The 72,089-nt window shown below is 40.7% G+C and overlaps 4 protein-coding genes across 4 annotated transcripts in view; all 4 read left to right on the forward strand.

Annotated features, from left to right (window-relative positions):
- The window catches only part of LOC118846545 (keratin, type I cuticular Ha3-I), a 6,818-nt gene extending 3,786 nt beyond the window's left edge, over positions 1 to 3,032 (forward strand). The window contains exons 4-7 of the mRNA XM_036755211.1: positions 391 to 552; positions 650 to 775; positions 1,772 to 1,992; positions 2,885 to 3,032. Coding sequence (XP_036611106.1) covers positions 391 to 552; positions 650 to 775; positions 1,772 to 1,992; positions 2,885 to 3,032 — 657 coding nt within the window. The remainder of the gene's footprint in view (positions 1 to 390; positions 553 to 649; positions 776 to 1,771; positions 1,993 to 2,884) is intronic.
- Positions 3,033 to 37,368: 34,336 nt separating this feature from the next.
- LOC118845805 (keratin-associated protein 17-1) lies at positions 37,369 to 37,689 on the forward strand. The gene has a single exon (XM_036753843.1). It carries the CDS (start codon positions 37,369 to 37,371, stop codon positions 37,687 to 37,689), a length of 321 nt encoding a protein of 106 aa, XP_036609738.1.
- A 4,286-nt stretch (positions 37,690 to 41,975) lies between these two features.
- On the forward strand, positions 41,976 to 43,217 carry LOC118845662 (keratin-associated protein 16-1). Its single transcript, XM_036753660.1, has one exon. It carries the CDS (start codon positions 41,976 to 41,978, stop codon positions 43,215 to 43,217), a length of 1,242 nt encoding a protein of 413 aa, XP_036609555.1.
- Positions 43,218 to 48,390: 5,173 nt separating this feature from the next.
- Positions 48,391 to 49,479, forward strand: KRTAP29-1 (keratin associated like protein 29-1). The gene has a single exon (XM_036753661.1). The coding sequence runs from the start codon at positions 48,391 to 48,393 to the stop codon at positions 49,477 to 49,479; it is 1,089 nt and encodes a 362-aa protein (XP_036609556.1).
- The last annotated feature ends 22,610 nt before the right edge of the window (positions 49,480 to 72,089 follow it).

Genomic DNA, 72,089 nt, shown 5'->3' on the forward strand with positions numbered 1-72,089 from the left:
TTGTTCTTTCCTTCCTTCTTTTCTTTATTCCTTCTTTCCTCCCTCCCCCCCTCCCTCTCTGACAGTGCTACTCCCCCTTTTCCCATGGAGGTGTGTGTGGTTGCATAGGAATCAAATACTGGATTCCATTGCAAGAGACTTTAGACATAGTTGGCCTTGGGCTTCTCCCAAGAGGAAATTCTAGGGCAGAGGAGCTATAAAGAAGAGAGCTCTTCCAGTGGTGCCCTTTTATCTAAGATAAAATGGCCAGTGCTTTCTCCTGTTGATGGAAGTCTAATTTTAGTCTGTGGCTGATGGAATCTATTGAATCTTTAGAAAGGCTTTGTATGTTTTCCAGGGAAGAAAGTTATCAGGCTTCTTTGCATTCACTTTGACTCTTTTCTTCCCCAGGAAGTCAACACCTTGAGATGCCAGATTGGGGAGCGTCTCAACGTGGAGGTGGACGCTGCCCCAACTGTGGACCTGAACAGGATCCTGAATGAGACCAGGTGTCAGTATGAGACTGTGGTGGAGAACAACCGCAGAGATGTGGAGGAATGGTTCACCACTCAGGTGAGGGCCCAGCTCATGGCCACTGCACAACCAGAAATTTCCTGTGGCCTTGAGGATCATGTTCTCACCTTTTTGCTCTCCTCTTGTGACATTTCAGACAGAGGAACTGAACAAGCAGGTGGTGTCCAGCTCTGAACAGCTGCAGAACTGTCAGGCTGAGATCATTGAGCTGAGACGTACTGTCAATGCTCTGGAGATTGAGCTGCAGGCCCAACATAATCTGGTGGGTAACTTTTAACACTGGATGGCAGAATAGGCATCCAAAAGGGTCTTAACAAGTCAGAGCATTCAGCTAATTTAAATGAGATAATATTTAACCAGGATAAATGTAAAGTATTACATTTCGAGGTCCAAAAAATCAGTTTCACCAGATGCAGGAGGAATGATCACATAGCAGTTTTTATGGGAATGATCTGGGGATTTTAGTGAATTGTAAGCTCAATGTGAGTCAACAGAGTGATACAGCAGCCAAGAAGGCCTATGGAATCTTAGGCTACATTAAACTAAGTGGGGTGTCCAGGCCTGGGAAGGTAGGAAATTCTCTGCATTCTATCCTAGTCAGACCCCATCTGGAATAAATGTGTGAAGGACATGTCACACATAAAAAAGGATGCTGGTAAGCTGGAGAATACCCAGATAAAGGCAAACAGATTGGTGAAAGGTATCGCAATCATGCCAGATAAGACTTGAATGAAGGAGCTAGGAGGTTTAGCTTGGAGAAGACCTAAGAAGGATATGATTGCTCTCTTCAGGTATTTAAAAGTTGGTCATATGGTAGAAGGCTCAGCCTTGCTTTGTCTTGGGGGCCAGTATTAGGAGCAGGGGGTGGGACTTTTGAAGAGTCAAATTTGGGATTAATAACAAGAAAACAAAAAAGCCAAAACCTCCTAACAGTTAGAGTTGTCCCAAAGTGGAATTGGCTGCCTTGGGAAGTCCTGGGTTCCCCATTACTGAAAGTCTTTCAGCAAAGGTTGTGTAGGACTATTTATCTAGTGTGGTATAGAGTGGTATGGGTAGGTTTTGGATAGCTTCTGAGACCCCTTTCCAATTCTCAAATTCTTTAATACAGTCCCCAAGAGAGTTCTCTGCTTTGTGACAACTAGAATGATATAAAAGTGTGAGGGAGAAGAGTGAAACATCTGAATTTTGGGGAGATCAATACTATTATGAATGAAGAGCAGTTACTATTTCTGACATTCATTTTTCTTCTCCATCATAGAGAGATTCTCTTGAAAACACTCTGACAGAGACAGAGGCTCGTTACAGCTCCCAGCTGTCCCAGGTACAGTGTATGATCACCAATGTTGAAGACCAGCTGGCTGAGATCCGTGGTGACCTGGAGAGGCAGAACCAAGAGTACCAGGTGCTCCTGGATGTCCGGGCTCGCCTTGAGTGTGAGATCGCAACCTATCAGGGTCTACTGGACAGTGAGGATTGCAAGTAAGTCCAATACTGGTGATTTCTTCCCTGGCATTGTGAATTTTTATTTTTTATTTTTTGCAGTGGGAGGGTGGGTGGGGAGGGGATAACCTAATTAATCATTTCAAATGGAAAGAGAAGTGTGGGAAGCAGGGAAGTAGCATGGTACAGTGGTTCTGGAGAGGATGTGGTTTCAGAACCTACCTCTGCTCCTTGCTACTCTGTGACCTTGCTTTAGTTTCTTCCTCTGTAAAATGAGTTTGCACCAGGTGGACTTCCAAACCTGCATCTATGATCATATGAACATGGTGGGGCTAAGTAGGTTGCAATATGTTACCAATTGGTAATTTACACTTGAGTAGCAGAGTGCAGGTTTTAAATGGGAAATGTATGATCCGTAGAGCCCTCCAATATGACTATGAAGTTAATGTATCCTGGTAAAGATGGGGAGAGTGAGTGATAATAGATGCCAAGCCAAGAGATACATTTGTATGCATGAACATTAAATGACTTAAAGAAAGGCCTGAAGTAAGCTCAAGGTTAGATTCTTTTTTGGAGCATTTATGAGAGGACTAGGACAAGATCTGCACAAGATGAGAAGGCATGGAAGGGTTGTGATTCACTTTTTCAGAGGAATTATAGATCCACCTGGATGAGATCACAGATCCATCAATTGTTCAAGGATTCAAGGATTCATCTTGGGAATGGAAATCATAATATGATCTAATTAAATCCAACAAACATTTTTAAAAGCACCTCTTATGCATCAGACACTGTGCTAGTATCCCCAGCACCTGCCTTCATGTGACTTATATTCTACTGAGAGGTTGTTAGTTGTCTTTATTTTCATGTCTTCTAAACAGAAGTTGCCCTTCACCAAACTAATTCGACTCCATTAATTTTGTCTCCCCAGACTTCCCTGCAATCCCTGTGCAACAACCAATGCCTGTGGCAAGCCCATTGGCCCTTGCCCAATCAGCAATCCTTGTGTCCCATGTGCCCCTTGTGGACCCTGTGCCCCTCGCTCGAGATGTGGCCCCTGCAACTCTTTTGTGCGCTAAAGACCCCAGGCAGCAAGGAAGAGAAAGGAGGGAAGGGCCAAGTACTGATCTGCTCCAGCCCTGTTTCATCCAAAGACTTCAATAATAAAAACTGATTGCTCCCCAGCCTTCCTGTTGGATTGCAGTGTAAAAACTTCTCACTAGCCAAAAAGTACACTTTCAGGAAAATATGGATTTGATATCTGTGACTTTTGTCTCTCACCCATCAGCTATTTTCACCTGCCTGCTCCTTTAGCACAGCATCTGCTTTTGGGGTGACTCTTGGATCAGGCAGGGCTCACTTATTGTGAGCTAGATGCTTTCCTGAGCAATGCAAAACAGATTGGATAAGACAAAGTGCTGTAATTGTCATGATGATGCATGTTTATTGTATTTTACATTTTAATAATTTATTTCATAAAATAATTACATTTAGTAGAGACGAGATGATCATACCACTAAAAGAATGAATTTTTGTCATTTCTGAATACCCCTTTCAGTCTCTGGAGATTCAGTGAAAGTCCTTTGTTATCCTCCTAATAAACTCAATTATTCTAGCACAATGGCAATTATAGCTGTCTTTTCTATTTATTGATTTTTGACTCAATTAGACTGAATGGCTGAAAGTTGACTAGGTGCTCTTCATGTGAATCGCAACTTTCCATTACATAAAAATATTCCTGTCCACCTTGTCTACAGAGCTGATTTGTGTGTTTGGGAGGAGAAGGGAGGAAAGGAAAAGTTAAGACACATATTTAGAACTATTTCCCAGGAAATGTGAACTGTCAGGTAATAGCCATTAAAACCCAAATGCCATACTGAGTATCTATGGAATGATAAAAATGAATGATTATGGGACAAATCGAATGAATGCCAGATTTGGAATCTGAGGACCTTTGTTCGAATTCCAGCTTTGCCACTTGCCTTGAACAAGTGGCTTAATCACTATGGCTTTCAGTTGTCTTTTCTTCAACATGAGTTGGATTATAGATATGGTTTCCTTCAGCTTAAAGCCTATGCTCCTGTGAACTTATGTTGGCTTTTCATGGCAAACTGTTAAATTTACCTGGCAAGACAAATGGTCTACTTAGTGTTGCTTGAATTCCATTTCATTGGTATTTATTCATGTATATTTGGCAACTAGATGGTGCAGTAGATAGTGCGCCAGGCCTGGAGTCAGGAAGATTTGAGTTCAAATCTGGCCTCAGATGCTTAATAGCTGAGTGACTCTGGGCAAGTCTCTTAATCTTGTTTGCCTCAGTTTCCTCATCTGCAAAATGAACTGGAGATGGAAATGAAAAACTACTCTGATATCTTTGCCAAGGAAACCCCAAATGGGGTCACAAAGAGTCGGATATGACTGGAAACAACTGAACAACAAAAATTTGGCTTTATCAGTGAGCAATACAAACCGCTAATGTAGCTATGAAGCCATGTATTTTGAGAAAGATAGAGATGCTTACATAGAGATAATTTGACTATGAGAGATACCAGTTAATCAAGAAATAGAGATTGAGTACCTATTTTCCAAATCATGATGCAGTGGAAACAATGGACTGGAACACAGAGAACCTAGATTTAAATTTAAATTTATGAACTCTGGCAAATCATTTTTCTCTTCTTTGGGCACCAATTACTTCATCAGTATTATAAGGAGATTGGACTAGATCTCTAAGTTTCTCTCTGTCTCTGAACTGATGAATAAACATTTATTATATGTCTATTATCTATGCAAAAATTTGGCCAGGCTTTGTATTGATATAAAGAAAAAGGGAATACAATAGGTAAAGACAATAGGTCAAGGAAATCTAGGGCTATTTCTGGATATTGTTCCAGGGAGGCTAAGGGGAGACAATGGACATAGACTAGATTCCAGTGGTCTCACCCACTTTAATCTATTGGTCCCTTCAGATCTCTTCCTATGCTCCTTGATGCCATGAGGTCTCAGCTGTGCTTGTTTTCCCCACTTTCAGTAACAGAGATAGAACCTAATCTTCTAATTCCCTGCTGATTTGGAAGAAGAAACATGGAGGCCCACTATGGCTCACAATTATCTCTTTTTTCCATCTCTCCATATGGCTTCTCTTCATTCCAGTTGAGTGACTTCTGAACCAAAGAAGGAAAATGGAAGGAAATTTCTTCCCAGGTTCAAAGTCCATAGAAACATGGAAAATGTTGAAAAAAGCTTATTTACCAATATTCTCACTCTGTCAAACCTTCAAGATAATTCCTCTGAGTGAGGAATCATAACTAAAATTTAAATATTATCTTCTCTCCCACCCAAGCTGGTTTTCTCTCTGAACCTGCCTATTTCTGTCAATGATATCATTCTTTTAACTTAAAACCCTGGTTATTGTTCAATCTTCTCCCCGCCTCCCCAGTTGTGTCTGACTCTTCATAACCCCATTTGGGTTTTTCTTGGCTAAGATAGTAGAGTGGTTTGCCATTTCCTTCCCTAGTTCATTTTTACAGATGAGGAAACTGAAGCAAACAAGGTTAAATGACTTGCCCAGGGACACACAGACAGCAAGTGTCTGAAGCCAGATTTGGACTCAAGTTGATGAGTCTTCCTGACTCCAGGCCTGGCACTTTAACCATTGCATCACACAGCTGCCCTCCAAACCCTGGAGCCTTTCTTAAGTTTGTCCTCTCCTACTTCCTCTATATGTAGTGATCAAACCCTGTGGATTCTTTTGTAATGTCTTAGATTTCTTCCTTTCCTTTCCATTGTTACCACCCTAGATCAAGACCTCTTCTTCTATTGCCTAGAGCATTACAACAATCAGCTCTCTTTACAATTCATCTATATTATTCTTCTACCTTCTTAGGAAGAGGACCAAATACTTCTCTGAAAAAAAGCTGAGGTCATTTGAACTTCTCTTTATGCTCTCTTTTTCTCCAATTTTGCTCTCTAAATCTCAATATTGTTCCCTATCCCTCCTTCACTTGTTCAAGTCTAGGAAGAAGAGGGGGACATTATTCTTGCAAATTTTAACTCTTCTACCTGTGTCCTTCAATCAGTGTTGAGGGAAAGCCAATGCAAAAGAAAAAGAATATTAAAAACAAACAAAACTCCTCATCTGAGGAAGTCTTTCCTAAGTTATCTAAATGAAGCTTTTACTCTGTCTTCCAGGAAGAGCAGAAAATAGCCCTGAGGTGATGGGCTGACTCATAAAAGAGCTATGAATACTCAATGTAAGGTAGATGCGACATAGCAGCTGAAATTCAATGGAAAAGCAACAGAAGACATTAGCCCATTACAAACAGCAAATGGTGAATTTGGAGGAAGCAGCTCAACAGATCACTTCAGTGGGTTTCTGGGGAAACAGTAAGTGGAAACTTTGGTTGCAGAGTGGTGTTTCAACTAGGATGCCACTTTCTTAGAAAATAAGCAAAGAAAATAGTCAATGATGACTTCGTTAAAGTAGTAGGATTCAAAATAAATTCACAAAATCAATATCATTGCTATAGAGCAATAGCAAAATCTAGGAACAAATAGAGGGAAGCTAAAGTAAACAACAAAAACAACTTTATTGAGTATATATATATATATATATATATATATATATATATATATATATATACGTATATATATCCACATATAGGGATATATATATACACATACACTCATACACACATACACACACACACACACATATATTCTCAGAGTTAAGCTACCATGGCACACTTAAGACCTCAGGGGTGTGCTGATGAATATTTAAGAACAGTCTCTCTGGGGGCACAATGTCATGTAGGACATACTTTTTTTTTAGCAGCTTCTATGTTATTTATTTAATATTTTTAGTTTTCAGCATTGATTTCCACAAGATTTTGAATTACAAATTTTCTCCCCATTTCGACCTGCCCCCCATTCCAAGATGGCATATATTCTGATTGCCCCATTCCCCAGTCAGCCTTCCCTTCTGTCACCTCCTTGCCTGTATACCTTATTTCCCAGTTGCATGCAAAACAACTTCTTTTGAACATCTGTTTTTAAAACTTTGAGTTTGAAATTCTCTCCCCTCTTCCCTCTCTACCCACCCTCCCTAAGAAGGCTCGCAATTCAACATAGGCCACATGGGTATCATTATGTAAAACCCTTCCACAATACTCATGTTGTGAAAGACTAACCATATTTTGCTCCATCCTATCCTGTCCCCCTTTATTCAATTTTCTCCCTTGACCCTGTCTTTTTTTGAAAGTGTTTGCTTTTGATTACCTCCTCCCCCTATCTGCCTTCCCTTCCATTGTCCCGCAATTTTTATCTTCTTCCTCCTTCTCTCCTGTGGGGCAAGATACCCAACTGAGTGGGTATGTTATTCCCTCCTCAGGTCAAATCTGATGAGAGCAAGTTTAATTCATTCCCCCCACCTGCCCCCTCTTCCCTTCCAAATGTATTGCTTTTTCTTGTCAATTTTATGCGAGATAATTTGCCCCATTCTCTCTCTCCCTTTCTCCCTCCCTCAATATATCCCTCTCTCATCCCTTAATTTGATTATATATTTTTAGATATCATCCCTTCATATTCATCTCACACTGTGCCCTCTATGTCTATATATGTATATATATATATATATATGTTTGTATGTATGTATGTATGTATGTATGTATGTATATTCCCTTCAGCTACCCTAATACTGAGGTCTCATGAATTACACACATCATCTTTCCATGTAAACAAATGTAATGTAAACAAAACAGTTCAACTTTAGTAAGGCCCTTATGATTTCTCTTTCTTGTTTACATTTTCATGCTTCTCTTGATTCTTGTGTTTGAAAATCAAATTTTCTATTAAGCACTGGTCTTTTCACTGAGAAAGCTTGAATGTCTTTTATTTTATTGAAAATCCATATTTTGCCTTGGAGCAGTATACTCAGTTTTGCTGGGTAGGTAATTCTTGGTTTTAATCCTAGCTCCATTGACCTCTGGAATATCATATTCTAAGCCCTTCAATCCCTTAATGTAGAAGCTGCTAGATCTTGTGTTATCCTGATTGTGTTTCCACAATACTCAAATTGTTTCTTTCTGGCTGCTTGCAGTATTTCCTTCTTGATCTGGGAGCTCTGGAATTTGGTGACAATATTCCTAGGAGTTTTCTTTTTGGGATCTTTGTCAGGAGGTGATCAGTGGATTCTTTCAATTTCTATTTTGCCCTGTGGCTCTAGAATATCAGGGCAGTTCTCCTTGATAATTTCTTGAAAGATGATATCTAGGCTCTTTTTTTGATCATGGTTTTCAGGTAGTCCAATAATTTGTAAATGATCTCTTCTGGATCTATTGTCCAGGTCAGTGGTTTTTCCAATGAGATATTTGACATCGTCTTCCATTTTTTCATTCCTTTGGTTCTGTTTTATATCTTGATTTCTCACAAAGTCACTAGCTTCCATTTGCTCCAATCTAGTTTTTAAGGCAGTATTTTCTTCAGTGGTCTTTTGGACCTCCTTTTCCATTTGGGTAATTCTGCCTTTCAAGGCATTCTTCTCCTCATTGGCTTTTTGGAGCTCTTTTGCCATTTGAGTTAGTCTATTTTTTAAGGTGTTGTTTTCTTCAGTATTTTCTTGGGTCTCCTTTAGCAAGTCATTGACTTGTTTTTCATGGTTTTCTTGCATCATCCTCATTTCTCTTCCCAATTTTTCCTCTACTTCTCTAACTTGCTTTTCCAAATCCTTTTTGAGCTCTTCCATGGCCTGAGACCAGTTTGTGTTTTTCTTGGAGGCTTTTGATATAGGCTCTTTGACTTTGTTGACTTCTTCTGGCTGTATGTTTTGGTCTTCTTTGTCACCAAAGAAAGATTCCAAAGTCTGAGTCTGAATCTGAGTCCGTTTTCGCTGCCTGTTTACGTTCCCAGCCAACTACTTGACCCTTGAGTTTTTTGTCGGGGTATGACTGCTTGTAGAGTAGAGAATACTTTGTCCCAAGCTTGAGGGGATGTGCTGTTGTTTTCAGAGCAATTTTTATACAGTGAGCTCTGCCACACCAGTGCTCCTCCTCCCCCAAGAACTGCCAACCCAGACCTGACTCAGATCTTAAGCAGGCTCTGCACTCTGGCTCTGATCCACCGCTTAATTCCTCCCACCAGATGGGCCTGGGCCCAGAAGCAACTGCAGCTGTAGTTTTCTAGCTGCACCACCCTCGCTACCCCTGGGGCAGTGGCCGAAACGTGTACTCCTTTCACTGTGTCCCCGCAGCTTTTCCCACTAACCTTCTCTATTGTCTTTGGTGTTTGTGGGTGGAGAAGTCTCATAACTGCCACAGCTCACTGATTCAGGATGCTATGGCTTGTTTCATCGAGCTCTCAGTCTGGTTGGTCCAGGCATGACTCATGCTGGGCTCTGCTCCATTCTACTCCTAGTTCCATACAATAGACCTTACCCAACGACCATTCAGGCTGTCCTGGGCTGGAGCCCTGCTTCCCTCAGCTATTTTGTGGGTTCCGCAGCTCTAGAATTTGTTCAGAGCCATTTTTATAGGTTTTTGGAGGGACCTGGTGGGGAGCTCATGCAAGTCCCTGCTTTCCAGCTACCATCTTGGCTCCACCCCCAGAGGACATAATTTTCATAGCTCAAATTATACTGTGAAATAGTAATCATCAAAAACTGTTTGAGACTACTTTAAAAAAGATACATAGATCATTAGGACAGACTGGTTCAGAATGGAACAGGGCAAATCACAAACAGCTCAATTCAACCACATAGGGTTTGTTAAATCCAAGAACATAAATTACCTGGGGAAGAACTCTGTTTGTCAAAAACTTCTGGGAAAATGGCAAAACTGGTAGGTGGGACTTAGGTTTAGACAAGCTTCATACGCTATAAAAAATAATAAGCTAAACGTAGATGCATGATCTGAATAGTAAATGTCATACCATAAAAAATTCTGGCCACATCAGGCATTTTTCATAGTTATGGATGGAAAAAGGGTGGATTCTTTATTAAACAAAGGATAATGATGTCACAAATGATAAAACAGATCATTTTGATTGTACAGATTTGAAAAATTTTTAGCATTAAAAATAATGCAAATAGGATAGGAAGGGAAACAGTCAGTTTGGGAAAAATCTTTGCATCAATTATCTCTGATAAGGATGTACTATCTAAAGTACATGGACAATTAGTAGAACTCTGTTAGCCCAAAAGCTACATTCTACTAGATTAGAAGTAAAAGGATATGAGCAATTTTAAAAGAATTTGTAGAGCCACAACTTGTTTCATTGTGCTTCGCTTTATTGCACTTCATAGATAATTGTGTTTTCCACAAATTGAAGGTTTATGGCACCCTGTGTCAAGCAAGTCTAGTGGCACCATTTTTCCAACAGCATGTGCTCACCTTTGGTCTGTCACATTTTGGTTATTCTCACAGTATTTCAAACTTTTTCTTTATTTTAGATATGTTATAGAGACCTGTGATCAGTGATCTTGGATATTACTATTATAATTGTTTTGAGGCCCCCCCCCAAACTGCACCCATGTATGACAGAAAACTTAATTGATAAGTATCGTATGTGTTCTGACTGTTCTACTGAGCAACTGTTTCCTTGTTTCTCTTCCTCTCCTTGGGCCTCCCTATTATGTGAGACACAATAATATTAAAATTAGGCCAAATAATAACCCTACAATGGCCTCTAAGTGTTCAAATGGAAGAAAGAGTCCATCTATGTGGCAAATTTCATTGTTGTCTTATTTTAAGAAATTGCCACAGCCACCCCAACCTTTAGCAGCAGCCACCCTGATCCATCAGCAGGCATCAACATCAGGGCAAGACCCTCCACCAACAAAAAGATTATCACTCATATTTTTTTTAAGCAAGAAAGTATTTTTAATTAAGGTAGGTACAATTTTTAGACATAATACTATTATACACTTAATAGTACATAGTATAAAGATAACTTTGATATGTACTAGGAAACCAAGAAATTTATGCATCTTACTTTATTGTGATATTCACTTCATTGTGGTGGTTTGGAACCAAACCTGTAATATCTCCAAAGTATGCCTATACTATTAAACATGATATGAAGGATTGCTCCAAATTACTAATGAGAGATATAATAATGATAGTAATAATAAACTTCAAAGTTTCACCTTTTACTCAACAAATTATTAAACATAATAAAAGATGGGAGAAGTTAATGTTGAAGGTTGTGAAGAGACAGACATGATAATGTACTGTTGGTGGAGCTATGAACTAGTCCCATCATTCTGTGAAGCGATTTGGAAATAACCTGAGAAAATGACTAAAGTGTCCATATGTTTTGACCCAGAGAAGCCACTGTTATGTATATAACCTGAAGGCAAAGATAGAAAGGTCCTGTACAGACTAAACAATAATTTAACTTTTTTTTTGCATTTTTAAAGGACTAGAAACAAACACGACGTCCATTGATTGGAGAACGGTTACACAAATTGTGGTACAGGGATCATGGATATAATGGAATATTACTATGCTATAAGAAATACAGAGTACAAAAATATGGAGAGGCTTGGGAATACTTATACGAACTGGAAAGCAATATATTCAATAGCTGCAGAAATGTAAAGCACATAAACCTGAGTAGTGTAAAATGACAATAGTAACATTTGGCTCCAGAAGACGTATGAAAATTCACTTTCCTCACTTGTTTACAGAGAGGGAAGGCAGGGAATAGGGGAGATTATGTATATAATGTTGGCCTTGATAAACCTGTTTGGTTTATTTTCATTAAACAGTTCCCCCCCTTTTATATATCTAAGTATGATATATTTTACTTGTCTTTTATATATAATACCTTTATATATATTCATATACTACAATCTATAGATATATAATAAATTATATATTTATACATTATATTTATGTCATATGAATATATATTTATACACCTAAGTATTATATATTGGGAAATATAGGTGATGTCAAAACAAAGCATCAATAAAATAACAGGTCATGTTTTTATAGCTTTCTATAGTTTACAAAGGAGTATAATCACAACAGTATGATAAATTACATTCTTGTTTTTATAGACAAAATAAAAAGGATAACTGAATATGACAAGTTAATCTTCTTACTTCAGTTAAGCAGGCCTATGAGAAACCTTGGTACTGAGACTCTGAAATAATATGGCTACCATGGTCCCCCTGATGGCACTTTATTCTGCCTGCTGGCAAAGTAACTGGGAAGAAGTAAACAATCTCTTCAGGGTGGGTCTTGACAACCTAACATTAGAAAGTATTGCCAACATGGCATCTATAAACTTTGTAACAGGGTAAAGGTGTTTGTCTCTAGTACTTAGAATAAAGAAAAAGGAAAATTAATAATAAAAAAGAACAACATCATGGTTTTGTGAAGGAGAATTCAGAGAAAGATGGGAATGAGAAGAACCCATAGGGGCAAACTGTGATAGACTTTAAGGGCATATTACTGAATGGCATTGAGAAATATTAGTGAGGGATTTGAGACCATGGAGACCATGCTTTTTCCACGCACATTGATTTAGGCAAATATGCAACACATAGTTGCTACTGACGATGTTTTTTCAGTAAACTGAGAGATTTTTCCGGATTCCCTGGATTGTTATTTAGTTGTCTCAGTTGTGTCCAACTCTTTGTGATCTCATTTGGGTTTTTCTTGGCAAAGATACTGAAGTGGTTTGCCATTTCCTTCTCCAGCTCATTTTACGGATGAGGAAACTGAAGCAAACAGGGTTAAGTGACTTGCCTAGGGTCACACAGCTAGTAAGTATCTGAGGCTGGGGGGTGTAGAGTGTGATCAGGGAAGACTAGTACCTCTGATATGAGGGCTGCTGAGTCCCTTTCAGGGCTGCTCATTCACTTTTGGTGCCCATCTGATCTACCTAACTCATCTGTGACTCCTAGAAGCTGTAGCATGCATAGTAGCCGCACCCCTGTAAAGCATTTTGGCAGACAGGCTGAACCAGGTTGAAGGTAACCGAGGGATCTCAAACCCATCAGTGAGTTAGGGGGGTGTCTGCCTCAAACCTGTGTAGACTTCCTCTGGCAGAATGGGCGGATGAGAGCAATTTGTTCCAACGGTCACAAAGGCAGCTGAAGCAGGTGCTGTGGAGCACTTAGAGCTTTGTGAGACATCGAAGATGCCAAGGTCATCCACTGCATCTCAAGCCATCACCAGTCATCTTTACTCTGTCCTGCCACTGGACTGTGATGGCTCAGGAAAAGAGAGGCTGATGACTTTGTGCAATTCTGCCTCACTTAAATCTCATTTATGCAAGAATCAAAAGACATCACCCTTACCATTTTCACCTATCTCAAATTCCTGTGGCAACAGGCAAGTGACAAAGCAACAGGTGAGGATACACTGGGAGCTATATTCACAGCCCTGAACAGAGGTGGCCCAGGCCATGGGGTTGTCTTCTCACTGGAAGCAGCAGTGGGATTTGGTAGTCCCCTGGATGTCTTAGCAGTCTTTTGACTATTGCACTGCTCACCTCCTGGTGTGAGGAAGGTGATAGGAAAAATGTTCTAAAAATTGTCTTTTATTCACCCCTTGCCTGATTACCACAGCAGGCAAGGATCCCAACCTGTGGTCAAAAAAACAAAAAAATGTACAAAACTTCTACAAAGATGATTTCACTCACCGTTAGTAGATGGAATATGTGTACACTTATAGATAACACAAAATCCTGTAGACCTGAAAGACGAATAGCTCTTGTGAGAGAACTCAGCAGGTGTCACATCTAAATAGCAGCCCTTAGTGAAACGAGACTGGCAAATGAAGGCCAGCTCATTGAAGTCAGAGCTGGATACACATTTTTCTGGAGTGGTTGCAGTGAAGGGGAGTGCCATGAGGCTGGTGTAGGTTTTGTAATCAAAACTAATCTAGTCAACAAACTTGTATGCCTACTAAAAGGAGTAAAGAACAGGCTCATGACAATGAGATTGCCACTTGTAGTGCCTATGCTCCAATCATGATGAACCCTGATGAGTTCAAAGAAAAATTTTATGAAGACCTAGAAACCCTTATCATCAATGTGCTGAAAAAGGACAAACATCATTCTGGAAGGCTTTAATGCTAGAGTAGGCTCAGACTACCAGACATGGTGAGTAGTCCTTGGGAAGAATGGAGTTGAAAACAGCAAGAACAATGGTCTCTTTCTACTGAAGCTTTGTGCATCTCACGATTGTCTCATCACCAACACTGTCTTCCATTTACCTAAATGCAATAAAACTTCATGGATGCACCTTCACAGCAAACATTGGCATTTAATAAACTATGTGACTGTAAGGAGAAGAGATAGACAGGATGTGAGAGTAACAAAGACAACGTGTGGTGCAGAGTGCTGGACTGATCATAGACTTATCCTCTCCAACCTAAATATTCACATTCAACAAAAGCTGTGGCCCCAAGGCAAGGTGACTACCAGAAGAATGAATGTCAACAGACTAGAGTGCTTCTCTGAGCAGGAACAGTTTGTTGCTAACTTGGAGGGAAAGTTGAGCCAACACACAGTTGGCCATAGCGGGGCAGGAAAGGAGTAGACAGCTTTCAAAGATTTGATGTATAGCACTGCATTTGCCCATCTGGGTCAGAAAACTCACAAACATCAAGACTGATTTGCTGAAAATGATGGGGAAATTTAGAAGCAGCTACATGAAAAGTGAGAACTCCACAGGGTTTACCAGGATAATTCATTCATTGCTAAGAAGGCAGCATTTAACTTCATTAAAAATAAAGTACAAGTGAAGCTTAGAGAGATGCAGGATTCTTGGCTCAGCAAGAAGGCAGATGAAATTCAGTTTTATGCTGATAGCAACAATCCAAAGTGCTTTTATCATTCCTTGAAGGCTATTTATGGGCCAAAGACCTGTGGTGCATCTCAACTACTCAGTGCTGATGGAGCCACATTGATTAGTGATAAGGACATGATCCTAGAGAGATGGGTTGATCACCTCCACAGTGCTCTCAACAGACCATCATCAATCAATGCTGAAGCCACTGACCATTTACCTCAGGTCGAAGTCAATCCCTCCCTAGCTGACGTTCCAACTGAAGAAGAAGTTGTGAATGACATTAGGCTCCTTTCATGTGGCAAAGCACCTGGTGCTAATTCTATTCCAGCTGAGATTTATAAGAGGGGGGTTGTCCTTTGCTCACATAAAAGCTGACAGAAATTTTCCAGGTTATATGGCAAGAGGAGGTTGTCCCCCAGGAGTTCAAGGATGCTTCCATTGTCCATCTCTATAAAGGTAAAGGAAAAAGATTGCCCTCTGACAAGTACAGGGGTTCTCTCAGTCATTGCTGGCAAGATTATTGCCAGAGTCCTCCTTAATAGGCTGATCCTTCACCTGGAAGATAATCATCTACCTGAGAGCCAGTGTGGCTTCAGAAAGGGTTGAGGAACTGTTGATTTGGCATTTGGTGCCTGATAACTCCAGGAGAAATGCCAAGAGTGGAACAGAGTTCTGTGTGTGATGTTTGTAGATCAGATCAAGGCCTTTGATACAGTCAGTCATGATTGCTTATGGAAAATTATGTTTAAATTTGGTTGCCTGGAGAAGTTCATCAGTATTGTACATAAATTTTATGAAGGCAAGCTTTCCTGGGTTCTAGATAATGCCTTCCCAGTCACCAATGGAGTGAAACAAGGCTATGTGCTTGCCTCCATGCTTTTTATCATGATGTTTTCAGCCATATTGTAAATGTTTTCAATGAGGATGAACATAGGCTTCAAGGTCAGCTACCACACCAATGGTAAATTTTTTAACTTGAAAAAGCTACAAGCCAAGACCAAAGTGGAGTGGTACATGATTTCTTGTTTGCAGATGATTGTGCACTCAATGCAGCCTCTGAAGCTGAGATGTGATAAAGTATGGATCATTTCTCTGCTGCCTGTGCTAATTTTGGCCCAACAATTAACACCTAAAAAATACAGGCATAGCATCAGCCAGCACCACACCAGCCAGACATGGAGCCATTGGTTACAGCTAACGAAGAAGTTTTGAATGTTGTAAGTTCACTTACCTTGGCAATATACTTTCTAGGGATGTACACATTAATGATGAGGTTGACACACACATTGCCAGAGCTAGCTTAGTGTTTGGGAGGCTCCGAAGGAAAGTATGGGAGAGAAGAGGTGTTAGACTGACGACCAATCTGAAGGTGTATGGAGCCATTGTGCTGATCACATTGTTGTATGCCTGTGAAACCTGGACAGTCTACCAGCGCTATGCCAGGAAACTGAATCGCTTCTATTTGAATTGTCTTAGGAAGATTCTGAAGATCACCTGGCAGGATAAGGTACCAGGCACTGATGTCCTTACTCGAACTAGACTGCCAAGCATTCAAACTCTACTGCAGAGAGTGCAGCTACAGTGGGCTGGCCACATTGTTTGAATGCCAAGTATGCACTTGCCTAAAAGACTTTTATGGAGAACTCACATAGGGCAAGTGTTTATGTGGTGGTCAGAAGAAGTGATACAGGGACATCCTCACGGTTTCTCTTAAGAACTTTGGAATTGATTGTGTGACACGGGAGACGCTGGCACAAGACTGCTCAGCACGGTGTGCCCATATCAGAGAAGGGGCTGTGCTCTATAAACAAAGCAGAATTGACATAGCTCAAAAGAAAACACAAGATGTGCAGACTTAGAGAACCCACTCCAAATGTTCACATGCCCAACCTGTGCTAGAGCATTCTCAGCTCATATTGGTCAGCCACAGTCAGGCACATGAAAACTTGACTCTAAATAGTGATGTCAATTTGATTCTCTTTGAGAACGAAGCATAACAACCAACCAATCTGAGGCTGGATTTAAACTCAGGAAGATGAGTCTTCCTGACTCCAGGACAGCACTCTATCCACTGTGCCACCTAGTTGTCCAATTAATTGATCAACAAGTAATTATTAAATACCTCCTATGTTCCAGGTACTGTTGCTAGGAAGAAAAAGATTGGGGTGGAGTATAGTAGGCATTTCCCTGCTCTCATCAGGAGCCTTTTGTACTTTATCCCTTATCTTCTGAACTGTTCTAAATCATAAAATGTTAAAATTGAAAGGATTGTAGCCAGCATGTAATCCAACTCCTGCATATGGACAAAGAATGGCATACTTATACTGAACAACCAGTTTTTGAGCATAGCCAGAAATTCAACCAGTCCTGAATCCATCTTGGTATAGTATTGGCTAGTTTCTGTCTTCTAGATAGGTGGCACAGTAAATAAAATGCTGGGCCTAGAGTCAGAAAGTTGTTGTTGACTCATTTTTAGTTGTATCTGACTCTTCATGACACATTTGGGATTTTCTTGGCAAAGATACTTAGGTGGTTTGCCATTTCCTTCTCCAGTGGATCCCATGGATCCATTTTGTGAAGAATCCGAGTTTAAGTGACTAGTCCAGGGATCACACAGCTAGGTGATATCTGAGGCTAGATTTGAACTCAGCTTTTCTTGATTCCAGGTCCAGTGCTCTATGTATGGAGCCACTCACTGCCTCCAATTTTTGTTGTTTGGTCATGTCCACCTCTTTGTGACCCCATTTGGGGTTTTCTTGGCAAAGATACTAGAGTGATTTGCCATTTCCTTCTCCAGCTCATTTTACAGATGAGTAAACTGAGACAGTGTTACATGACTTGCTCAGGGTCACACAGCTAGTAAGCGTCTGAAATCAGATGTGAACTCATGAAGATGAGTCTTTCTGACTCTAGGCCTGGCACTCTATCCACTGCACCACCTAATTGCCCAGGTGGCACAGGAGATAGTGTGCTGGGCCTGGAGTCAGAAAGACCTTAGTTTAAATGCAACCTCACATAGTTGGATAAGTTACTTAACCTCTGTTTGTCTCAGATTCCTCATCTGTAAGATGAGGAAAATAGCAGCACCTATCTCACAGGGTTGTTCTGAAGATCAAATGAGATATTTGTAAAACTCAGCATGCTGTTGGTCACATAAGAGTTGCTATATTAATGCTATTCCTATTCTCCATAGGAATATTAAATGTTTTGTTAAAATCTAGGAAACCTTATATGTATAATGTTCTAAAGTAACCTATACCAGGTTAGTAACCCTGCCAATAAAAGGAAATATAGTGTGGACTGACCTGTTCTTGATACAGCTCTGCCAGCTCTTTGCAATTGTTTCCTTTCCAGATATTCTTTGACCATCTCTTAAGTGACTCATTCTAGACTTTCCCCAAAAATAGAAGTCATGCTCACTGGTCTATAGTCTGTAGACTGTTTTTTTTTCTCCCTTTATTGAAAACTGGGACAATGGACCTATTCTGATCTTGTAGTATCTCTCCAGTTTTCCACATCTTTGAAATGGTACTGATGGTTCAGTAAACAAATCCACTACCTCTTTCAGCACCTGAGAATGAAGTTCACATGGGTCAGGTGACTTGAATTCATCAAGGCCACCTAGGTACTCTCTTACTAGCTTTTTACTTAAGTTGTTTTTTTTCTAGCTCTTCCATTGCAGAGGTCATTCTCATTGGCAGAGAAAACAGTAGCAAAGTGACTTGAACAGTTCTGCTTTCTCTCCCTTGTTAGTTATTACTGCCTCATCTACTCCAGGAAAAGGTACTATTCTTTCTGTGATCTTTCTTTTTTCCCCCTAATACAGTTTTACAAAAATTTATCTTATTGTCCTTAACTTCCCTTGCCAGTTTCAGCTCAATCTATTATCATTCATGGCACTTATTTAGTATTCATTAGCATTCTTACAGAAGCATGTTATGTTCTTATATTTATCTTTGGTTACCTACCTTTGTTTTTGTCTTTCCCTTTAAAAATATTTTATTTTTTCCAAATTAAAGTTTTTTAAAAATTCATTTAAAAAATTTGGGTTCCAAATTCTCTTCCTCCCTTCTTCCCCTTCTTGCTCATTGAGAAAGCACGCAATTTGATATAGGTTATGTATGTGTAGTCATGCAAAACTCATTTCTATATTAGTTGTGTTGTGAAAGAAAACTGACAAAAAACCCAAGAAAAAATATAAAAAAGTAAAAAAAAATGTATGCTTTGATCTATATTCAGACTCAGTGCTTTCTCTGGATGTGGATAGCAGTTTTTAATCATGAGTCCTTTGGAATTGTCTTAGATTATTGTGTTGAGAATTTCTAAGTCATTCACAGTTGATCATCATACAATATTTCTGTTACTGTGTACAATGTTCTCCTGGTTCTGCTCACTTCACTTTGCATCAGTTCATGTAAGGCTTTCCAGGTTTTTTTCCTTGGACCATTTATCCATTGGGGAATAACTTATATTCTTGTAAATTTGATTCAGTTCTCTACATATTTGAGGAATGAGGCCTTTATCAGAGAAACTTGCTGCAAAATCCACCCTGCTCTGCACCCCCCCAATTTTTTGCTTTCATCCTAATCTTAGCAGCATTGGTTTTGTTTGCAAAACCTTTTAATTTACTGTAATAGAAATCTTAATCTCTTATCTTATAGTGCTCTTTTTTGGTCATAAATCTTTCCCTGATCCATAGATCTGATAGGTAAACTATTCCACACTCCCCTAAATTTGCTTATGATTACCCTTAATGTCTAAATCATTCTGACATTACCAACTTGGTATATAATGTGACATATTAATCTATACCTAGTTCCTGCCAAACTGTTTTCTAATTTTCCAAGTAGTTTTTGTCAAATAATGAGTTCTTGTTCCCAAAGCTTGGAACTTTGCATTTATCAAGGACAAATTACGATGGCCACTTATTATTGTGTATTTTGTATCTAATCCATTCCACTGATCCACCACTCTATTTCTTAACCAGAACCAATCTTCCATTTCTCTGAAAAAAATACACGTTGGTTGATAAGTTCGCTGTGCATTCACATATATCTTTTCACACAACTCCTGATTTTTTTCTTCTCATTGGAATGGTTTCCCTTTTTTTCTTCAGAACCTTAGTCTTAAGAGTCTCCTATCTCCCTGGGAGGAATTCCTCTATAGTTGATAGCTTTTCCTATCCTTTTTCTGAACCCTTTGAAATCTACTTTCCCCAAATCTATAGTGCATGGCAGATAATGCTCTAATTTCTTCTCTTTTTCTGCCATAAACTCTAGAAGGGAATGATCACAAGTTATTAACGGTCTCTTAATTGCCAGATCTAATGGCTTTTCTTAATCTTTATCTGTTATGATCTCCCTATAGCCTTTGTCACTGTTGATCACTCTCTTCTCCAGGATACTCTCTCCTCTCTAGGTTTTCATAGCACCTCTTTCTTGATCTTCCTACCTGCCAGAGGTGTCTCTCTCTTTCTCAGGCTCCTCCGCTAGATCTTCCTCCAGGTCAAGCTCACTAGTTGTGTTTCCCTCCCTCCCTCCAAGGGAGGAACACTTTATCTTTCTAGATGCTCCCTTTAGCTCCTTTGGGTTCACTTGTCTCCATGCAAACGATTCCTAGAGGTATTTGTTCAGCTCCAATTTTGCATCACCAGATGCCTATTGGAAATCTTAAATGTCTTGCAGGCATATCAATTTTAACCTATCCAAACCAGAGCTTGTCATTGTTCTTCCCAAATGCTCCCTTCTTTTGACCTCTCTTATTACTTGAGGGTTCCATCACCCTTCCAATCACTCAGGCTTAAAACTTGGGGTCATCCTCAACTCTTCATTCACACTGATCCCACAGATTCAATCTGTTCCCAAGTCTTGTCATTTATACCTTTACAACATCTCTTATACACATCCCCTCCTCTTCACTAACATAACCACCACTCTGGTGCAGGCCTTCATTGCTGAGACTATGCCAATAGCCTGCTGGTTGATCTCCCTATCTCAAATCTTTCTCCATTCCAGTCCAACCTCCATTTGGCTACCAAACTGATATTGCAGGTTTGACTATGTCACTTCCCCTCTCCCCATCTCACTTTACAAACCACAGCCAGATAAACTTTTTATGGCTCCTAATACCTTCGGGATCAAATATAGATATAGAATTTCTGTTTGATTTTTGCAATTGCTATCAAAATTGCAGTAGAAGGCTAGAAAAGATTACTTCAGTGATGCTCTGTAGAAATAAAAGATTGATCCAATAAAAATAGGTGAAAAAGTCTTGTGTGTTTCTAAGTACCTACAACAAACTATATCATTGGGACTGGATCACCATAGTAATTTGGTTTGTTTTATACATTTCAGAAAAAGTAATACTTATTGGTGATCTGGTCATCTTTAGGTCAGGAAGGTGACTTTGGGAAGGTGTTTCCTAAAATATGGGCACCAGGTTCCTTTTCGTATTCCATCACTGGGCTTTCCATAACTCCCTCATTCCCATTTTCTTCCCCTCTGGGAAACAATTGTGAATCTCTCTTCTTTAATGTCCCAAATTCCTCTCTTAGCTGTGCTTTTGTCTTTCCAGAATGCGACACCACCATGTCTCAGCTGCAGTCTCATCCTGGCATCTCCTTATACTATGCTGAACTCTTTCTCCTAATGCTGAGTTCCCCCTGGGACCTAAATTTTGGGAAGGGATCCAAGCCAGTTAATCTTCATTCTTCTGCTAGCTGTGTTTCTAACTTTCTGGAATTCGACACCATGCCTTTGCTGCAATCTCTTCTTGGAAACATCCTCATTCTCTGGGGCCTCCTCACCCTGGAACATCCCTCCACCACACTGGTCACATTATCCCACTGGTAAGTTCCTCTTTGAGCCTCCATTCTGGGAAGGGCCCAGGCCAGTCAACCTTCATTTTTTATTTCTCTCCCAGCTGTGCTTCTGATTTTCCATACTTTTACAACATACTCCCATATGAGTCCTTTTGTCTTCCTACTGTTTCCTCCTAGCCCCTTTTTCAGTCCTCTTTATACATTATCTCCCATTCTATTAATAGTAATAATTATAGTACTTCATAGTATAAATATACTTATATATTTGTACTATATATGTGTGTGTGTATATATATATATATATATATATATATATGTATAAATGACTTTTAAGTTTTGCTTTACCAAATGTTAACTCATTTTATCTTCATAACAACTCTGACAGGTAGGTACAATTCTTATCCCATTTTACAGATGAGGAAACTGAGGTAGTCAGAAGTTAAGTGACTTAACAAGGTCACATAGCTAGTAAGTATCTGAGAGCTGATCTGAACTCAGGTATTCCTGACTCTGGGCCCAGAACTCTATACACTGCAGCACCTAGGGGCCTAGGGAAGGAACTGTCTTTTTGCTTATATTTGCATCACAGTGCCTGGCCTATAGTAAATGCTTAATAAATGCTTTGTGCTTACCTTTACTTGATCCTGGTTTTTAAAGCCCTTTGCAAGTTATCCACTCCCGTCTTTCCAATATTTTTACTCATTACTCCCCTCCATGTATCATCATGATCCAGTGACACCGCTCTTCTTGCTGTTCCTTGCATAGAACACTCTAATCCCTGACTCTTCACCTTTTTATTGGCTGTCTCCTAGGTCTAGAATGCTCTCCTTCCTTGCCTTTGCCTCCTGATTTCCTTCAAGAAACAAATCCCACTTTCTTTCTGCAGGAGACCTTTCCCAGTGCTTTTCCTCTGAGATTACTTCTCATTTACACTGTATATATATATCTTGTATGGGCTGGGTTTGCCTGTTGTCTCCTCCATTAGTGTAGGGACTATGTTTTAGTCTTTGTATCCTTAGCACTTAGCATAGTTCTTGGACCATAGTAAGCTTGTTGCTAGTTGACTGACTTCTCCTCAGAGTTCTCATCAGTCCCACCCTAGCACTAATTCCTCCCTGTTAGTGAGAATCAGATGCAAAATTGAATTTCCACCTTTGAAAGACAAGTCTCTGCTTTTATCAGAGAGAAAGAGAGAGAGAGAGGATTCCAGTAGGTTTCTGAATAATTGAAATCTGCTCTTTTGCTTCAGTTAATCATAGGGAATCTTGATGACTCTCAGAAATTCTTGAGAGACCATGCCAAAAAGATGCCTCTCTTCTGTTAGAACACATGGCCCTGAAAAAATAGCCTTTAGTTCTTGGCCTTTTCATTGTTTCTTTCTTGTTTAGTTGAAAGGAATGAGGCCTCTGACCTTGGGAGTTTCAAATGCTGGAGAGTTATAGGAATCTGGGAGTCAGAATCTGTTTCATGTTTTATAGCCAGCATAGCACTGATATCCTGAAGAACAATGAATGATCTTTGGTGGTGAATTTCAGGACCCCGGAGCAATGGAAGGATTCACATAGCAGTCATGATAGATCTGGACATGAACTTGGCAAAAGCAATGCTATGTAAGAACTGAGCTAATTTACCAGCCTATGCCTTCTCCTCTTTGCCTCCTAAGACTGAGGCTGTAGAGGGGAAATCCTGCCGCATGATCAGTGATGCTATATTTTTTGGGGGATGTTTATATTTTGTTTTTGCTGTACCTTCGAAGTATCTCTTTGTAAAAGCTGAAAAAAAACTCAGATAATCAAAGTTCCCTCATAATTACTATGTATGCCTCTGTCCCAGGCTTATGCTCAATTTTTTAAACTTCTCATCTAATTTTTATACACATAGTTTATAGTATACCTTAATGACAAAATTTTTTCTCCTCTCATTAATCTTCACCCCCTTGCTCTCCATCATGCTAAGCCTATCCTATTTCTTGAGTTTTCCTTTCCTCACCTCCCCTCACCTCTTCTTTCCTCTTCTCTCTTCCCCTCCCCTCTCCTCCCCTCTCCTACACCTTTCCCCTCCCTTTCTCCTTTTCCCTCCCCTCCCCCTTTCCTCCCCTCCCTCCTCTCCTCTCCTCTCCTTCCTTCCTTCCTTCCTTCCTTCCTTCCTTCCTTCCTTCCTTCCTTCCTTCCTTCCTTCCTTCCTTCCTTCCTTCCTTCTCTTTTGGATCACTAGCTCTATCTCCACCACTGTCCCCATTATAACTCTCCAACCTTTGGAAAAAAAGTCTTCTCTTGCAGTAAATAAGCATAGTCAAACAAAACAAATGCACTCACTGGCCATGTCTGAAAATTTGTGTCTCAGTTTGTACCTCCAGTTCATCACCTCTGTTCCAAGAGTTGGCAGGTAAATATAATCATCATCATTCTTCTGGAATTGTTATTGGTCAATACAATGATCAGAGTTCTTAAGTCTTTCAGGGTTGTTTTCTTTTATATTGTTATAGTCATTGTATATATTGTTCTCTTGGTTCTTCTTACTTTACTCTGTATCAGTTCCTACTATTTTTTTCTAGGTTTCTTTTGCTTTATTCCTTCTGTCATTTTTTAGACAGTAGTAATCCTTTATATTCATATACCATAATTAGTTCAAACATAACCAAATGATGGGCACCTGCTTGTTTCTAATTCTGTGCTTCAGCAAAAGCATCCTTATAAATTTGTTTCTACGTTGGGTTTTCCCCCTCTGGCTTTGACTTATTTGTGGTATGTGCCTAGTAGTGATATTGCTGGGTTTAAGAAAGTACACAATTCAGTGGCTTTTGGAGTATAGTTCCTAATTACATTCTAGAATGCTTATACTAGTTCATAGCTCCAGCAATAGGGCATTTTCGTTTTATCCTTTCTCAGTTCCTCTAAAAATTGTCATTTTTCATTTTTGGTCATTTTTGCCCATCTTAGAGGTGTTAGGTGAAACCTCGGAGTTGTTTTCTGTTGTATTTTCCTCTATTAGTGATCTGAAGCATTTTTTTTCATGCAGTTGTTGACTGTTTGCATTTCTTTTGAGATTTACCTATCAATTTCCTTTGGCCATTTATCTACTGGGGGAATGAATGGCTCTTGGTCTTATATATTTCCATTGATTCCCTATATATCTTGGTTATTAGTCAATCTGAGAAATTTGCTGTGATAATTTTTCCCCAGTTCAAGTTTCCTCTTTAATTCTAACTGTATCAATATTTTGCTTGTTTTTCAATTTTATGTAATCAAACTTGTCACTTTTTGTTAAATTATAATCTCTACCCATTGTTTGATCAACAACTCTTCTCTCATTTTAATTTATTATTTATTTAAATTATTTATTAAATTATTTATTAAAAACGTGTTTTCCTGTGTATGACCTAGTTTATGTATATATGTATATATATATATATACACACATACATACATATATATACATATCAGGTTTATAATATGTCTAGGTCATGTTTCCATTGACAGAATATCATGGTATATGGTGTGAATTGCTACTCTAAACTTAATTTCTGTCAGATTTCTTTCCAGTTTTCTTAGCAGTTTTTTTTTGGTCAAATATTAAGTCATTACCCTAGTAGCTGGAATCATTGGGCTTACTGAAACTAGGGTACTATGTTCTATTGCTTTGGGGTCTTGTGTACCTAATCTGTTCATAGAGACTTTTCCATTTTAAAAAACTAGCATTGATTAGTTTTGGTTATCATAATAGTGGGCATTTACATGGCACTTTCAGTTTTACAAATGCTTTAGAAATATTTCATTTTATCTTCACAACCAACCTAGGAAGTAGGTGCTATCATTATCCTCATTTTACAGAGGAGGAAACTAAGGCAGGCAAAGTTTAATTGACTTATCTAGGATCACACGGTGACTCTATTTAGGTAAATGTCTGAGGCTGGATTTGAACTCTAGGCCTAGTGATCTATTTATTGTACAACCTAGTTCTCTAGATAAGATCTGGTACTACTGCACTAGTCTCTCTTCCTCCTCACCTGTTTTTTCATTATTTCCCTCATGATTCTTGATACATGGCAAGGTAGTGCTTTTGTAATTTCATTGAAATGGCATTGAATCTATAAATTAATTTAGGTGTCACTATCATTTTTATCATATTGGCATGGCCCAATGGTTAGCAATTATTATCTTTGCAATTATTTGCTTATTATTATTTCTGTAAGGGCAGCTAGATGATACAGTGGTCTGGATTCAGAAAGACTCATCTTTCTGAGTTCGAATCCAGCCTCAGACACTTACTGTGTGACCCATGGCAAGTCACTTAACCCTATTTGCCTCAGTTTCCTCAACTGTAAAGTGAGCTGGACAAGGAAATGGCAAACAACTCCAATATCTCTTCCAAGAAAATCCCAAATGAGGCCACAAAGAGGCAGACACAACTGAAACACAACTGAATAACAAAAATTTCTGTAAAAAATATTTTGTTGTGGTATTCATGACTGTATCTTGGTAGGAAGATTCCCAGGTATTTTATATATTCCATAGATATTTTGAAAGGAATTTGTTTCATCTTTGGCTGGATTTTGTAGGTAATATATGGAAAGGTAGATTGTCCTGTGGACTTTATATTCTGTTGCTTTATTGAAGGTACTGATTTAATTACTTAGTTGTATCTCTAAGTAAACTATTATATTAATTGAAAAAAGCAATAATTTTGTTTCTTGTCTGCCTGTGCTTATTCTCTCAATTTATTTTGCATTTTGCAATAGCTAGCATTTTAGAACTTTACCAAATAATAGTGTAACAACAGATACCCTTATTTTGCCCCTGATCCTGACTATGGCTCTTTAGTACTTAAATTTTTTCTTTCTTTACTGCTTACAACTTTTTCTTTGACATGGAAATCATGGATTTTATCTATAATGTTCCTTGATGGTTTCTGTTGGCATTTTAGTCAGGAGATGATTGGAAGATTCTATTTTCACCTTTCTTTTTATTTCTAACAGATTTGGTCAGTTCTCTTTGTTGATGCTAGGTTTCAATTTTGGTTATAATTTTCAAGGACTCCAGTGATTTTTAAATTATCTAACACCATTTTCTAAATCAAATTTTCAAAGTAGTAAGTTACATTTTCTTCTTTCCCCATCAATCTTTTGACTTTCTTTTAAGATTTCTTGCCTCATGAAGTCATTGAGTATCATTCTATTTTTTTGAGGGTCTATTAATTAGGTAAGGTTTTTCACTTTCTGTTTCAAGCTATTTACTTTCCTTCTATTATTTTTTTCTCAAGAGCTGCAGGTTCATTTTTATCTTTTGTTTCATTTATTTTAGTGATTTTTGTCCTCCTTGTAGTCAAGCCTTATTTTTTTTCCTCCAAGTCTTTGCTTGTACTTGTCATGGAGCTAATCTCTTTTGGTATTACTTCTTGGGCTTCTTTTAAGTCATCACATTTCTTCAACATGTAGATGTTTTCTCCTCTTTATTCATTTCTAGGCCTAGATTCTGCTTCCTCCTCTCCTGACTACTTGGATAGAGTGAGCTGACTTTGCTTGGTCCCATTGCTTCTGCAGTCTGGATCAGGAAGCTGCTATTGCAATTTGGATCGGGAAGCTAGGACTCAGTCCCACCATCTTATGGATTCCCTGGCTTTGAAATCAATCTCTTCATGGCACAATGAAGATTATGACCTTGGCCCTTTCCTATCTCCTTTGCTTAACACAATCCCTAACCAGGAGTTAGCTTTACCTTATGCTATGGCCCTGACAAGCCCCCAAAAGATGTCATAGATTATAGTGGTGAAGAACCCCATCGCAGGCCACCTGAAAAGCTCCTGATAATAAAACTACCTGGATATTATGCTGGCCCTGTCTCTTGTGGGGCAACCACAGAAGCACTGGATTCAGCCTTTTTGGAGCTTCCATCAGTATTAGGACTGGTTGGAAGGTGCACTGGTGCTGTCTCCTATTTTAGCTCTGGATTATCACTGTGGCTGTAAGCATGGTTTAGGCCTGTTGGTGGCTGCCCTCCCTCACACTCCTGCTCCTTGTGGTTAGTGTTATGTAATATCATGCACTGATTAATACGGAGCTTGCTCCTACATGTCCATGCAGGTGTTCATTATCTTATACACATACTAAGACATATAGTGTGTGTATGTATGTGTGTGTGTGTGTATGTGTATGTGTGTGTGTGTGTGTGTGTGTGTGTGTGTGTGTGAACTTGTGCAGTGAGACTCTTTACAAAATTCAGGAGTATAATAAACAAGCAAAAGTGTTACTTTGGCTGTTTGTGTATTTTATTTATTACAAAATATAACAAGCAAGAACATGTATATTGGTTGGTTGATGTCCTTCGTTCTCAAAGAAGACCAAAATGACATCACTATTTTGGGGTCAAGGTACAATGTGCTCAACTGTGGCTGATAAGATCAATATGAGCTATTTATTTTTTATATATTTATTATGTTTATTTATTAATGTATTACATATTTAATTATATATACATCACACACACATATGTAATTTGCATGTGTGATGTTTACTATAAAATTGTCTTTCCTTGAACTGTTCCATCCAGGCATATTTTCTTGCTGTTACGACACATCTATGATCAGAACTCAAAGTTGGCTTATAGCCCCTCATCTGGGCTCTAATTTTCACAATATACTCTGTCATCTTCACCTAGTCATCCTTCCTTTCCTAAGGTCTTCTTTGATGGAGTATAGGTCAGGTTTTATTTTCTAATCAGGGATCTTTCCCTTTCCCTCCCTGCCCCCTCTGTCCCCATGCCTTCTCTTTATACACACACTCCTTGGTGATTCCATCAGCTTTCTTGCAGTCAATGATCATCTCTAACCAGATGCCTTTAAGATGTACTGTAGGTTTTCCACCCTAGTCTCTCTTCTGAGTTCCAGTGATGCTTCATTAGTTAATAGCTTATTAAATGTTTCTAACCAGATGTCGAAGGGCAGCTAGCTGGGCCTGGAGTCAGGAAGACCTGAGTTCAGTTTCCGCTTCAGATACTTACTAGCTGTGTGACCCCATCTTCCTTAGTTTCCTCATCTGTAAAATAAGCTAGAGAAGGAAATGGCAAACCACTCCAGTATCTTTGCCAAGGAAACCCCAAAAGGGGTCAGGAAGAGTCAGGCATGAATGAAAAAATGACCAAACAACAACAAACTGAACATCCCATAGCATTTCAACATGTCCAAAATAGAGCTAGTTATCTTTCTAAATTTATCTCTTTCTAATTTCCATATTTTTGCTGATGGCACCACTATCTGTTAGTTGCCCAAATTTGCAAACTCATTCTCCCTCGAACTCTAGTTCCAATCAGCTACCAAGCCTTGCCAATTTGATCTGTACACCATATTTTTCATCTTATCCCCCTCTCTACTCACAAGGCCCCCACCCTAATTCAGCCCTTATCACCTCTTGTCTGGAGTATTATGATTATCTCCTAATTGGCCTTCTAGTTTTGAGTGTGTCTCCTATCCTATCCATCCTTATAGGTTTTGAAGAGTTGGAAGGAGCCTTGGAGGCTACTTACTCCAATTATCTCATTTTACAAGGAGGAAACTGAAGCCCAGAAAGTCTAAATGATTTGCCCAAAGTTACACTAGTGTCAGAGAAGAGATAGGAACCCTGGTCTTCTGACATGTGTTTCCTATGATAGAATTTGGGCCCTTTAAAGGCAAAGACTATTTCATTGTCTTCATATTACCCATGCCTAGAATAGAGCACGATACCTAATAGCCACTTAATACTTTTTGATTTATTTATTCATCTAAGATGAAATCTGATTGAGCTAAGTGTTAAGTCTGACACTGGAGTTAATATATATCTATCTATGTCTACCAATATCTCTACCTCTCCATCTATCTATCTATACCTCACAAGTACTTTTAAACATGATTGGGAAGGTATGGTTAGACAAGAGTTATTGTGAAAAAGATCTGGGTGTCTCGGTGGCCTACAAGCTTACTAGGAATCAAGAGCGTAATAAATCAGCAAAGAAATGACCTTAGATTGCATTAAGAGAATTTTATTATTGAGAAAAAGGGAAGTCAACAAGAGAGTAAATAGCACTGTGCTCTGGCCAAACCCCTATGGAATATTATGTTGTTTGAGGTGATAAGTTTTAGAAAAGGAACTGAAAAGCTAGATATGATGAAGGACTCTGAGGACATTTTGAATAAAACTGATTGAAGGAACTGGGGCTGCTGTAGAACTGATTCCTGTTTCAACTATGGGTTGGGCTAGATGACCTCTGAGGTTGCATCTAATTCTGAGATTCTGTGGTTCTGTGATTGAGATAGGCCCCACTAAGTTTTATTGAAGTTGTAGAGTTGGCAATCAACTTGACTTGCCAAGATGGCCACAGGTTCATTTAGGTATATACTTTGAAAACAATTCAGTGATTTTTTTTGAGTGTTTGGGATTCTACCCCATCCCTCCAAATGTAAGATACACTTTTTCACAAATTCATTTTTAATAATTCAAATGCTATCATTTAAATCTAAAATCTATGCTTAATATGTATTGTTGGGTCTTTTGGGGGGCGAGAGTTGTAATTATTTGCATATCGTAAACCTAATAATTTATCCTGCTTTAAATTTTTTGCCTATTTGCTTTACTTTAGGAGGCTGAACCTTAAAAAAAAGAATTTGTTAGATTTGTTTTTACCAGAGCAACTATCATGTGATGACTTGTCTTTATCATGAATTGTTTAAGATTTTATCCCATAGGCCTTCTAACCTGACTGCAAAAAAGAGTTAGCTAAAGGCTTTCTATATATACCTGAATCCTAAAATACTCTTTTCAGACCACTTCAACCCACTTTGATTTGTTTTGTCCTTTGTAGAGATGGGAAAAAAGCTTAACAACATTCTTTTTATAGTATAGACATATCATATATGTCTTTTAAAAGTAATTTGGTAGAAAATTAAATCTTTCTTAGACATTTCTTCCCAGAAGTCTAGGGACAAACGTGATTTTTCTCTTCTTAGAACTATCTACTGGCTCCTGTTTTCCTCCCAAGAATCTTCTCCAGAGCTAACATACCTCTAGTAGCTGTCTCCTGTCTCCTGACTAGGCTCCAGGATTCTAGGCCTCCTGAGGACTGACAAGACACAAAATCACTATCTACCATGAAGTTGGACCTTGGGAAATGACCTTGTACAGTCTAATCATCTGCCTCCTTCATGGGCATCTCTCTAAGCACTGACAGCCTGACTTGATTCATTCCTTTATGATTAGCATTCTCCTACTCCCTTAGGCTCTCCCTGTCTCAGTGATCTTGAACCTTGGCCGCTGATGTGCAAATCATGATCCTCCATTCCCAACTTCCTGTTCTCTTCTCCCATCCACCTCAGCTCAACTCCCTCAATGTCCAGCTCTAGATCTGCCTGATTCTTTCCTTGTGTCCTCTGAAATACTTTTTTTTTAGATTTCTCATGATCTTAAACTGTTTTCTTTCTCTTTTCATCTTCTTGCACTCCCTGAGACCTTGCCCCCTCCTGATGACATTTCTTCCCTGGCTACTCTTTCTAATACTGGTTACTTCCTCCCCTCAACTTACTGGTTAAAGTGAAGGAATAGGAATATCCTTTACTTGACATCTGAGGACCTTACCTCATACTTTACCAGAAATATTGAGGCCATTCTTGCTGCCAGTGGCCGTGGGGCCAGGCGACCAGAGGGAAAAAAGGATGCTGCAGAGAGTGCAAAGAATACATGGGCCAGGAGGGAGAGTATAGCACAACTCTGTTTATTAAGCTGAGGGAAAGGGCTTATATACTTTTTAGGCAAACAGATCAACAAGTTCTCATGTGAAACATTTGTTACATTGCGTGACTTCCTCGTGCTTTGTTCCCTTTTTTGCCATAACGATATCGTGTTAACAGCCCACAGGTGGTGTTTAGCACGTGTGTGCCAAGGGGGTTTGGAGAACCCAAATCCTGAGTTATCAGCCCAAGGGCAAGAACAGGCTTCAGTGAAAACCTGGCCTGTATCTTATCCCAGAATGGACTTTCTCATAGCCGGCCCTGTACACATTTCCTGAGAGATCCCTCTTCTCCCCACCACCACATCTCACCTCCCTCACATATATCCCTCTACTATCTCCTTTACTCTTGTTTTTTTTAGAAGAGACTTCTCCTTGTGAACATAAAGTACCCTAAATGCACCATTGATGTTACCCTCTCCAGTTTTTCCAAAAGATTGCTCCCACTGTCCTCTTCACTCTCTCTGTAACCTTCACTACCTCCCTATCTAATTTCTCCCTCCCTGTTGTCTAAAAATATATCCATGTTTTCCCCATCCTTAAAAAAAACCTCCTTTGACCCTATCATCCCCATTAGCTATTGCCTTATATCTCTCCTACTCTTTTGGGCTAAACTTTTTTTGAGAAAGCTAGCTACACTAGATACCTTTCCTCCCCTCATCTAAACCCTCAGCAATTTGGCTTCCTATCTCATCCAACTGAAAAGTGCACTCCCTGAAGGTTCCAATCTCTCTTAACTGCCATATCTAACAGCCTTTTCTCAAGCCTCATCCTTCTAGACCTCACTGTGGATCACTTTTCTCATCTTGTATATTCTCTCATCTCTAGCTTTTTAGGACACCACTATTCCCTGCTCCCCAGTCTCATTTCCTGGGTCTTCATACCCACTAACTGTGGGTGTCCCCCAAGGCCCTCATCTTTTCTCCTCTATATTATTTCACTTGGTGATTTTGACACCCACAGGTTCAGTTCTAATTTCTATAAATGATACTCAGACCCTAGTCTCTGTCCTGAACTTCAGTCCTGCAGGATTAACTGCTTTTCAGCCATCTCAAATTGGATATCCCATTGGAGGCATCTCAAATTCAACCTATCTGAAACAGACCTTCTTGTATTTCTCCCCATACCCTCCTCCTTTCCAACCTTCCCATCAGTGTTGAGGTCACCACTATCCTCCCAGCCACCTAGGCTTACAATCTTGGTATCTTCCTTGACCATTCATTTCAACTCAGGCCATATCTCCCTCCCTTTCCCCAATCTTGTCTCTGCCTTCACATCATTTCTCCCTTTCTTTTTCTTCACTCACCTACCTGCCACCCTAGTTTGAATCCATCATCCCCTCCTTCTGGTATTATTGTAATAGTCTTGCTGGTTGTTCTCCAGAGTCAGCTAGCTGGTGCAGTAGATAGAGTATTGGTTCTGGAGTCACGAAAACCTGAGTTCAAATTTGAACTCAGATGTTTGCTAGTTATGTGACGCTGAGCAAGTCCCTTAATTTTTCAGCCTCTGTTTTCTCAATTGTAAAATGGGGATGAAATAATAACACCTACCTCACAGGGTTGTTGTGGAGATGAAATGAGATACTATTTGTAAAATGTTTAGCACAATGCCTGGCACATAGTAGGTACTTAATAAATGCTCATTCTCTCCCCCTTCTCTTGCCTCCAATCTCTTCCCATACCAGTCTTTTTTCCACCCAGCTGCCAAAGTGATTTTCCTAAAGTGTGGGTGTATCCATTCCCTTACTTGATAAACTCCAGCAGTTTCAACAGCGCCTTTATTTGTCATTTAAAGCTGTTCACAACTTAACAGCTTCCCACCTTTCCAGTCTTAAACCTTTCTTGCTTTCATGAATTCTGTGATTCAACTCTACTGGTCTTCTTGCACACAATGCTTTATTTAACATCTTTGTGTCTTTGCCTAGCTGTCCTCCATGCCGGTGTAGTGCCTCACTTCCTTACTCCTGCTTTTCAGTTCCTTTCTTCAAGACTCTCCTTAAAAGCCACCTTTGGCTGGAAGCGTTTGCTGTGCTCACACTCCCTTGTACGTTCCCTTCTGAAATCACTTTCTTTTTATTCTGAATGTACGTTGCATGTACCTAGTTATTTACATGCTGTCTTTTGACCTTCGCGCCTCTAGTGTTTAGCAGAATGCCTGGCACATAGTAAGTGCTTAATAAATGTGTATCGGTGGACCTCATTGAACTTTACTCATATCTTTCTAATGGCATTTATTGACACTGTAAGAATTTGTGATGACATGGGTGCTGCCTCCAGCAAACACCAAATACCTGTATCTGTAGACAGTAGACAGTTTTTGTGAGTTTCTCTGCCTGAAGAGGTTAATTGCCTGCAGGCTGACATTCTGGTGATAAGGCACTCTGGACTTAGCTAGGTGGGCTCTCGGATGCCGGACACAGGATTTATTGCTTGGTCTATACTTGATGCCTTTCAAACTTGGTGGATTCTGTAAGAGTTTGCACTCTGCACACATAACTTTTGAGTACTAGACATGGGAGGTGGACTTCAAGGGGAGAACTATCGCATGCTTTTTATTTGTGTTTTGTGCATATATCTGATCACCCCCTTCTAGACTGTAAGGTCCATGAGGTCAGACGCCATTTCTTATTCTTCTTTGTGTAATTCATGACCCAGTGCCCCAAGTTCTGGGTTTATATAGATTGGGGGGGTCATAGTTGTGATTGCAAACAAATTATAGAGTGCCACTGTGAGACTATTTAGGGCTTTGGGATGGGGAGTGGAATCCATTGGGTGATTGTCTATGGGATATTGTCAGTCCCTGATATATTTTCTGTGCAGTGACATTAATTCTGTTTCTGTACTTGATATGAATTACCACTTCCAGTTAATGCGTAGTAGCTGTATATCCTTTTACTTACACCTGCCAGCTCAGATCTAGAAACATTCTATGTCCAAGCTGTATTCTGAGCATATCTGTATGCATAGAACATGGGTTAGACATTCCAACATATCCTGGGGGAGCATTTCTAACAAAACCAAGATAGGAATTTTTTTTTGCATGGGCAGGGTGTGAAATCTAGTTCTCATAAATCGAGAACCTGCAGGACTAGATGCTGGGTTATATTTATATCCTGCACAAAGCTTAGGACAATGCATTTCACAGTTCAGTCAAAGTTGCTGAATTTTGAAATGAACTGAATTTCCGTGTTTCTGCCATTGGGTGGTTAAATGGTTATCCTGTGATCCTCAGGACTGATTTAAATTCTGAGCTTTGTTACATTGTGATCCCCCAGGACTTGTTTTAAGTTCTGACCTTGATCACACTGTGATCCCTAGGACAAGTTTTAAGTTCTGGGATTGGTTATGCTGTGATCCCCAGAACTGGTTTAAGTTCTGAACTTGGTTATAGAGTGATATTAGCGACTAGCTCAAGTCCTGAACCATGTAAACATTCCCTTGGGTAGAACATTGGGCAGCTTCAGGGTAGGTAGTAGTAACTGCACTGTTGCTTGGTGCTTGAGCAGACAGGTATGGCAAAAGGGAAGAGAAATCTCTTTAAAATCTTGGTTGTAGTATCACATGTCAAACACTAGGGGTCACTAGAATAGACAACATTCCTTGCTTTTTATAACTCCTTGGGGTCAGTATCTTGTGTCATTAATGCAGAAGCTCTCAATATGCTTAAAATAACCAAACCAGGAAGTTCTTAGAAGTCAGGGCATATGAGTTAGTGGGGATGCCAAGGCTGGCTCATTAACTCAATGTCAGACTGTGGAAAGCAAATGCGTCCTAATTTTCTCCTTGAGCCTTCTCTAGAGAGGTAGCCTGGCATGGTGACAGCACTCTTGGAAGTGAAATCAGGGGAGCCAAACCCTGATCAGAGGGTTTGAATTCTGGGCCTGAATAACTGATATTTTGGCTCCCAGTAGGCCACCAATGAACAGGTGGGAATGTTGTGTGCCATTCCTTACCAAGACCTTGGTTAAATTGCTTAGTCTTTCTAAGCCACAATTTCTTCATCTGTAAAATGATGGATTGGGGCTAGATCATCTCTAAAGATGCTTCTGTCTCTCTATCTATGATCTTCAGGGCCTTCTCTGCCTCTTAAGTCTCTCTACAAAGGAATTCGATTCTGTTACTATTCAATAAACATTTATCAAGTGCCTAATATCTTTATAGCACTGTGCTGGGGAATAGAAAGGTTTCCTACCTTCAAAGAATTTGGGAATAGGAATACAATCTGCATACAAGCAACTATGATAGAAGGGAGGATAACATAAGGGCAAAGGAGAGATGTCTCTGTGAACAGCTCCAGTAAAATCAGTGGGAGTGGGTAGGCATTTTCAGGGAAGGACTTAAGGGAAAGTGACCAGTAGAAAAAATTTAATGGGGGAGGGGAAGAGGGAGGGTATGTCTTTGTTTCTTGATTTAGATCAGGCTTGCCTAGAGCAAAGGCTGCATTAGCTAATTCTAACTGCTTGGGAGCCAGCTGTCTTTTTCATTGCTAGACTTTGATGAGAGATCAAAGCCTCAAACTAGAAAAAATAAATTAATGCCATATCTTGAGAAAACAGAGCATACCAAATTTTATAGTCAGAAAAGAATCTACTGTGAAACTTAGCTAATTCCCAACATTTGTTCTCAGAGATGACCCCTTACATACTTTCATTCAGAAGACTTCTAAATCCTGACTTTACTCAACTAGCAATGGTAGTTGAACTCCAATGGGTTGTAGTGAACAGTATCTGGTGTTGGAAAACTGATAAGAAAACATAGCTTCCTACTCTCAGGAGATAGGGGAGGACCAGTAGTGTGAGGAATGTGTCATATGCTGTCAGATGTTGCTATGTCTGGTAGCTTTGCATCAATGTTTTCTTTGTTACAAAGAAGGGTTCATTGTCAGGGGGTGGTTTAAGGGGAAATAAAAGTAGTATAAATGTGAAAGGTAGCACCAAAAAAAATTTAGAATACAATGCCAAGCACAGTTCTTTGGATGCTGAAGTGCCTTCCCATTTCCAATCCTCCCTCTTTTCTTTCTTTTAAAAAATCTGTCTTTTTATTGATATCTTTTGTTTTTATATCCTCTAAATTCTTTCCAATATTTTTGCCCTCACCCTCCAGAGAGCCATCACTTATTAACAAGTCTGTTTCTCCTCTCACCCCTGTTTATCTCTACTCAAGACATTGCCAGATTCAGGCAATGCTTGAAAATCTCATGTAGAAACCTGGTGTAACTTCTTAGGGGGTGCCATGTAGCCAAGAATGGCACACCCAGGCCATAGTGTTTTACGATGAGTCTCTTCATTTCGTGGGGGGGTGTGTCCACTCCTCACTCATGCTCATCAGCAGCTACCAGATATTCACAGACACCACAACACATACACACATACGCACATGGACACACACACATGCGCACATGGCACACATACATGTATTTTCTGTGTAAAAATGACCTAGTGATGAAGGAGACTTTCTTCTCTGGGAGTAGCCAAGTGAAAAGCTCTGCAGTCTGGCTTTGTCAGCACCCCTTTGTGAACTAGATGGATGAGAACATTCAACTTTTTGGCTTCTTGGCTACTCTCTGATGGACCAACAGCTCAAAATAACTGGGTCATTTATTTTGGCTCCTAGTTGCTCACCAATGAGCATGCGGGAGAGGAGTGTGCCACTGCTGGCTTCACATACCTCTGACCAACACATGGTTAATGATGGCTGAGGTTTGCCTGGTGATGATGATAGGTCTCTTAGAAGATGTATTTTTATTCCCTGGACAAATAACAGTTGGGGTGAGTCCTAATTTAGCAGCAAACCAAATATGATCCCCTTCTCCCTCCCCATTTTTTTTCTTTTATGAGTTTAGCTACTCTAGCCTAGAAAATAAACAGCCAGCTAATAAGCCCTTCCTCTGGAAATGGGCACAAATAATAACAAAGAAAACATCCTGTGCTTCATGCCAACACCCTCTAGGGAGGGAATATAAAAGCCACAGGCAGGAAGGCTCTGGTCAGACTTGGGGAACTCTGGCTTTGCTGCCGTCTTGAGATCTGACCAGCTGGGACCATGGGTTGCTGTCCCCAAGACTGCTTCAACTGCTGTGGCGGCTGCCAACAAGACCAGTCCGAGGACTGCTGTGAGGTGTGCTGCTGCCAACCCAGCTGCTGTGGCTGCTGTGGGTCCAGTTGCTGCGGTGGCTCTGGCTGTGGTAGCTCCGGCTGTGGTGGCTCCAGTTGCTGTGGCTCTGGCTGTGGGGGATATGGATCCGGTTGCTGTGGGGGGTCCGGTTGCTGTGGGGGGTCCGGTTGCTGTGGTGGGTCCGGGTGCTGTGGGTGCTGCTGTGGGCCAGTTTGTTGCCAACCAGCACCTGTGTGTGACACGAAATGAAGACATCTGGAGGGAACCCAGAGACCACATCTTCCTTTGAAGAACCTAGATGGAGAGACCCTCCCCATCCTACCTCCTGCCTAGGATACCCCTCAATCCAAAGACAGTGTCCTCTCTACTACTTTCACTGTAGATCCTGTCACATTCGGAGAAGGAGCACAACCAAATACCCAATCAAGTGATTCAAGGCATTAAAGGAAAAAAAAGACCTATCTGGTGAGAAATTTAAGAACAAGAACAAAAACGAAACTATCTCAAAGAGGAATCCAAAGAAAGAAAAATAAGGGTTCCTTACTAAGACTTGACTCTTATGAACTTGTTCAACATCTTGTCATTTCAGGACATCCTTCTTTTCAAGTTGTCTTTGGGATGTACTTCCTGTCTGTTCTCTCTGCTGCTTATGAGGTGCAAACAGGCTTCTTTGCTAACCTTTAAATAAATTCAAGCATTCTGGCATAATTCAATTGGTTTTCTTGGTTCTTCCTTCTGCATATTGGGTGGATCCAGGCAAGAAGCATGAAGCGGTGGAGAAAGACATGATCATTCTTTCCATTCAAGTGCTTGAGGGAGAGAAAACATTTGGCCTAAAGTTTCTGAGGGAGCATGAAGGTCCCTCAGACTAAGTCAAGACCATTTTAGTAGGGCCAGGATGGGAGACTTTACTTAGAAGAAGGCCAGTTTGAGCTGTGGAGGTTCCAGATGCAAAGTTTTGTGGATCAAGAATTTTCTAAGAGGGTTCTTGACACTCTTATCACCTTCTTTCAAATACTTGTCTTTGGCCAGGGTTTCCAATGTGTGTCATGAGTTTTCTTGTCCTGTGGGCCTATTATTTATCCTACTTGCAGAAAGCCTAGAGTCAGCTAAAAGTGATCATATACACTGGCCAGGAGTGGCCTGATTATGATAGGTGTCTTAGAATTGAGCCAAGTGGAAGAGCCAGAATTTCTCTTTCCTTTCTTGGAGCTTTTAAAAAAGAAACCTGAAGTCACTGGACAGTAGATTAAGAGCTGGAAGGGATTTAGAATTCATCTGGTTCAACTCTCTCATTTTACAGATAAGGAGTTGGAGGCTTGGAAAAGTTAGGTGCCTTGCCCAGTGTCACATATGTTAGAAACCACAGAAGATGTTTAAGAATCCAGGTCCCCAATTTACACTGTACTATGGCCGCTCTCCTAGTTGAACATGACAATGACAAATGTCACTGAATTGACTCAAACTCAACAAAACCAGCTCTGGTTTTTGCTGGGTGGTGGTGGTAGTGGTGGTGTGTGTGTATGTGTGTCTGTTTTTCAGGCAAACTCCAAAGTGATATTACTCCATTTCATCCCAGATAGTACCATCTAACTGTACTGGGTATAAGATCTGAGGTTGTCTGTAACCTTTCTTTCCATACTACTCTTTGGCCTCTTTTCTGGCTTTGGTGTCGTTGGGATCTGCTTATATAAAAGCCAGATCCTCAAATCCCCAAGAAGTAAACCAAGGACCAAGTCAGAGAGTTTTTGTGAAATGAACCTGTTAAAGGTTTCCGCACCCAAGAGTCACAGTGCTACATTCCTGGTCCTCCAGCTTATGGTATTCTTGGCCTCCAGGAAAGGGACTCCCTTTGAATGAATGACAACAAAGTAATCTGTTGTTACATTGTGGATGGAAGGGAGCTCCTGTATTGTATTGGCTATATCCTTTGTGATCCTCACTGTGTAATAGACTTTAATAGCTAAAAAGATCCTGATTTAGCTAGGCATTATTAAACAAGTTCAACATGTAACATCATGTTTGACTGGATTATGGGTCAGAAAGCTCATCACTTTTTATTCCCACATCCCACCCTCCCAACACACATATTTTTGATTGATGAAGGAAAAAAAAGAGAAATTCTGACTTGAACACTTGTTTTAGTCCCCAGGCCTGGGTCAGGCCTTATATAGCAGGTCTGCAATCTTCAATCAGTCAATAAGCATTTATTATGCAACTACTATGTGCCATGCACTGTGGTAGGCACTGGAGATGTGAGTACAAAGAAAGGGACAAACTCCCAATGCCATGAGCTTACATTCTAATAAGGGAGACAAGAAGTACATATGCAAATAGAGCATAAGTATAAAGTTCATAAATACCAATGTACACAAAGTAATTAAAGCCATGAAATCCATTCTCATTGCTCCCAGGATTCTAGTGAGAGGGATAAGCTCACACACTGTTTTACAGTGACGTGGATTGAGAGAGGGAGGAGGATGCCTTGGGGAGGAAAGCAGGAGATTTTTCCATTTGGAGTATTCTGAATGACTGCTAAAAATGTCACACCCTGTGTGATAAGTGGAATGAAGGTGGAAATAGAGGGAAGATTTAACAGGGCAACAGATATTCCTAAGGTTGCACAATACTCTGTGCAGAGTTGAACCAAAAAGCTTATTAGTTTTCATGAGGGAAAATTTAACTTCTGCCCTGAAATAACAACACATCATAATTGCTTACCTCTATGTAGTGTTGCAAAGCTTAGAAATCACTAAATGTGCATTATTTCATCTGTTCCTCCCATCAACTCTGTAAGGGAGGTGCTAAAATTAACCTCATGTTACAAATGAGGAAACTGAGGTTCAGAGAGTTTAAGTGATTTTCTCAAGCCTTCACAGGCTTCAGCACAATTGAAACCCAGATCCCGCCCTGAAGCTAAGTCCAGTGCCATATTGAGGTGTAGAAATTGACTTCTTCACAAGGCAGAATATCTGGCCCTGGTAGTATAAAAAAAAGAAATGCATAGCTTTTTTCTCTTTTCACTCCAGCTCATTATAGCAGCAGAGGTAAATTTTACATTGATACAAAATTTTACATTGAGATACAAACATCAAGAGACTGTATCTACGGCCTGATGTCTTTGATCCCACTTTTTGCTCCTTTTCTGACTCTCAAAGTGAGGAGCCACTCAGTCTCACAAGTGGACAAGAAGGAGATGGAAAATCTGAAGGATGCTTGAATAGAAGGCAGGGAGGTGTTGGCAAGTGATTACTATGAGCAGGGGGAATGAATGGATTTTGACCAATCCTTGATGGTTTCAGAATTTTGGTTGTCCTATGGTGGAGTCAGTGATGCTTGATTTTGTGGGAGATTTCTTGCTAAGAGCTTGGCCTCTGTAACCCCATTTGCTCTTTGGGCCTCAGTTTACCCATTAGGCAAATAGAGGGAATGTAGTAGTTGATCTTAATCTGTGAACATATGAATTTATTGTTTAAAACTGTACTGATAAATTTTTTTCATATCATCTTTATTTCCACCTATATCCTGTCTCCTCTGCTACTGAGCAAGTCATTCCATATAACAAAGAATAGAAAACAAAGAAAAAAATCAGTTTATCAAAGCTAACCCTAACATCAACTGGGTCTGATAACAAAGATGATGCTCCACATCCATAATATTCAAAGAAGAATTGTTCATTATTCAGTCATATCTGACTCTTTGTGACCCCATGGACCATACTGTTCATGGGGTTTTCTTGGAAAAGATATTGGAGTGGGTTTGCCATTTTCTAGTGGGTTAAGGCAAATAGAGGTTAAGTGATCTGTCCAGGGTCATACCGCTAGTAAGTGTCTAAGGCTGGATTTGAACTCAGATCTTCCTGACTCCAGGTCAAGTGCTCTATCCACTGAGTCACTAGCTGCTACCTCAAAGAAGGTTAGGAGAGATAAATTTTCCCATGGTTCTTTCTGGGTCCAACTTGTGAACCTCTTATTTTAAAAGTATAGCTCATTTGACACAAGTCAGGGACTATTTCTTGCCAGACAAATTGTAGTACCAAGGATCTATTTGTCTAGTGTCATAGAATCATAGCTGGAAGGGTTTACAGAGGCCATCTAGTACAATTACCACAAGCAATATTTTTTTCCCCAGGAATAAATTAGGGCATTCTGGAGACAGAGAATTTACAAAAATATTGGAACTCATCATGAATCTGTGTACACATGTGCAGACATGGTAACATCCTAGCTAAGTAGCCCCAGCCCCATAAAACAAAGGGCCCCATGGAGATCCCCAAATATAAGAAGGGCACAAATTTAGCAAGAAAATAAACAAACATTTTAATAAGGAGACAAACAACTCTTCTGCGAACAAAAAACACTCTAATAAGATGTTTCTGTGCAAACTGGCCCAAACAACAACAAGGAAAAGATGTCATGTTTTGGGGAAGCATCCATGACTTGGGGATATAAAAACTCCAGGGCACAAGGCAATGTTCAGACTCAGGCAGCTCCCTCACTACAGCTTAGAGACTTTTAGAAAGAAGTAGGTCTGAGATGTCTGGCAACTGCTGTTCTGAAACTTGCACCATGGTGCCAGCCATCTCTATCTGCTCAACAGAGGTGAGCTGTGAAAGTCCCACCATCTGCCTGGCCACTTCCTGCCCAAGTCCAGCATGGCAGCTGGTTAGCTGTGAAGAACCATGCAGCACTTCCTCAAGCTGTGCCCCAAGTTGCTGTGAATCCTCTTGTGAGCCCAGTTGCTGCCAGCCAGTATGCTGTGAGCCTACTCCATGCGAACCATCTTGCTGTGAGCTGAGCTGCTGCCAACCAGTCTGCTCTATACAAGCTTGTTGCCAGCCTGTTTGTTGTGAGACCAATTCTTGTGAGCCGTCTTGCTCTGCACCCGCTTGCTGCCAACCAGTCTGCTCTGTGCCTGCTTGCTCCCCACCCATATGCTCTGAGTCTAGTTGCTGCCAGCCAGCTTCCTGTGTGACACTGCTCTGTGAACCTGTCTGCCAGCGTACCATCTGCTGCCTACCCAGTCCTTGTGAGTCAACTTGCATAGCCCAAGAGCCTTCCTGTTGCATTCCCAGTGTCTGCCCATCACCTTGCTGTCAACCCATCCCTTGCCAACAAAGTATCTGCCTGCCCAGTCCATGTCAACCATCATGCTACATAGTGAGGCGCTGCCAGTCAATTTGCTACGAACCCATTTCCTGCAGACCAACTTGTGTGCCAACTTCCTGCAGACCAACCTCCTGCCAACCTCTCTGCTGCCAGCCAGGGTCTTCTGCCTCTATTGTCTGCCGGCCAGCTTGCTCCCGACCCACTTTCTACGTACCCAGTTCCTGTAGACCACCTTGCATCACGTCTACTTCTTACCGCCCAGCTTGTTACCGGCCCATCTGTTCCTCTCCTCTAAGCTGCAGACAACCTTACCTGACTTCTCTTTATCGCCCCAGTTGCTACCGCCCAAACTACTCCCTACCCTGTCTGCGCAGACCGGCCTGCGTCACTTCCGTTGCTTCTCGGCCAGCATGCTGTCAGCCGGTTTGCTCTGAGCCTAGCTCCCCTCGTAAGCCGACCTGTGAAAAGTCCACTTCCAGCCAGCCAGATGGTCCTGAGTCCACTCCCTGCAAACCAGTTGTTTCGGAGGCTAGTTCTAGTGAGCCAACATGCTCACTGACCACTTCCTGCACTCCCACTAGCCCAACCAACTCTGAGTCTACTGCTGGCAAAGTAGAGGATGGCAAATCATCTGGCTGCTGCTCTAGATCCTCCAGATCCAGGCATTAGGAAAGAAGGTTCATCTATGAAGAGAAAAGCCTCTGGCCCCACAAGGGTCAGATGAGTAGTTAGGATATGCCTGAGCCCCACCTCTATCTCTTACCCCATTCTGCTTCTGCTATAACAGCTCTATTTGGAATTTCCAACTGTGATCCAGCACTCAAGATGAAGACCCAGTAGACATGGAAGAAAGAGCATCTGGTATCCTTGTCACAGGCTGTCATCAAACTGTGGAGAGGTGAATGGTGTCTCTTGTCTCCTGGCCCATCCCTTTTCATTTCAGAAGCTTCTTCCAGTCTGCATGGGTCCCTTGAAGGCTGTTTCCTGTATTTCTGGTCCATGATGCTCTTTTAGATGTGAGAAATCCCTTGTCTGCAAATAAAATTGGCCCCATATTATCACTCTCATTACTGGTCACTTATTCCCATGCACTTATCGTTATTCCTCAACCTTGAACAGAGTCATGTAACTGGTCTTAGGTCAATGGCGGTGGGGGCAGGGGCTTTGGAAAGCACTTCTTACAATAAAAGGGTCATAGAGAGAATAAGAAGTTCCCCTAGGTCCGGTCCATAGAGGAATAATGCTCCAATACTTCCTTTCCTAGACAACATTCTTCATAAGGTTTCCATGTGTCTCCTATTGAGATATAATGATACAGTGGATAAAATGCTGGATTTGGAGTCAGGGAGTCCTGGATTCGAATCTTGCCACTTACCATGTATGATGATCATGGGCATACCAGTCTCTGAGCCTTAGTCTCCTATCTGTTGAATGATGGGGTGGGACTAGATGGCCTTTCAGTTCTAAAGCTAGGGACTAATAATTGGTAACATCTATACAGCACATTATTTATAAATGTCATCCAGTCTGAGTCTCATATAAACATTATCATATGGTTATGATGGACATAATTATCCCAAGTCTCTTCTGACCCTAGGTCTAGGACTCTATTATACTGTATTGTCTCTAAGAACTGAGTCCATCCAAAAAAGATCTCTACAGGCAGCACCCTCGATGCAAGAGGCATAATTATAATTATATATATATGTATATAATATATAACTATAGGCATAATCAAAGCTCCTTCTGCATCTCCAATTCAATTTGAGAAACATTTATTAAACACCCGCTATGGGTGAGGATGATGCTATATGCTGGGGATTTAAAACCAAAATGAGACAGTTCCTGCCCTCTAGAAACTTACCTACTATTGGGACACACACACACATACACGCACACACACACACAGAGCAAGAGAGAGTGAGAGCGAGAGCGAGGGCAAGAGAGAGAGAGAGAGAGAGAGAGAGAGAGTGAGAGAGACAGAGAGAGAGCGAGAGTGAGAGCGAGAGAGAGAGAGAGAGTGAGAGCGAGAGCAAGAGAGAGAGAGAGAGAGAGAGAGAGAAAGAGAGAGAGGGAGAGAGAGAGGGAGAGAGAGAGGGAGAGAGAAAGAAATAAGGGTAGGAAGAGAAGATTAAGAACCGAGATCAAGGAAAGATTCATCTAGGTGGTGCAGTGGATAGAGTGTTAGACTTGAAATTAGGAAGACCTGAGTGCAAATTTGGCCTCAGATACTTAACTATCTGTGTGATCTTATGCAAGTTACTTAAACGCTGTTTGCCTTGGTCTCTTCTGTAGAACAGGGATAATAATAGCGCCTACCTCCCAGAGTCACTGTGAGAACAGAATGAGATATCTTTAAAGCAATTTTCAAACTTGCTGTTACTACTGCTTCTATTACTGCTACTGTTGTTGTCGCTGCTGCTACAACGACTACTGCTATTAATCATTACTCTTTTTCCTCCTTCTGCTCCTTTTATGACACCTGACCCAATTTCCTCATCTGTAAAACAGGGATAATAACGACACCTATCTCCCAGTGTTATTGTGAGAACAGGATGACATTTTTTTAAAGCACTTTGGAAACGCGCTGTTACTGCTTCTACTAACTACCCTCTACTATTTCTCCTACTGCTATTGCTATTACTACTGTTGTTGCTGTTGCTACTGCTGCTGCTGCTACTACTACTGCTATTACTAATTATTATCCTTACTACTCGTCCTCCTCTTATGGTACCTGAACTGATTCCTGAAAGAAAAGCTGAGACAGAGGAGGGAGTGAAATCCAGGTTTGAGGGAAGCTTTAGGAAGGTGATGGAGAAGGGAGATGGAGTGCCACGTTTAGGAGACAGCTTAGTGGTCTAGTTTGGCTGGGGTGTAAGGTACATACAGAGGAATAATGGGAAGTAAGGGTTAAAAGGTAGGCTATGGTCATTGTGAAGAGCTTCACATACTAGATGGAGGAATTTGTACTTTATCTTAGAGGCAATAGGAAACCATAGAAAGTTTTATTAATTACATGAAAGTCTAGGACTATATGAGATGGGCACCTTAGGTGTATTCCCCATTTTATGAATGAAGAAGCTGAGGCTCAGAGAGGTCAGGACAGGAAAAGAAGAACATGAATTGCAAAGGTTGTTGCATGCTGCTGGTGGATACAGGCCCTGGGGTCTGTCACTGTCTCTTCTCCATGACAATGTGGTTGAACAATCTCATCTTCCTTGGCATGGAAGCCCCAGCCAGGGTCAAGGGAACTTCCTGGAAGGGCAAAGGTTTAAGAGATGGACAAAATTGAATTTACTCCATTGACTCTTTCTTAAGAAGAATGTATGAAGAATGTTTGAAGGTCCTGAGGGTTAGAATGCCAATACCAGGAGTCCTTGGATGATATGTTGTTTGTCCTTGGTCCTCAGTAAATTGCAGAAAATGGATATACATACAGTCAGAGTCCAGAGGTCACACAGTAAGAGGAAGGACAATGAGAACAGGGCGATGCCAGGAAATAGAGATCTGGATCTGGCATTATCCTCTCTGTTGTCAGCTGAACTTAGAGGATCATAGCATTTAAGGGGAGAAGGGGGCTCTAATACAGTTACCTCATGCAGAGGAGGAGACCAAAACCAAGATAAGGGGATATCACAGGAATGGTAATTAACAAATCCAGTATTCAAACCCAGGTTCTTTCTTCTCATTCCAAAGCCCATACTTTGTCTGACATATCACTTCAGGACAGAAACCATAGCTCTTCTTACTATGAGTGCCTCTAAAAAACAAAAGAATATTAAGTGCCAACAATGTGCCCAGGTACTGTTCTAAGCACTTAACAAACATTAACTCATGTGATCCTCACCACAGCCTTGGGAAGTAGATTCTATTATTATTCCCCATTTTTCAGATTAGGGAACTGAGGAAGACAGAGGTTAAGTGACTTGTTCAGTGTCACTCAGCTAGTAAGGATCTGAGGCTGGATTTGAACTCAGGTTTTTCTGACTCTGGGCCCAGGGTTCTTATCCACTGTGCCTCTTAGTTGTCTCAAGTGATTAGATCACGTTAAGCAGAGTATTAAGGGTATTAAGCAGGAGAGGTAGGTTCTGAAAGGGGAGTCAACTGTGAAGAGAGTGGAATCATCAGACACACCAAAATATCTTCTCCTGTCTTTCCTAATTGTTGTTTAGGCCTTTCAGTTGTGTCCAATCCTTTGCAACCCCATTTGGGGTTTTCTTGGCAAAGACGCTGGAGAGGTTTGCCATTTTCTTCTCCAGCTCATTTTACATACGAATAAACTGAGGCAAACAGGGTTAAGTGACTTGCCCCCAGGGTCATACAGAGACACAAAGTGTCTGAGGTCAGATGGATGAGTCTTCCTGATTTCAGGCCTAGTGCTCTGTGCACTGTGGCACCACCTAGCTGCCTCATCTTTTCTGATTAGCTTGTCCCTTTCTGCTGTCTCTCAGCATCAGTAAGAGAATGCAGACATTGACTAGGTAACTCCAAAACTTCAAAGTCCTCCTATCAAAGAGAGCCCAGGAATTAAGAGGCAATGGTTTCACTGTATTCTAGCCTGGCCAGACCACACCTGGAGTCCCGCACTTAGTTTAGGCATCACATTCTAGGAGGGGCATTGGTAAGCTTGGGAGCATCTAGAGGAGTAGAACCAGATTCATGAAAGACTCTGAGGTCATGGCTTCTGAGGATAAGTTGAAGGAACCAGGGATGCCTAGTCCAAGAAGGGAAGACTTTGGGAGATAGTAAAAGTCCCCAAGGGTTTGAGTGATTGTAATATAGAATTGATATTTCAATGGTTCTGTCTGGCTCTAGGGAACAGAGTTAGGAGTAGTGGCTGGAAATTTAGGCTTGATAGAAGGATAAACTTTCAAATGCAGACAAATGACATACTGGAAATTGTGTAGTGCATTGAATCAGGAATACCTTGATTTCAAATCCTGCCTCAGGCATTTATTTGTTAGCTATGAGACCCTGGGCAAGTCACGTAACCTCTCTCAGCCTCAGTTTCCTCATCTATAGAATGAGGATCATCACAATACCCACACCACAGAGTTGTGATGAGGGCCAAATGGGATAACTTATGTAAAGTGCTTTGTAAACCTTAAAGGGCAGTGTAAATGCCAGCAATTAGAAAAATCTTAGAGCAGAGGGGGTGGGAGTGCCTGCCATTGCGGCAAAGACCTTCAAATAAAGGATCAATGACCATTTTACTGGGTGTTCCATAGAGGAGATTCTCACTTAGGTATTGGTTGGACTAGATGGCCACCAGGGTGCCTTCCAATTCTGAAATGCTGTGACCTTGAGACAGAGTCCTGAAAGAGGAGAGACTTTTCATTTTCTTTGGCATCTCATTAGGTCCATCCTGATTTCCTCCTGACTCTGGGTACATGGGGCCATATTTTGCTTCAAGGCAGCATCAGTGGTTAAGGGCAAACATTCCAAGCAGGAGGAGGGAGTGACACTTAGGTATGAATGGGGGTGCAGCCTGATGAGAGGTTAGCTCAACTTCAGTTCCTCCTCAGGTGAGGCTGAGGAACTCAACTCTAAATGGGACAGCTGAGTTTGAGGGCTAGAGTAATCTGACCCCAAATTTAGCTGCCAAGGCTCCAAACCCACTGGGCAAGTTTTGTTTAAGTGGGACCAACACCTCTGAGGCCAATGAAGCCTACTAATCAGATGTTTGTAGTACATGAACCTAAACAATAACAAGGAAACACTGACCAAGACCATGCCCATATGAAGTGAGGATAGACTATAAAAGCTGCAGGATATAAGGGACCTTAGACACAGCTCCTTCACTTCTTGAACCAATTTAGCCACCGACAGAATTCTTAACACTATGCCTGATAGCTGTTGTCTCAGAACCTGCCAGGCCGTTCCATCTGCACCTACCATCCCCTTCTATGCCAATGGTGGCACCCATGGAAAGGCCATCTACCTGCCTAGTTCCTGCCAAGGCAAAACGTGGCAACTGGTTACCTGCCAAGAAACCTGCCAGCCATCTAGCTGCAACTTGAATTGCCCTGAGCCTACATGCTGTGAGCCCACATCCTGCCGAGTAAATTGCCTTCCATCAACATCTTACGTGGGTTTTGTCTGCCAACCCATTTGTAATGGTGCTAGGTGCTATGAAGCCAGTGGTGGCCAGTCAGCTTGTATCGTCAGCAGCTGTCCACAACCTTGCTCTGAATCTAACTCTTGCCAATCAACTTGTGATCCCACTCCCTGCCAACCAGCTTCCTGTCAGGAAGCTGTGTGTGCATCTGGGTCATGTCCATCATCTTGCTGCCAACCAACAGTCTGTGAGTCCAGTTCCTGCCAGCCAATGTGCTCTGAATCCACTTCTTGTCCTCAGATGTCCTGCCAGGCAGCCGTCTGCATGCCTAGTCCATGCCAATCAACTCCTTGCCAGATAAGTTCATGTCAACAGACTAGCTGTGAAGACCAGTCCTGTGGACCAACTTACTATCAACCTGTCTACTTTCTCAGCTCTTGCCAACCATTTCCTTGCCTGCCTGTTTCCTGTCAGCCATCTTTCTGTATGCCTGGCTCTTACAAACAAACTTACTGCATTCCTACGTCCTTCCGGACCTTTTATTGCCAGCCACCTTCTTATATGCCTTATGTCTGCCAGCCAGTCAGCTGCCAACCCAAAAGTTCTGTGCAGAATTCCTGTAAATCAGTCTGCGGAACCTCTCTCTCCTGCCAACCAACTCGTTGTGTGCCCCCTTCCTACAAAGGGGACGGATGCAAGTCCACTTCTTTCCAGCCAGCTTGCTGTGTGACTGGTTTGGAAAAACCATCTAGCTGTGGCATTGGTTACTACCAACCCACTTCACCAAGTTCCTGCAAGACAAATAGACGCCTGTTCAGGTCCTGTCAACCTGGTAGCTATGTATCTTGCATCCGCAAAGCTACCTATTGCTAATGGAGAAGATTCTGCCTCATCCAAGAAGCCGAGTCTGCCCAACAGCATCTTGCCATATTGCTTGGGTCTTATTTCTTGGTATATAGCAAATTCTTCCAAATGTACATTTCTGCTATTCACCCACTATGCCATACACCACGCTCTTTGATTCCAATCCTGGCAGCCTCTGCAGGCATTGTTTAGGCAATGGAAGCAGCTTCTAGGAAATGATTTTCTTAAAACACAAGGGAAAGACACTGGGCAACAGCAGGTGAAACTATGTCTTGCATTTCTTGATACTGTCAATCTTACTTCATTTCAGCAAATGAGCTTTCCTGGGTTCTTTCTATACTATTCAAAAGGCAACTTGCTGCCTTTGTCAGTAATGGCTAATAAATGTAATGGATTAAACAGCAAATATCATTCCCATGGCTCTTCGTTGATTGTAATCTATCCTCTGAATATATTTCCTCCATATTTCATTTCAACTTGTTAACCCTGTAATCATAACTTTAGATTTAATAATCTAAATGTCTAAATTGTTTTAAGGTTTGCATGTCAGATTAGGTGGCTCAGTGGATAGAATGCTTGGTCTGGAGTCAAAATTACCTGAGTTCAAGTCTAGCTTCAGACACTTAGTAGTTGTATGACCCTGAGCAAGTAATTTAACCTCTTTTTGCCTTAATCTACTGGAGAAGAAAATGGCAAGCAATCCCAGTATCTTTGCCAAGAAAACCTGTTGGACAGTATTGGCATGCTATGATCCACAGGGTCACGAAGAATTGGACATAACTGAATGACTGAAAAGCAACCATGTGAGATAGATTGTGAGAATGTTACCTCAAACTTAGAATTTAAGAAACCGAGGCTCATAGTAGTTACAACTTGTCCATAGTCACACAGCTAATAATTTGAACTTAGATAATTTGACTACAGGTCTAGTGTTCTCATACTACAATACCTTTCTGACATAAGAGCTATTAAATCCATGGCCGGTAAGTGCTATGGTCATCTGTTTTCTGTCTGCTTTTCTTTGTGTTACTGACTTAGTAGTCTTCCTGATGTACAGATGAGCATGACACTCTTCTTCTCAAAAACCATCATGGCTCCGTGTTGTTCTTGGGCTAAAACACGTGCTTGTATCCTCCCACTTAAAAGTCTGCAATTTGGCACAGACTACTTTTCTCACATTACTCTTTATACATATTCACAAAGACTTATTCCAAAATGACTAGTTCATAATTTGATAGCAACTTTTTCAATATTTAAAAAAGTTCTCAATTTCATCTTAAAGCACCTGCTGGATATCTCCACATGATGCCAATATCTCAAGCTTAAAACGTGAAACTGAATCTGTCATCTTCACTTCTTGCCTACCCCATACCTTCCCCATTTCTGTTGATGGTGCCACTATCTTCTCAGTCATCCAGGGTGTTTCCTTTGACCTGCCACCCTATTCCACTCTCCAATACCAACCCTTGTCTATTAAGATCATTCCTTCTGCTCCCCCTCCTGCTCCTTCACTCAGGTCCACATTGCTCCCCTAAGACTCATGATCGTGACACCTCCTTTTGAACTTATCTTTACCTCTCCAACCCCAAAGGGAGTTGAGAGCCAGATTCTCTGGAGTATAGTCTTCCTGCTCTGTTGACATGACTACACCTTTGGCAGGGTTGTCAACTTTCCTCTGCATTGCTATAGTCCCCCTTCCCCAACTACCCTTAGGGAACAGAATTCCTATTTAGGGCTCTGTAAATATATTGTGTGTATCTAGATGGTAGTTGCTGTATATTTAATATCAGGTTTCTTAGCCTCTAGCATAGTACCTTGCACTCATAGGATCCTTTAGTTTCATAGATTGAGTGATAGAAGGGACCTTAGAGATCATTGAGTCCAATCCCTCCATTTTACAGATGAGCAAACTAAGGATCTGAGAGACAAATGACTTGCCTAGGATTACACAAGTGTCTAAGGCCGGATTCAAGCTCTGGTCTTCTTTACTCAAAGTCTGTGGCTCCATCCACTATGATCTCTATCTTCATTGTTGTTGTTGTGGTTGAGTCATTTCAGTTGTGTTCAACTCTTCATGATCTCATTTGGGGTTTTCTTGGTGAAGAGAATGGAGTGGTTTGGCATTTCCTTCTCCAGCTCCTTTGACAGATGAGGAAATGGAAGCAAACAGGGTTAAGTGATTTGCCCATGGTCAGACAGTAAATGACTGAGGCCAGATTTGAGCTCAGGTCCTCCTGATTCCAAGATCAGTACTCCAATCACTATGGCACCTAGCTGCTCACAGATGACATCTAGCTAGCTGCTTCTTGAGTGCTTAGTAGATTTTTAATAAACCTTTGATGAGTTGTACATTTGTACAGCTTCAAATAGAAATCTCTACTTGAAAGTCAAGACAAACAGCATGGAGAGAATGTACCTGATGCCTCCAAATCCCTACTCTACAGTTGACTTATGCATGGACTGTGATGAATGGGAATAGATGAGAAAGTAGGAGAGTTGGGAAATTAGGGGATGATGGAAGGGAAGATGAGCGTGTTGAGCCCCATAGTGCATAGAGACCAATGGATTAATTGGGATTCAGAGCTTCGGGAGGTTTAGAGTTAGTATGCCATTCTGTCACAGCTGAAGCTAATGAATGAAAAATCATAAGGAGAGATGCATGGTTTAGGGGGGAGGGTAGGTTTACCCATAAGAAGAATGTGTACCTGCATGGTGTGAATTCAAGGATTCAGAGAAAGAAACCACTCCTCAGACAACTCCTTCACTTACTTTCCAATGCCCAGAGTTCCTTTAACAGGAGACAAAGCAATGATGTGCTCATGCTTAACAACTGGCTCACCAAAAGAAAAAGTATCCGTAACACATTTTAAAGTTTGTTTTGAATTATTAATATTTTCTTCATCACTTTCTTAAATCTAGATGACCAATAATATAATATATCAAGTTCTGATTTGTAGCATTTGCCAATTTCCAAGGTGTAAATTGTCATTCTGAAAATGTAAGTTAGCTCTCAAGAGAGCCAGTTGTATCTGTCTCCAGCACACCTCTGGGACAAAGTCACAACTAGCTTTTGTAATAAGGCTTAAAGTGCAGCCAGAGGTAATAATATTGACAGAGGTAGCATTTCGAACTCATGCTAAGGTGTCGATAACTAGTACCACAACACAGGGATCATAGACTTAAAGTTAAAAGGGGCTGTAGAGGTCCTCTTGTCCAACTCCTTCAATTGAAAGATGAGACTACTGGGGTCCAGAGAAACTGAAGCGATTTGTATAAAGTCACACAGGTATCAGACCAGTTCCTGAGAGGAGGTTTTGATAGGGAAAAGGAGAGAAGTATTCATATATTTTATGCCAGAAAGTTTTTATATACTAGTATATATAATGTACATATTATATATACTAGCTAGTACTTATATAGTTCCCTATGGCTTTCAAGGCACTTTACATATATTATCTCATCCAATCCTCATAATAACTCTGCGAAGTAGGTACTATCATTACCCCCATTTTACAGAGGAGAAACTGAGGCCGAGAGTGGTTAGATGACTTGCCCAGGGTATCATAACTAGTAAGTGTTGGAGGCAGGATTTGAATTCAAGACTACCTGATTCCAAGTGTACTAAGGTTGGCATAGGGTGGGTGGGGAGAAAGAAAGAAATGGAAAACACTCAGAAGAAGGTGCAGAAGGGAGAAAGGAGAGGAGGAAGAAACTATCCCTTGGATTATTGTTCTACTTTGCCTGAATATGTAAGAGCAAGACAAAATTAAGAAAAGAAACCAGGCTTCTTAGAGAAACAGAACGAAATGGGGACCTGGTCTAGAAAGGGTAGAGATTTGGCAGCATATTTTATGTGTGTGTGTGTGTGGGGGGGGTGTGCGTGGGTGTAGAGAGAGAGAGAGAGAGAGAGAGGGAGAGAGAAATAGAGAAAGCACCTATCTTTCTCTCTGTCTGTCTCTCTCTGTATTAATCTAGAACTGAGGAAATTCCTCAGCCTGGTGTATTAACATCTAAACTGGTTTTTGTATCCATATGGTATATGTCCTTGTAATTTATGCCCTGAGATTCCCAACCCTGCAATAAAATTGTGTCTGGTATGCTAAATGACTAGCCAAGTGTAGCTTAATGACTGACTCATTGCCAAGGAATGGGAAGGAAAGGGGTTTCTTTCTCCTTGAATTATAGAGTTACAGATAGTGTGGTATGGTATGGCGGAGAAACACAGGATTTAGAATTAGGTGATATGGGTTCAAGTCCCTTGACACATATTTAATAGCTGTGTGACCTATGAAATTAAGATAAAGAGAATTAGCGTACCCATGTCCTAAGGCAGATGGGAGGAGAAGCTCTTTGGGAGCTGTAAAGTGCTACATCAATTAGAGGGATTGTTATTATTAGTGACAATAATAACTGTTCCAGCTGGATGGAATCCAGTCTAACACCCTCATTTTACAGAGGAGAGCTCAGGAAAGGCTTAGCTTTAAGAGGGAACTCCCCTGCCCCACCCCAAGCTGCCTCCACTCAAGTGCGGTTGACAGAGGTGACTGGTAGGAAAATTGATCCATTAAACTATCCCTATTGTTTCTACAACTTCTCCTCACCCCAATCAGTCTCCAAGTCTTACCTCGTCTATTCCTCAAAATATCTCTTGTCACGTTTCTAGTCCCTTAGGCAAATAACATTTAGAAAGGATCCATCAACCAATTAGTTTGTTGACTGATTTAGGCTTCTTAACTGTTAACAAGGCAAATAGTTTACTGTCTCAGGACTCGGTTTTCCCAATTCTAAATGGGGATAAGAAACAGCGTAATGCAGAAAGACTTCTGGACTGAGAGACAGGAGACATTAGATCAATGCCTGGCTCTGCTAATTATAAGGTATATGACCCTAGGCAGGTCACTTCATGTATGTGGACCTATGTTTCCTCATCTGTAAAATAAGACCATTGCACTAGCTGGTCTCTAAAGTCTATTCCAGCTCTACAAATGTATATATGATTCTACGTGGTACAGAAGGAAGGGCACTGGGCCTAGAGTCAGAGGACTTGGGTTTGAATCCTGCCTCTGATGATTATGAACCATATGACAAGGCACAAAATCCACCCGGGCCTTGGTTTTCTCAGCTGTCAAGTGAGGGAGCCTCTGAGGTCCATTCCAGAGTTATTATCTATAACCCTGTGTCTCTAAATTACTATAATTGACTGTATGGGGCTGTTGTTGAGAAAAACTAGTAACCATAATTTGAAGAGCTTTCCCAGCCTAGCTATTAATTGTGCCCCTTTCCAATCTCCTATGTGATTATATCTGCCTGAAGAACATATTAGGAAGCTATGACAATTTAATTCTGCAAGCATTTATTAAGTGCCAATTATGTGCACTGTGGGAGGTCCTGGACATAGGAGATTAAATGACACAGAATTCTTGCCTGCAAGGAATTTACAATCTAATAGGTGGAAATGCAACATGTACATCAGTGGCATAAGGAAGCCAAATGTGAGAAGTACAAGGAGAGGTTCAGAAAAGATGCTTTCAGAAAATGTGAGGAGGGAGAGATTACTTTCCAGGAGAATGGGAATTTTTTTCATGATTTCATGATACTTAATTTTGCATTTCATATATTATCCAGCTTCACATTCTTACAGGATCAGCAATGACAGTAGCAACTTAAGCTCCAAAGTCTGAATACAAGTGAGACTACTGTAGGTAATAGGTAAACACTTCAGGACCAAGCAGTAATATGACATATGCTCACAAAAAAATGAAATTGCACAATTTGTTTACTTCATTTGAAAAAAAAAACTAATGCCTGAAAAAACACTTATCTCCATAGAACAGAATCTCCTTTCTTCAAGCTTCAAATTAAACATTAACTTATCTGACAGGGCTAACCACTTCTTTTGTTAATTGCACACAAACACACATGGAATCCTTTATGATGCATAAAGATGCCATGTTACACATGGTACAAAAATACTTGGATTTTTTTGGTTGTTTGGAAATTCACAAAGGATGATAGCAACTGGCAAGGTAGGGAAGAGCACATGCTCCATTAGAATGTGGAGAGGGAATACTTCATAGAGGAGGCAGAACCAGGCTTGCATCATGAAGGAAGGGAAGGATTTCAGCAGAAATGGAAGGGGTGGTGGGGGAGTCCATTTCAGGCACAAATAAGCCAAAAGACATGAAAGGGCAGGAAAACAAAGATGTTCTTGCAGAGGCTGACAAGTCCAGTCAAGTTGGAATGTGGTTATAGTTAAGGTTGGAAAGGTGAATGGGGGCCAGAACACAGAAAAAACCTTAAATGGCTAAAGAATTTATTTAGTAGGAAATGGGGAGCCAATGAAGGTGTTGAAGTCTAGGAGTGATGTGATTAGAGGGGTGAATTTGGAAGTTTTCTCAGCTGGGTTTGTGAGATATGGACTGGAAAGAATAGAAATTGGTGGTTGGAAAACCCATAAGGAGCTTAATACAATAGTCCAAATGAATGAGAATGAAGGACTAGATTGAGATGATAGCTACCACTGGGAATAGAAAAGAGATATTTTGGAGGTGGAATAAAAAAAGATTTGGAAATTAGATGAGAGAGACAGAGGGGAAGGAAAATAGATGATTCTGTTTTATTGATAACTGGGAGGATGTTAGTGGCATCAACAGAAATAGAGAAATTAAGAGAAAGGCCAGGTTTTGGAGAGGAAGATAATGAGTTCTTTTTTGACTTGTTGAACTTGAGTAGTCAATGAAGCACTTGGTGGAGTTTTCTATTAGAAAGTTGGGGAAAGGCCAGAGTTGGAGATACAAGTTTAGCAATTGTTCCCAATGAGATGAGCAAGTTCATGGGAATGACTTGGTCAATCATCGCATCCATCATTTAATCAACCAAACTAATTGAGCACCTACAATGTGCCAGACCTCATGCTAAGTAGTAGGGATATAGAGAAAAGCAAAAGCATGCCACCTGACCTCAAGAAGCTCACATTTTAATGGGGGGGGCAGAATACAATATGCAAAAAATTATGTACAGAAGATATATAAAGTAGAAATGGAAGTAATCCCAGAGGGAAGGTGCAGCAGTGGGGTGAGGGTAGGGAGAAATGGCATGTGCTTCTTGCAAAAGGTAGGATTTGATCTGAGTCTTGAAGCCTGGGAAGCAATGAGGCAGAGATGAGGAGATAAAATATTGTGAACATGAGGGTCAGTCAGTGAAAAGGCAAAAAGTTGGGAAATGGTTACTATGTGCAAAGAAGAACAAGAAGGCCAGTGTGGCTGGATCCTAGAGTATCCAGGGGTCAGCAAGTGTTAGAAGACTAGAAAGGTAGGAAAGGACTGAATTTGGCCTTAAAAGCCAAAGATAATTTAAAAATTTGATCTTCGAGGTCATAGGGAGCCCATGGACTTCAGTGAGTGCATGGGATTGGGTGGGGTGTGTGACATGATTAGATCAGTACTTTAGAAAAATTGATTTCATAGCTGAGTGAAGGATGGAGTAGAGCAGGGACATGCTTGGGGCAGGAAGATTAATTAGCAGGTTATTGAAATTTTCCAGGTGTGAAATAATGAGAGCCTGTACCAGTAGATGGTGAAGACCAACATAAAGAATCATTTATTAAGCATCTACTTTATACAAGCATTGTGTATACAAAGAGAGATATGAAATTAGACAAAACATGGTCCCTTGCCTTTATGAGCCTTGTAGTTTAGGAAGATAATAGAACACCAAGACAGTGTTGTACACAAACAAGACCACAATTTTGGTTAGTAGGCAGATTGTTCATGGTTATTTCTTACAGTTGTGCATGGAGGGGAAAAGAAAGGAGGAGGAATCCATTCCCTTTTCAAATTAATGGATCTCAAAGTGTCTGTGAATATGACACATTTATATAGTTATTGGCATAAGGGAGCTATTTGAGGGATGGGAAGCAAGCATGCTTCAGTGAGGTCAGGGAGGGGGCTTCAAGGACACATTTCATGTTCACTCTGGGTTCTATAGAGCTGGGAACTGGCACAGAACAGGGAAGGGTTTGAGACAAAATTAAACATGTCAGTGTCCCAGATGAGATAAGGACCTCTGTAAGTCTTAAGCATGGGAGTGGATGGGAGAAAGAGTTAGTGATACCTGCAATATAGGGGCCCAACTCTTGAAAGTTAAGATTGATGAGAACTCAAAGAACTGACAGATGTGGCCTTGGATAGCAGTGAGAAATAGTTATGCACCACAATAGATTTTCTTGCTTTTAGCTCCTTCTCATTTCTAATATAGGAAACCTTGTATGCATGTGTATGTGTGTGCATGTGCACATTGTTAGTCTTTGTTCAACAGTATAGAGCATTAAGCAATACAGTCAATAGGAAATCAGGTGAGGCAGATTTCAGATATAAGTGATAGATTATTTTTCTACAACAGAATAAATGGATAGATGGGTAAAAACTCACTTATTTAGGACCTACTAAGGATTATGCACCAGAACCCAAAAGTAAAAAAGCAAAGCAGACTCACTGTATCAATAAGGCAAGATTCATGACCTTGTAGACGACCATGAACATGTCTTTATGGTTCGGAATCACAAAGTATGAAAAACTCTCTAGGTAGAAGGCAAAGGAAGTATAACATTTATTTAGATACCAGAGGATCAAACCCCCAAACCAATAACTCCAATTCGATATAGCAGTGATTATATTCCAAAACCAGTAAGCCCACCTTGATGTAGCAACAAGGAAATTACAACACAGTACTATAGCAAGGGACCAAGTCATCTTATAACTTCCTGCCCACCCCCGCCCCCCCCGCCCCTGCTCCCCGTGCTGGGGCCTCCTCGTAAACACTCATGAATCGTAAATATCTGCTTGCTTGTGTTTTCTCTCCCCTCAGTTCTCTGATCTCTGCAGCAACCTGGTTTCCACTCTCTGCTCTGTGCTCTTTGTGCAGTTCTGTTGTCTCAGAGTTCTTACTTCTCCTCCTTGGTCTGGATTCTGAATTCTCACTTCTGACTTCTGAATTCTCAGTCTTTAATGGCTATCTTCTGGGTGTATATACTCATTTTAGGTTCCGAGGGCTTCATGCCCAATCAGCAAAAGGCTGTGGGCCTAAGGCTTAGCATCTACTTAGCAAAAGGGTGTGGGAACAATCTTTATTCATTGATTGGCATCACAAATGTGTAGGCCTGCCTCTAATCAGGCTTCCTTTAACTGGTCCCACCTGAGGCCAAATGATTTGGCAGGAAAGATCTTTAATTACATTAAATTACATTTAATTACATTATCACCAAACCCACTCTAATACAGAGAGATATCATACAGGGAGTGGTGATTAGGGAATGGTGTCTTGCTCTGGGTAGTTACTGTGAGTGTTGTCATGAGGCATTCCATTGACACTCCCTTACAAGAAGAAATGGTAGAGGTGATTTAATCACTGTTTGGGGAGCTAGTAGAGGGGGTTGAGGGGAGGGGCATGGCAGAAAGATAATCAGGGTAAATCACAGATGGAATTTTCACTAGATATGGTAGGCTCTCAGTAATTAGGACAGCATATTCCCAGGGCAGAATTATCAAAATTGATAGGCCGAACTCTTCAAGCTTTCAGTCATCACTGGAGAGCTGAATGGGATAAGAGTGGAGGTACTAGCAGCTTGAAGAAGAGGGAAGGCCATCCTGTAGGCAGTACTGAGTCCCCATCCAGCAGTAGTGGTGACAACAGTGTCAGGGCAGTATGGTAGCACAAATAAGATATCAGGAGTGAAGCATCAGATAGCTCTGATCTAAAACACTGTATGACAAGCAAATTAGAGAATTACAAAATAAAGTGCTACATGAGGACAGAGTGATAGAGGGACAAAGGAAGGCTTCATGGAGGAAGTGGCATACGAGTTGGGTTTGAAAAGATGCAGAGTCTTTTGATTAAGATGATCATGTGAAAAGTTTTAGAGGAGCCCATCCCTTACAGCATTCTCCAGCAAAATTGTAAAAGTTCAACAGAAGGAAAAATGATGAGAATAAAATAAAAAAAAAATGGCAATAAGCTCTTCCGTTCAGTACAGGACTTCCCAAGAAGATGCCTGAAGATATTCTGAACAGAGACAAGCCATCAATGGCAGAAGAGAGTGTCCAGACTTGCACTGGAGGCATAACAGGAGACAGGGCTAGTGCAGTGCTCAGGTAGCCCATACCTGAACCATAATAGAAGTTACAACCATGATTTCAGACAAGGCAACTATAAAAATAGACATACTTAAAAGAGACAGAGAAGTTACATTAGCCATAAAAGCACCATAGAAAATGAAATAATATTTGTATTGGTTATATATGCATCAAATGTGTGTGTGTGGTTTGTCCTTTGCTCTTGAAGAGAACCATGACGTCAGAGAGATGCTGACATGATTTGCAATTCACTTTGATTTGAGTGAGGGATGGCTGTGCAAAGTCACCACCATCACTTTCTCTTCTAGAGCCATCTGGATTCAGTGGCCAGATATTGATCAGGATGACTAGAGATGGCCCATAAATGCATCAAATGGTGTAGCATTTAAATGATTAAAGGGAAAACTAATAAAATTTTAAAAAGAAATAGAAAGTAAAAACTATAACAATTGGGGACCTTAGTATAAACCTTTCAGACCTAGGCAAATCTAACAAGACATATAAAAAAGAAATTAAAGAACTGGATAAAATCCCAGAAAAGTTCAATATGAGAGCTCTGTATTGAATGGGAATCTAAGGGAATGTAACAAGGGGGGCAGTATGGGATATTCAAGCACATCTATCTTACATGCCCTTCCCTCTTCTTCCCTGTCTCCCACACTGATTGAGTAGATGGGTTTCTCCATATAAATCTTTCTCTATCTGTTCTGAAAGTTATATAAAAGATCTCTTAAAAAAACCTGAGTTCCCACTCAGAGACCATATTCCAATAAAACACCTCAGTGTTAGCTCTCTCTCTTGAAAGGTTCCCCTCTCAATTGTCTTCTCCCTGCTATACTTCTAATATATACATACTATCAAAGACCTGTTCTGTTTATAAAGTTAAAATAAGTCTCTAAAACAAAGGTAAACACTTTTCCCATGACCTGAAGGAAGGGTTTTAAGTTTCTGTGGCAGGAAGGGAGAGCAACACAGTATCTCCTCCAGGCATTCCTCAAACCTGATCCAAACAGCCAGGGTCCTGGAGCCCTTGCCCTTTCCTTTATGATGGCCAGCTCTATCCGTACTTCTAGTTATCCATTCCACTGCTTCTGGACTGGCCTGAGCAGTCACTGGGCAATGGCTGCCATACAGGTGCAGGTTGGCCATTTGATTCATAATTCATGTGAATTTGAAAGAGGAGAAAGACAAGAGTGAAACTGAAGGAAAAGAAATAAATTGATTATATGCATCACAGGTAAAGACAAGGAAAGCAAATAAGCAATGTAATGACAGTGAAATAGGAAAAGTGCCAATCCTAGAGCACTAAGCCTATGTCAAACAAGTGGCAGTAGGATAAGCCAAGTTTTTATAATTCTTATGGAGTTAATAAAATAAAATATAAGAAATGTTTAGTGCTATTTGAGAGTTTGTATGTGTCAAGGTTGTGGAAGGATCAGTATTAGGGAAATAAGGATGGTTATTCTGAGTTCAGATAAAGTAAATAATGTGACAACATATTCTAGAGGATTGGTCAAATTAATCAAGTATAACTTTGAACATTCATGGATTGAATTTACTTACACAAACAAAAAAGCTTTAAGGATCAGATTAAAAGTTCAGTGCAGTAATACATTGCCTACATGAAATACCCCTAATATAGAATGATACTAAGAAATTTTAATTGAAAGGATGAATTAAAATATAGATTATAAATAAAGCAATGTCTGACTCTCCTTCACTTACCGTAAGTCACACATTGACATTATTATTGATTTTCTATGTTCCTGTTTTTATTGCCTCACCAACCACTTTTTATTAGTCTAAAAAAGGAATATCCCCCATTCACTTCTTATGTCTTCTAAAAGATGAAACGACCACTCTGATAAGGAAAAAATTTTCAGTTATCCTCAGAGAGGGGAATCCAGTGTGTATTGGGGTACTTGAAGTTTGTTATTATAACTATATCATCCCTTTAAGCCAACTTTGAGACCTTTATAAAGCACTCATCATTCATTTTCCCCTTCTAGTTGGGTGGTTGCTATTGCACTTCCACAACAATAAAATTTGTTTTTCCTTTTAAGCCCACCTATACTCTCCACTGTGTATCTTTTTTTCCTTTATTATCACAGTTTAAATCCTTCTGAATATATAATGCAATTCTCTTGTTTATATTGTGTCCTGTTGGGGCAATGCTGGTAAATGATACTTCCTGAGAATAATATGACTCACTCATGTTCATTCCCTTATGTGGGTTTTGTTGTCATTTCCAAGAATCAGGCATGTTGGTCACTCTTCAGGAGAGTTGCATCTCATTAGTGATACCATTTTGAGTTCCACCCATCTGTGTGCTATCAAGTGTGTGAAGGTTATATAAGGGGAGGGCTAGAGTTTGGAGGCACACTCCTCCCTTAGTGGAACCTAATAGCATGAATCTACCAAGACAATTGGCATGCACACTAGTACATAGTAAAGAGCTAAGAGAAAGCAATGCTTTTCATAGAAATTCAGAGAGAACTTAAGAGGTAAATTGTGACTAAGAAACCAGATCTCCACTTAGTTTGCAGATATCATGGATTTAGATCTAGAAGGACCTTGTAGGGAGGATTCGTTCCATATCCTGCTGACTCCATTCACTTGCATCAGGATGCCTCCCTAGATCAAATCAATGTAAATCTATGACTATTAGTGGGGAATTGGCACAAAGGTCTGTAAGATATACTGATATTGTTTCACCCACACCACCACCGCCACCTATATGGTACAAATCAATTAGAATAAGCTTAGCTATGAAAATGACTCAAGTTGATTAGGAAACTCTGATGACATCTGAGAATATTTAAGAATAAGAGTAGAAAAGGAAATATGAGAGATATAAAGAAACTGGAAACAGTTTTAGAAACAAAAATGTTGACAATTGCAAGGACTAAAGCTCAAGCAGTTTGTGCACTTGGATACAATCACTTGAGGATAAGTATGAGAGCATGATTGTATAAAGGTTGTTGCCTACCTTTCTGCAAAAGATAAAATTTGCTACTGGGGGTTCCCTCCATCAATAGACACAGTGGCTAAGCAGAATATATTTTTGTTATTTTGGGAAGGGGAGGTCAGGAAATGAGCTGGCAAAGGAACCCAATACACAGAAAGCGATGGAAGGTCTTTGATTTGGCCAACAGCAGTATCATAATTGTCACAATATCCTTTAGCATCTAAATGGTATGAAGCTGATTCCTCACCTACAAACTGGTCAAAAGTGATGGCCCCAAAGATAAGTGGAAGATAGTAATTTCAATACATCACATAAATGCCAAGACCATAAGCAATAGGACGAAAGTAGGTGAGTTGGCAGCCAGTATTGCACAAGATGGTCATCAGCATTATTAGAAAAAGGGTAAATTATTAGACAGCATGTTGGTCAATAATAAGAAGGTTGGCAACAGATGTGGTTGACAATAGATGTGGTGGCAGCAGGTTGTTTGGGAACAGACTGCTCAATAGCAGGTGGGCTGGCAGCAAGATGGTTGGGAACAGTTGGAGCCACAGGTAGAGGGTTAGCAGCAGCTAGACATACAGAAAGATGACTGACAGCAAGGTTGGCAGCAGCTGGGTCCATGTGTGGTTTTGCAACAAACTGTCCTGTAGCATGTTGGCTGGCACCAGATGGTCACACAGCAGCTTGGATGGCAACAAGGTTGGCAGCAGCTGGTCACACAGTAGCTTGGGTGGCAGCAAGGCTGGCAGTAGCTAGACACACAATAGATGGGCCTATAGATGTCTGGCTATAGAGTGTCTTGTGGCATATTGGCTGGCAGGTGGGAGAACAACAGCAGGAGCTGACCATGGTCTTGACTAGGTAGATTTCTATTGAGTTGCAGTGGAACGTTTCTCAGTCTAAAAAAATCTCCCATTCTCCAGGGCTTTTTATACATACCCTTACTAGTTGAGCTTGAACTAATGAGCAAGGTCTTTCCTTGTTATTGTTTATACCATGTCCTTTGGTAACGAGGAATTGTCCAGACTAGTGGCTGTTAATTATGTGTTATTATGAATCTTATTAGAATAAATGATTTGGTTGGTTCATTCACTTAGACTCATCCAGTCTAATCTTTCCTCAAGCATTAAAAAGTCCGTCTTCAAAGATGTTCTTTATCATGGAGCCATTTCTAATAAGTCAATAGGCCCATCACATGACAATTTGCTCACATCAAGAGGGAAGTGACTTTAGAAACAGTATAATCTAATCTTTTCACTTTACAGATGAGGAAACTGAGAGCCATAGAGGTTAAGTGGCTTAGACAAAGTCACACGGGTATTAAGTGACACAAATGACATTTAAAACTGGATCCTTTGACTCCCCAAACTGTGTTTTTTCCATTATACTTTTCTAGCTTACCCTGCCAGAGTAGGAAACTTAAGGATAAGAGTAGGAACTTCTCTTTCTTTCGCTTTTCTTAGATTGGTTCATATTAAACCAGGATGTTAACAAGCTTGTGAATTTAATCCTGTAGCTGGATGCATTTGAAAGAACTTAACATTTCAAATGCCCAAATCAAGATCCAAGTTGAAGCTGATGAGTCCCTCATTTCACTGTGTGACCTTTAACAAGTTTACTTCATCCCTCTACATGTTCGTTTCCTTATTGATCACCTGGGTATGAAAATATCTTTCTTACACATTTAACAGCATTGTTGTCAGCATTTAATAGGATAACTATGTAAACAGCAATGTATTTTACAAAAATATGAAATGGTGGTTATTGTTGTGAGTTTAAACTTTGCACACAAAAAAATCTGCACAAAGACAGATTGCTTGTCTTTCTCTGATGATTTCACTGCTAAATGCATTAAGGTAGAAGTCAAACCTCACATTTTGTACGTAGTGTGGAGGAGGAGAATCTGCAGCGGAGAAGGGGATATTGTCAGAACTTTAGGGATGGCTACATCTGGAGAACAAGCCCAAGGCTAAGCGCGTTCATGCCTGAGAATGGGACATAGTCAGCCAGTCACTTCAGGTAGGCAGCAATAACTGTCATTGCTTTGTTCATGTGGCTGCTGCAGTGATGGTGGGAAGGTTCTGCTGACTATAAGGTTAGAGGAGAGCACCAACTGCCCACTCAGTAGGTATGGACCCTTGTCATGCAACTCTGATGGTTTTCATGTACTCTACCCCTCATCACCAGTTTTTTGGGAACTTTACTTGTAGGGACACAAGCTAGGAATCTTTAGGCAGAAATTCCATGCTAATAATTCTGTTGGACCAAATATTCTTCAAAAAGTTGTGAAATAACTGGACCTTACATAGGTTGACTGACAATGTTAGTAACAGCTAGACACATAGCCAGTGGACTTTCCACAGGCTTTTGGCAGCTGACTATTCTGTAGCAGGTTGTCTGATAGCAAGCTTTGTTATGGTTTGTTGGCAGCTCGACAAGTTGCTCAACAAGAAGCTGTTCTACAATATAATGGTGATGATGATGATGGTGGAGGTGGTAGTGATGATGATGATGATGATGATAGCTTGAACTTATATAGTACTTTAAAGTTTGCAAAAGGGTTTATATTTTTTTTCATTTTATGTGTTCCATTTTGATCTCACAACAACCTTCAGAAGTGAATGATAGTATTATCCTGATTTTACAGAGAAGGAAAATGAGTCACGGAGAGGTTAAGTGACTTTCCCAGGGTCATACAGCTAGTAAGTGTTTAAATCAGGATTTGAACTCAGGTCTTACTGATTCCAAGTTCAACACTCTGTGTTATATCACTTTGCTGCCTCTAGTCTGAAAACAAAAAGGATTCTGACAGCAATTTAGAAATCAGTATATTACATTGATTGACAGTAGCTAGATATACAGTGTCAGCACAGGGGGAAAAGCTAGGCTGTTTCCTACCTATTGGTAATATTGTTATCAGATTGTCATATGATGGATCATCTTGAATCATGATGATTGCTGATTTGATGAAAATCTTGAAGAGGAGGAAGGCAAAGTCCATGAGCCCCAATGGAGGAAGTAGCCAAATCTTAACTCATTCTAATAAGATCCATCATTACTCTTAGTCAATAACTCCCAGTCCAGACAGTTCTTGTGGCTATGGAACATGGTATAAACAATAACAAGGAAAGATCCTGCTAAAGGGACCACATTTGATTTGTGAAATAAAAAAGCAAGGAGAGCTTCTCAGGCTTTGGGAAACTCCTCTATAACCCAACAGAAGCCTCCATAACCAAGACCATGGTCAACTTGTACAAGCTGCTGTGCTCCATGTGTTGCCATTCAACTTGCTTCAGGACAGTCTATTGCCAGACAACCTATTGTAGCCCTACATGCTGTGTGTCTAAATATTGCCAACCTTCCTCCTAACAACCCACTTCCTGCTACATACTTTGTTGCTAACCAGCCTGCTGCAGAATGGGCTGTTGCCAAACCTGCTGCCACACCATCTGCTGTATGTTCAGCTTCTGCCAGCCATGCTGTCACTCTGTATGTTATGTGCCCAGCTGCTGCTAGTGTTCCTACAGTTGACTTTGGCTTTGTCCAACACATTGTTGCGTTTCTAGTTGCTTCTGATCATCTTCCTCCCACACATTTTGTTGCCAATCAACCTGATATCATCTAACTCCCTGTCTATCATCTTCCTGCTGAAAGTCTTTAAGTCTCCATGGATGCTGCATTTTGCTTGCCATCACTGGAAATAATGCAAGTTTCCTGACTCTTTGTCTGGTGACTAGTTTGTAGGCAAAGCTTCTCGCCAACTGGCCACTAAGCAATCTGGTTTTGTTTTATTGTTCCAGTTGGCCAAGTCCATGGCTTTTGGCCATTCTCCTTTTGCTCCCAGAGTGCCTGCTTAGCCACTATGAGCTATCTACTCATGGAGGATACCCCCTGGATTCAACTTTAATCTTTGCATTAAGACAACAAATCAGCCTGGCAACAGACAATGGGATTTACTCCTTTGTGCTAACAATGTCACTAATTTTGTCCTAAGAACTAATTGCTCAGGACCAAATCTTTGCAATTGCTCAATGTAATTTCCTTCTAATGTTGTTCTCTAGTTTTTTCATTGTTTTCTTATTCTCTTTCCTACTTTGTCTAATTTCTTCTATCTGTTGATTCAGAAACAAAAAGTCTTTACTTTTATCTCTATAAAATCTCATTTTATTAGATCCAATCCTTTGGTCAAGCCTGTTACATTCTCTCTGGATTCTGATTCTATCATTCACATCTCTGCCTAGCTAGAATAGGCAGTGGAGCCCTTTGAAACCCCTTTAGAGCACATCTTATGGGTGGAAACAATCCACAAAGATGTAGAATTAAGATTTGGAATCTTCTATCTTATGCAGAGACAATCAAGTGCAAGGTAACCTGAATGTGCTCTCTCTTCCAGGACTCAATCCCTATGATCAAGAAACTCAACTCTCCTCTTCCTTTTCCCATCACTGTGATAACGAATTCCTGAATACTTAAGTATAAGCAACACCTTTCCCAAACCCCACTTCCCATTCTCTGGTCCAGATTTAATTCAGCCTTCCTCCTGGTTTTTGGAAAGAGAACATCTTTGGTGGAGCTGTGAATTGATACTTTCAGAAAGCAATTTGGTATTGTGAGAAAAAGTCAATAAAATGTCTACACACTTTAACTCAAATATTCCACTGCAAGAAAGGCTTCCAATACACCCTAATATTTGTGGCAATACTTTTTTTTGTAGTGATGAACTGAAACAAAATAGATACTTGTTAATTAGGGAACAGTTAAACAAATAGTGGTACTTGAATTTCATGAACTGTTATTATACTGTAAAAAATGACAAATATAGTGATGAAGGAGAAATAAAATGTAACAAACTATGCAATGAAATAATACATATGCACTAATATAAGACTGTTTTCTGAGATAAGAGATGCCTATAATTTTCTTGTATTGGCTACTTCAACTCTATGCTAAAACAAATCTCATTAATATCTGTAAATGTATTTGGTAACATCTTCTTCTTTCCTGTTCTTTTTAAATTTTCTTTTTCTTCCTATTAATTATTAATTAACTTTTAGTTTTCAATATTCACTTCCATAACATTTTGAGTTCCAAATTTTCTCCCCATCTCTCCCCTCCCCCCACCCGAAGACGGTGTGCATTCTGATTACCCCTTCCCACAATCTGCCCTCTCTTCTATCACAACTTCCCCCTTCTCTTATCTCCTTCCCCTCATCGCCTGTATATCTTATTTCCCGGTTGCATGTAAAAACAATTTTAACATTAGTTTTTAAAACTTTAAATTCCACATTCCCTCTCTTCCTCCCTCCCCACGCACTCTCATTGAGAAAGCAGGCAAATGAACATAGGTTATACATGTATAGTCATGCAAAACACATCCATAACAGTCATGTTGTGCAAGACTAACTATATTTTCCTCCATCCTATCCTGCCCCCCATTTATTCTATTCTCTCCTTTGACCCTATCCCTCCTTAAAAGTGTTTGCTTCTGATTAACCCCAGCCTGCCATTTGCTCTCCCTTCTATCCTCCCCCTGCCTTATCCCCTCCCCCCACATTTCTTTTTTTAACAGATTTTTATTTTGTTTTACCAGAATACAAATACAAAATAGAGAAAAGAAACAAAAACATATCATAAACTTAATATAAAGTAAGAAAGAAAAAAACACGTTATATGCATAGCAGAACATAGGAGAGGATGCAAAATATGTAACAGTAAATTTCCTTTTCAAGAAAGCCTAGGGGGGTGGAGCCAAGATGGCAGGTGGAAAGCAGGGAATTGCTTAAGCTCCACCCCCCAGGTCCCTCCAAACACCTATAAAAATGGTTGTGAACAAATTCTAAAGCGGCAGAACCCACAAAATAGCAGAGGGAAGCAGGGCTCCAGCCCAAGACAGCCTGGATGGTCGCTGGGAAGGGTCTGTCGCATGGAGCTGGGAGTGGAGCGTAGCAGAGCCCAGCGTGGGCCCTGCCAGGACCAACCAGACTGAAGCTGGGCAGAAGAGGTCATAGGGTCCTGAAACATTGAGCTGTAGCAATTACCAGACTTCTCAACCCACAAATGCCAAAGACAAAAGAGGTTAGTGGGGAAAGCTGCTGGGACAGAGTGAAAGGAGTTTGCATTTGGCCACTTCCCCAGGGGCTGCAGAGGTGGTGTAGCTCTGAGGCTGCTTCCAGAGCTACAGCTGCAGTGGCCTTTGGCCCCAGGCCCACCAGGTGGGAGGAATTAAGTGGCAGATTAGAACAGGAGTGCAAAGCCTGCTTTGCCCTGCCTGGATCTGGGCCACAATCCTGCTTGGTGGTTCTTGCATGAGAAGGAACGCTGGTGTGGCAGAGCTTGCTGTGTAGAAATAGCTCTGGAAACAACAGTGCAGCCCCTCAAACTTGGGACAAAGTACTCTTTATAAGCAGTTGTATCCCAAACAAAAGGTCAAGGGTCAAGTAGTTGGCTGGGACCATGAACAGGCAGTGAAAACGGTCTCAGATTCAGACTCAGAGTTCGGAATGTTTTTTTGGTGACAAAGAAGACCAAAGCATACAACCAGAAGAAGTCAACAAAGTCAAAGAGCCTACATCAAAAGCCTCCAAGAAAAATATGAATTGGTCTTAGGCCATGGAAGAGTTCAAAAAGGATTTGGAAAAGCAAGTTAGAGAAGTAGAGGAAAAATTGGGAAGAGAAATGGCAGTGATGCAAGAAAATCATGAAAAGTCAATGACTTGCTAAAGGAGACCCAAAAAATACTGAAGAAAACGGCACCTTAAAAATAGACTAAATCAAATGGCAAAAGAGCTCCAAAAAGCCAATGAGGAGAAGAATGCCTTGAAAGGCAGAATTACCCAAATGGAAAAGGAGGTCCAAAAGACCACTGAAGAAAACTTTCACCACCTTAAAAATTAGATTGGAGCAAGTGGAAACTAGTGACTTCATGAGAAATCAAGATATTATAAAACAGAACCAAAGGAATGAAAAAATGGAAGACAATGTGAAATATCTCGTTGGAAAAACCACTGACCTGGAAAATAGATCCAGGAGAGATAATTTAAAAATTATTGGACTACATGAAAGCCATGATCAAAAAAAGAGCCTAGATATCACCATTCAAGAAATTATCAAGGAGAACTGCCCTGATATTCTAGAACCAGAGGGTAAAATAGAAATTGAAAGAATCCAATGATTGCCTCCTAAAAAAGATTCCAAAAAGAAAACTCCTAGGAATATTGTCACCAAATTCCAGAGCTCCCAGATCAAAGAGAAAATAGTGCAAGCAGCCAGAAAGAAATTATTTGAGTACTGTGGAAACAGAATCAGGGTAATACAAGATGTAGCAGCTTCTACAACAAGGGATAGAAGAGCTTGATATCCTGGAGGTCAATGGAGCCTGGATTAAAACCAAAAATCACCTACCCAGCAAAACTGAGTATCATGCTCCAAGGCAAAATATGGATTTTCAATAAAATACAGAACTTTCAAGCTTTCTCAGTGAATAGACCAGAGCATACACACTCAATTGGGTATCTTACCCCACAGGAAAGAAGGAAGAAGAGGATAAAAATGCAGGGACAATAGAAGGGAGGACAGATAAGGGGAGAAGGTAATCAAAAGCAAACACTTTCGAGAAAGGACAGGGTCAAGGGAGAAAATTGAATAAAGGGGAACAGGATAAGAGGAAACAAAATATAGTTAGTCTTTCACAACATGAGTATTGTGGAAGGATTTTACATAATGATACATGTGTGATCTGTGTTGAATTGCTTGCCTTCTTAGGGAGGGTGGGTGGGGAGGGAGGAGGGGAGAGCATTTGGAACTCAAAATTTTAAAAGCAGATGTTCAAAAAAAAGTTGTTTTTGCATGCAACCGGGAAATAAGACATACAGGCAATGGGGCATAGAAATCTATCTTGCCCTACAAGAAAGTAAGGGAAAAGGGGATGGGGGGGATTGGGGAGACAAAAGGGAGGGCTGACTGGGGAACGAGGCAACTAGAATATATGCCATCTTGGAGTGGGGGGGGAGGTAGAAATGGGGAGAAAATTTGTAATTCAAAATCTTGTGGGGAGCCAAGATGGCCGCGTGAAGGCAGCGTCTTACTGGAGCTCTCTCACAAGGTCTGTCAGATTCCTATAAAAAAGTGAATTGGAGCAGATTTGAGAGAGTCAGAAACTGCGAGCAGTCTGCATGGGGCAAATTTCCGAGCCGGAAGAGTCTGAAAGGCCGAAGGCACGAACCTGTAGGCTCAGAGAGGGCTCGGAGTGCGGCGTGCGGAGCTGCTCCAGACCAAAGCGGAAGCGGCTGGCCGGGAAATCCACATGGGAGACAGGCTGGGAGAAAGCTGGGCGCCCAAAACCGGCAGAGATCCCCAGGACTCCCAACACAGGACCGCAGTCTGTGGAAGCGACAAGAGGCAGCACAATGCCACCGGCCGGGAAACACCGACTCCTGAGGCTTGCAGCCCAAACGTATGAAACGCGGTTTCTTGAACTTCCGTGAGGCATAATGTCCAGGTAAACAGCTCTAATCCCTCCCCTCCCCACCCAGAGAATTCCTCGGGGGAAAAAAAAGAATGTTGGAACTGAGAAGAAAGTAGTGGGGCTTCAGTGGTCAAATAGTAGAAGTTCATCAGTCCCAGAGGGGCAGAGTCAGCAGGGGTCAATGCCAGGAGCCCAGACGTAATCTTGCTCCCCTAGGGGAAGTGCCAGACATCAGCTCAAACAACAAACAGCTGAGAACATTGTTGAAAAGCAAGTGCTGGAGAGCACCCATAGGGAGTGAGATGCCAGGGAGCCAGACCCCTCCCTGCACCTCAGGAAACTGAAGGCTATAATTCTAGACTCACAACCCCCAGAATAAGAAAGCTGGGACAGAGAGCTCTGAGGCCCAAAGATAGAAATTCATTGTAATGCCAGGAAAAGGCAAAACAACAAACATGAAGAAGAATACAAAAAAAACCGAGGACAATAGATTCTTTTTATGGAGACAGGCAGGATCAAAATATCAATATGGAAGAGGATGGCAATGACACTATAGACGTGTCTGATACCTCAAAAGGTAATATGAACTGGTCTCTGGCCCAAAAAGCATGGCTGGAAGAGCTAAAGGAGGATTTTAAAAACCAAATTAGGGAGCTAAAAGAAGACGAAATCAAATCCCTAAAGAATAAGATTGGTGAAATGGCTACGGAGATTCAGAATCAAGAGAGAAAATGACACCCTGAGAGGCAAAATCAACCAATTGGAAAAGGAGACTCAAAAGCAAAATGAAAACACTAACTCATTAAAAATTAGAGTTGAGCAAGTGGAAGCTAATGAATCTATGAGGCACCAAGAAGCAGTAAAACAAAATGTAAAGAATGAAAAAATAGAAAAAAATGTGAAATATCTGATTGGCAAAACAACTGACCTGGAAAATAGATCCAGGAGAGACAATTTAAGAGTTATTGGTCTACCGGAAATCCACGATGAAAAAAAGAGCCTTGACAGTATCTTCGAAGAAATTATCAAAGACAACTGCCCAGAGGTCCTAGAA

The sequence above is a fragment of the Trichosurus vulpecula genome, chromosome 4, assembly GCF_011100635.1.
Source record: "Trichosurus vulpecula isolate mTriVul1 chromosome 4, mTriVul1.pri, whole genome shotgun sequence".
NCBI classification, from domain to species: domain Eukaryota; kingdom Metazoa; phylum Chordata; class Mammalia; order Diprotodontia; family Phalangeridae; genus Trichosurus; species Trichosurus vulpecula.

Excerpts from the sequence above, each read along its gene's own strand:
- LOC118845805 (XM_036753843.1), top strand. The coding sequence starts at position 37,369 with ATGGGTTGCTGTCCCCAAGACTGCTTCAACTGCTGTGGCGGCTGCCAA.
- LOC118845662 (XM_036753660.1), top strand. The coding sequence starts at position 41,976 with ATGTCTGGCAACTGCTGTTCTGAAACTTGCACCATGGTGCCAGCCATC.
- KRTAP29-1 (XM_036753661.1), top strand. The coding sequence starts at position 48,391 with ATGCCTGATAGCTGTTGTCTCAGAACCTGCCAGGCCGTTCCATCTGCA.